At 47.8% G+C, this 71271-nt stretch overlaps 1 protein-coding gene across 5 annotated transcripts; it reads left to right on the forward strand.

The window, feature by feature from the left end:
* Window positions 1-20057: 20057 nt before the first annotated feature.
* EDA2R (ectodysplasin A2 receptor) lies at window positions 20058-58987 on the forward strand. 5 transcript variants are annotated; one of them, XM_029607287.1, is made up of 10 exons: window positions 20058-20217; window positions 29238-29317; window positions 29574-29684; window positions 30947-31125; window positions 31683-31768; window positions 39219-39386; window positions 47736-47852; window positions 50351-50871; window positions 57516-57567; window positions 57691-58987. In XM_029607287.1, the coding sequence occupies exons 2-10, from the start codon at window positions 29267-29269 to the stop codon at window positions 57987-57989; spliced, it is 1584 nt and encodes a 527-aa protein (XP_029463147.1). In that variant the 5' UTR covers window positions 20058-20217; window positions 29238-29266; the 3' UTR covers window positions 57990-58987. The 5 variants fall into 5 exon arrangements, with proteins under 5 accessions (XP_029463147.1, XP_029463151.1, XP_029463152.1 ...); XM_029607291.1 differs by having other exon boundaries at window positions 57519-57567; XM_029607289.1 differs by lacking the exon at window positions 20058-20217 and adding an exon at window positions 20268-20617.
* Window positions 58988-71271: the final 12284 nt, after the last annotated feature.

The following is a 71271-nucleotide window of genomic DNA, read 5'->3' on the forward strand; positions in this document are numbered from 1 at the left end:
CTTACCTTGTCTGGTTTTGCCATGTCCTGCTCAGTCCAGTCCCCAGGATCCTGTCCACAATCTCTGTCTATTTCCTTACCCAGTCTGCTGCTCCTTGCCTGTTCCAGCATCCACTCCTCAACTCCTTACCTGTTTCTGAATCCAGTCATCAACTCATTGCCTGTATCAGTCTGTCTCTGCTCACTACCTCCAGCCTGCGTCTGCCTGGTCCTGCCCAGCTTATCCAGCCTGTCCAGCTAAGTCCTACTGATCCCCAGAATCCAAGGGCTCAACCTGTGGGGAAGGGGTCTGGCTAGGCAGAAGACAGATCCAGCTCCTGCCTTGTGGTCCTGCCCTGCTCCTGAGAGGGTATTCCTGAACCCCACATCTTGGGACACAGTCACGCATAAAAGAACACTTCCTATCTGCATTGTAACAATATAAATGGTTTCCCCGGAGGTAGGGGAGAGAAGTAAGGGCCATGAGATTTGGTTGCAGAAAAAAAATCAATAATAACGTTTTTTTTGTTATTTTTAAAAACCTGAAATACAGCCTGAATTCACAGCAATAAATAGCTTGACTCAAATTCAATAGAGTTTGTCAAAAGAACTGAGGAAAACGTATTTTGGTAACATTTCTTTATCAAATATTAACTTTTTCCTTTTTTTTTCTTTTACCTTGCAGGTATAAGGATTCACCAAGAATAAAAAATATCAGACAAATTTCAGTTCAAATTAGCAACACAAACTTGTAGTGCAGATTCCTTAAACCAAAAATATGATTCTTTTCTCCAAATATTTTCACTCCTTGTTTCTTGCAGGTTTCAGTTTTTACTCAGAAGATCACCGGGTAAATATAATCGTCAGTACTCAAGCGGTGAGAGAACACTACATTTCTGGCAGTCTTCCCTTGTGCCTCAGGATGTGCAGCACTTTCTGTGTGTCCCTGAGTTCTCTTTATAACAGGTGTGCACACAGCGCTGCAGTCCTGGCTGGTGCTGCTGCAGTGCATAGGCGCGCTTTCTTCTTCTTCAAATCATTGATCATTAGGTCCTCTGGTCCATGTAATTTCCAATTGGTTCCAAGGAGCAGCACCTGCCACTGAAAACAGTGTCTCTCTTAAGGTTTCAAGATGAATAACTTTATAGCTGGGAATTTCCAATAGGCTTTGACCCTTCTAATTGGGCGATGTATTTTCAATAACTGACTTGATACATAGGGAGGATTTGTCACGTGTCCTTATCTAATTTTTGCCAGGTACTCAAAACTTTCTTTCTTTCTCTGATTATGTGTCTTGTCAGTCTTACTGGCATACAGCTTTAGTAGAGAAGAATTTAGTTAGCAGAGAAATCTTCCTTAGCTTTTCTCTCCCCAGTTATTGACTCAAGAGATTTCAGGTGTCAGAGAAACTGGCTTTTTACCACAGAAGGTCACCCTGCCAGGGTACTTAAGAACATAAGAAATTGCCATGCTGGGTCAGACCAAGGATCCATCAAGCCCAGCATCCTGTTTCCAACAGAGGCCAAAACCAGGCCACAAGAACCTGGCAATTACCCAAACACTAAGAAGATCCCATGCTACTGATGCAATTAATAGCAGTGGCTATTCCCTAAGTAAAATTGATTAATAGCCATTAATGGACTTCTCCAAGAACTTATCCAAACCTTTTTTGAACCCAGCTACACTAACTGCACTAACCACATCTTCTGGCAACAAATTCCAGAGCTTTATTGTGCGAAGAGTGAAAAATAATTTTCTCTGATTAGTCTTAAATGTGCTACTTGCTAACTTCATGGAATGCCCCCTAGTCCTTCTATTATTCGAAAGTGAAAATAACCGAGTCACATCTACTTGTTCAAGACCTCTCATGATCTTAAAGACCTCTATCATATCCCCCCTCAGCCGTCTCTTCTCCAAGCTGAACAGCCCTAACCTCTTCAGCCTTTCCTCATAGGGAAGCTGTTCCATCCCCTTTATCATTTTGAGTGCCCTTCTTTGTACCTTCTCCATCGCAACTATATCTTTTCTGAGATGCGGCAACCAGAATTGTACACAGTATTCAAGGTGTGGTCTCACCATGGAGCGATATAGAGGCATTATGACATTTTCCGTTCTATTAACCATTCCCTTCTTAATAATTCCTAACATTCTGTTTGCTTTTTTGACTGCTGCAGCACACTGAGCCGACGATTTTAAAGTATTATCCACTATGATGCCTAGATCTTTTTCCTGGGTGGTAGCTCCTAATATGGAACCTAACATCGTGTAACTACAGCAATGGTTACTTTTCCCTATATGCAACACATTGCACTTGTCCACATTAAATTTCATCTGCCATTTGGATGCCCAATCTTCAAATCTTACAAGGTCCTCCTGTAATGTATCACAGTCTGCTTGTGATTTAACTACTCTGAATAATTTTGTATCATCCGCAAATTTGCATATACAGCAAAGTTCTCTGATTCAACGGCAGGGGAGAAGAAAAACTGATACTTCACACATCCAGCAGAGCTCTCTGCTTCAACGGCAGGGGAGAAGAAAAGAGGGTTCGCACTCACAAAGCGGGGAGTAGCTGGCTTGTTATGGCGGTTACTACCCCAAACCAAATGTGCCTGATACTTCACTTTCGATGCACATCCAGCATGGCTCTCTGCTTCAACGGCATGGGAGAAGACTTATACGTCACGCATATCCAGCATAGCTCCCTGCTTCAACGGCAGGGGAGAAGAAAAACAACCAATAAGGGCTAATAACATAGTCTGGGTAAAACAAATAAGCATGGGTGCAGCTTGCTTATTGCGGCGGCTACTACCCCTAACGAATCAAGCTTATTGCTTATTGCGGCGGCTACTACCCCTAACGAATCAAGCTAGATATTTCACTTGGATGCAGCTCCATCACTGCTCTCTACATTAAAGGTGGGGGTGGAAGGGAAATAGAACCAAGAGCTAAGAGAAACAGATAAGTATGAGAGAAAATATGTGTGAAGCTTGCTGGGCAGACTAGATGGGCCATTTGGTCTTCTTCTGCCGTCATTTCTATGTTTCTATGTTTCTATGTCATATTCCTTTCCAGATCATTTATATATATATTGAAAAGCACCGGTCCAAGTACAGATCCCTGAGGCACTCCACTGTTTACACTTTTCCACTGAGAAAATTGACCATTTAATCCTACTCTCTGTTTCCTGTCTTTTAACTAGCTTGTAATCCACGAAAGGACATCGCCTCCTATCCCATGACTTTTTAGTTTTCGTAGAAGCCTCTCATGAGGGACTTTGTCAAACGCCTTCTGAAAATCCAAATACACTACATCTACCGGTTCATCTTTATCCACATGTTTATTAACCCCTTCAAAAAAATGAAGCAGATTTGTTAGGCAAGACTTCCTTTGGGTAAATCCATGTTGACTCTGTTCCATTAAATCATGTCTTTCTATATGCTCTAAGATTTTGATCTTGAGAATAGTTTCCACTATTTTTCCCGGCACTGAAGTCAGGCTCACTGGTCTATAGTTACCTGGATCGCCCCTGGAGCCTTTTTTAAATATTGGGGTTACATTGGCCACCCTCCAGTCTTCAGGTACAATGGATGATTTTAATGATAGGTTACAAATGTCTGCTTCAGTCAGTAGTTACAGCTTCTGGGTTTAATGCGGCCTCTGACTGAACAAATTCTTGGATTTGAGGTCCAAATTCACAATTAAACTGATTCCATTCCAACTTTTAAGTACAGAAGATGACTATTTCCCTGCGTCTCTGCAGGTAAGCTAACTTTAAACTAGATTTCCTTCCTTTAAACAAATTTCTGCTTGTGCTTACCCTCTCTTCAATGGTTCTCTTTGCCTAGTAGAGCCGTACCACAGGGGTAAAATGCAGCTCACATCTGCTAGGGTTAAGGACATTCCTTTACCAAACAATTTCTTTTGCTCTCTGACCAAAAAAAAAAAAGTTTCTTTCTCACTAGCAGCCGCTGCACAGGAAAGCTTCTGGTCCTTTCCAAATCTCTCTCTAATCTGACTCCAAATTGTTCCTTTTCAACTGCAGAAGCAATAAGCACCAGCACTGCTCAGCTCAACTGCTTTCCTGTCCAAGTGCGCTTTCAGCTTCCTTTTCTTTCCTGTAGAAGGCTGTACAGGTCAGCAAACAAATACCGGTAATTAAAAACCACAAGATCTCTCAGTTAAAGCTAATGCAGCTCTGCCTCTCGCTCTCCCAAGACCATTATTCAGGTACCCAGGAAAATAAATAATTGTTTTTAACTCTGTTACATTATTATATTACTGTGTTTAGAGGAAATGATACAGATTCCCTACAGTATCTGGCATCCTTGACATAACAGAAAATCTTGCAAAATCACAATCAAGACATATGTAGGAAACCTGCCATACCGAACCACACTAACATCCAGAATTCAAACAGTTACAATTCGGAACACTTCCTGTTGAGAGGTGCAGATTGGAAAATGGAGCAAACCAGACTACTCCATATCCCTACACAGAAAATGCACACTTGCAGAATCCTTCGCCTAAACAGCAGCCCTTTGTGGCAGAGACCTTCTCCCGCTGTCATGGCTGAGGCTGGTGGTGCTAAAAGTTGCTGTGTTGCAAGGCCTCTAGATGAAACCTCACAGGTGTACTGTTCAATGCCCTCTTCCCTACTGGGCCTCCTACACAGGAATGGGATCCAGAACCTACCCAGCAAAGTATCCTAGGGGAAGCAGGGAGAAATTTAGGATAACCATCCTGAAGGAGGACATTACCTGGAGTACCTTGGAAATAAACAATTCCTGATGAACAAGTTTAAGAAGTTTTATTTTTACCAAAAAGAAAAGAATTAGACATAATCTTGTAGTAAAGAATACAAGTATTCAAGTTCTTTAGCATGTACCTTTAGAATAATGCTTAAAAAAAACATTTGGTACCCATAGACAATTAGACAATAATTAGAAATTGTAAATACTTTCCAAATTTTCTTTCACGGTAGCAATGCAAAAACAATATTAACAATACTTTTCTCTTGTTTCTGCTGGATTCAACTCCACATCAGGTATGTATTTCTTTTATTCTTTTGTGTGTGTTTAACCTTCAGAGCTGTATCATAAGAATTTAAGTCTTTGTGGGTACCTTTTTCTCTTTTTCAGGCTCTTCTAAAAACCAAGAGTCCCTCTTGTGGTAAGTAGCTTCTTTATTCTTTTTGTCTTTTTTATTTGCTGTTCACTTTCCCTATTGTCTGTCCCTTTGTTAAGCTCAATTAGATTCTGTCCCTTTGTTAAGATCAATCAGATTAGTTTGTTAATCTGGCCAGATCTAAGGTGTGATTTTTTTTTTTTTTTTTAGGTGCATGCACACACTTATCTGGGATCCAAGCTCAGTATGCTATGATGCCATCTCTGATGCAATGGTCTCTGGCACAGCAACCATCTCCTCCAGGCAATGGGTTCTGAGGTTGCTGGCATACGGTCTTCCTCCATCAGTACCCACTTCCAGAGGGATACCTACTACCCAACTATATCAATTCAAAAACAAAGACCACATCTCTGGCACAGAGTTATCTTCCGCAAGCTAAAAGTCATTCTTCTGTGGGTGTCCGGTGACTGGTGTAACTTATTTAGCTAAAGACAATAAATGATAATCAGGAAATCCCTGTCTTTAATTTCAGGGGAATAGCAGTTACTTTTCACACACAAAAAAAAGCCCACTCCCCTCTTAAAAAAAAATAAATTACTGCATTCCTGTTCAGTTGCTTCTACTATTAACTACTCTGTCCCTCCTTTTCTTTACCTTCAAGGGCACAGGAGTCTCTCTGGGATCCAGAATCAAAACTTCTTTCTTTCTTTCAAATCTTCCAGGGACACAGTAACTCAGTAACAGCAGTGTTACTGGATTCTGCAGCTGTTCTCCATGGGTGTAGGCTAGCTCCACAGCAAATGCCTTTGGGGCTTGATAGACTGAGGACCAGCACTTCTGCCTCCTACAAAAGCCTTCTGTTCAATTCCCCCTCTAGGAAATCCTTGCTCCACTGATATCACTATAAAATAGTGCCACTTTTTAAAATCCTTACTTTCCCTGGAACTGACACTCTTAGCCCTCCTGGTGACAGGGCAGAGGTGTCAGCCACTTCTATTTAATTTTCCTTATATTTTAAAATAGCTGTACTGTCCTAAATCAAGTTTCCAGGGGCTAGTCACCTTACTTTTTAATGCTCTTAAACTAGGCAAACCATTGACAGCCTCTGTGCTTTTGAGCTATACAATACACATACAGGATGCCTGCAGGAAAACCTGGACTGGATTCCTGCTTAGACTGGGGTCCTAGCACAGGGGCTTTTCCTGGCCACATAAGCATATCAAACCAGCCTTGTACAAGTGATGGTGGCTAGCACTGGTCACCCCCAACACTCAATCTATTCCAAACACTTATTTTTAAGCTATTTTTTTTTTCCAAGGGGGGCTACAGGGACTTGCTTACTGGAATTTGTTTTCCTCTCCAGGACCCTCTCTCAGCCGCGTACAAAGCCATCCCAGCATCCCTTCCTGCTGTCCCTGCTGTGCTCTGAGTTGCAATGTGCTTCTATCACTGGGTGTGCATTCTGTCACTGAGGGGCTGTGGCAGCTCCTCACTAACGTGGGAGCTTGCTAAGTGCCCTTTGCTGCTTGTCTCCGCCCCCCCCCCCCCCTTGCTTTTATTTTAATGTATCTTAGTTTTGTTTTACTTTGATTTCTTTTATTTGACTTTTGTACCTGACCCGGCGGTGCTGATATAATCTTAAGCCCTTTTAAGAATCCAGGCTATGATGTCATCGTTGTTGGGCTGCTAACAAGAAACTAAACCAGCAGCTCCATTCGATCTCCCATAATCGGGGGCAGCAGCAGCAGCAGCAGCTCTTCTCTCCTGCCTCAAACCGCCGTTTCACTGGGGGAGAGACAGCACCCAAACAAGAGAACTGCATGCTGTCTCTGCCTAGCCCTGCCCCCGCAGCAGCCCAGATAACTTGTATTTCATTTTTTTTAACCTGTTCATATTCACTTTGGTCACTCATGCAAAACATCAAATATAGAATAACTGTAACTGATTATACAGATTAGAAATAGAAAGATGCAGACAAAACTGCCCTGGAAACCCCAAGAAGCCAGACTCTATGTGCAGTGCAACACGGGAGAAATAGAAACAGAAATGCATTTCCTCCTGTGCGGTGCAAAACACAAAGGAGGTAAATTTTCAAATGAGTTGCACATGTAAATGGAGCATACTATCATAGCAATTTTTAAAAGCCATTTACACACATAAAGTGCACTTGCACGTGTATAACCTATAGACATTCAATGGCATATAGTGTAGCAATTTTCAAAATCCTACTTGCACGGGTAAAGTACATTTACACGTGTAAAACCCAATTTTAAGTGCTCAAATGCTTTTTAAAATCAAGCCCTGTGAGATTAGAGATGCACATTGCCAAAGCTGAGAGAGAAAATGAAAGACCTCCCACAAAAGAATGAGCAGGAAAAACTTTGAATATTCTTGGGGGAAAGAGGAGCAAGAGCAGCACAATCTGTGGCATCCTGCCCGCAGGCCAGAAAGGAAACCTGACTAATATGGACCAGCACCGGGACCCAGGATTTGTCCTCGTTATCCTTTCTGTGCCCTGTACATGTCTTTTACTGTTCTTCTGACTATTGTAGTTGGTATTATATATTTTTTTTCCTTCTTATTTTAATCACATTTATTTTATTTTTATTTAAAAATGTTTATATACCGCTTTTACAATTCGAAAGAATTAATCAAAACATGTACAAATTGTCTGGTAAATAACATTTCCTGAATCTGTATGAGAGTAAGAGGCAAAGGGAGTTGCTTGCAGGGACCCCAGAAGAAATCTCTACTAAGAGGTTCTTACCTCCTCCCCATGTTCTAGTGTTCTCCTCCCACAGGGCGTTTCCATCTCCCTGACTTCTGACTCAGGAGAGTCCGAGGGGGGGGGGGGGGGGTGTGTGTGTGACAGAGAATGACGGGAGTGGTGGCCGGCGACCGGGGGTCACTGAGCGATGCTGGCTGCTAAGCACAGCAGTGAGGTGAGATCCTTAGTAAGTCAGGAGGTGGCAAAAGAGAATCAAAGCCCCTCAGGGCTCAGACTACAGCAAGCATTAAACCAGTCCCCTCCCTGAGGGCCGGTGCTGAAGGAAGGAAGGTTTGCTCTGGGCCGCCTATAAACCAAACCCCAGCCATTGTGTCAAAGACTGGAAGAGCAGAGAGGGGTTCGGGGTGTTAGGCAGCACAGTTGCCGCACTCTGGAGCACTGCTCAACATTTTTTTTTTTTTTTTTTTTTAAATCTCTGCTTTATTTTTTCACTCTCCTTGGACTGCCAGTCTGCTCTGAAATATTGCCTATGAAATACCTGAACAGCACTGGCCCCCAGGTCTCAGGAATCCCACCACAAGGGCTGGGTTTGGCACTTTGGCAGCCATGGGCGCTCTCAGCAGAGAGATGGGCTCCAGTGCACTGGAGAGCAGGGCGGGGATCCCCTGGATTACCCAGCTCAGTCCTTTCATCCCCTCCCCTCTTCTCTTGTACCTGCCCCATGGAAGCTTAGAGCCTGCCAGCAGGTGCGCATTCACAGGCTCTGCATTAGCTCCGCCCCCTTGTGCACATGGATTTCCTGTTACTAAGGCAACCCATGTGAGGGACGGGTCTATGAATGGCCCCTGCTCACAGACCCCCCATGCTAACTTCTTTCCGTTGCTGTAGGCAATGAGGCCAGAGGAGGGGAAGGTGCCCGGTGCCATGTGGATCTCTGCTGGCATGCTTCAAGCTTTGGGCCAGTGCTAGGGATGGCATCAGCACAGCTGAAAACTTTTGATGTGTGGTTGGGGGGGTAATGGTGAGTGAAATGCATATCAACTTTCTCTCTTCCACCCCCTTGCCCCCGCTAAGCCAAACTCTCTAGGCACACACTCACATGCTTTCTCTCTCTCTCTCCCCCCCCCCCTTCCCCCTTTCCATATAATGACCCCAGCACTCTCCCCCTTCCCCCAGGCAGTCTTTCCTTTAACTGAGTACTCATCCCCTTCACCTCTCTCTGACCCAACACTCTCCTTTCCCTCTATAAATCACTCCCATCTCCCTTACTTATGTCCAGGGTGTCTCCTTCCTCCTCTCTCTCTCTCTCTGAGTCACTAGATCAGGGATCACAGGTTTCTGCAGGTTGCTGTGGTTGGGTCAGCTCCTGCCCCTCCTCTCCTGTTTCTCCCTGCATGATGCCTGCAAGGGTCTGCTCCAGTCTTACCCTCTCTCTTTCTCTGGGGGCAGAAGGGGAGAGGGGTGAGGACAACACGATAGAGCACAAAACCATTGCTGTACAATCTATTCCAGCCTCTCTCCCAGGGCCGGACCAAGAGTATTAGGTGCCCTAGGTGAAACTTACAGCCTGCTACCGTATCACACCTTCCCCACATTCAATTTAAAAGTATTTATTTACTTATTTATTTATTTAAAACAGTTTTATATACCGATGACTAGGAAAAAAAATCCATCTCAACGGTTTACAACAATTCAAACTAATAGAAACCAAAGAAAGAGAAAACATGAAATTACATCTTGTCGTATTATTAAATATTAAGAACTACATTCTAAAAACTAAAGAGATTCCCAGAATTAGGAATACAAATACTACAATTTAAAAAGCTTAAGAACAGTATAAGTTAAGTAAAAGCCGATTCCAAAAGACTGCTGTTTCTCCGAGATTAATATATGCCATCTATTCCTCTGTATAGGCTTGCCGGAACAGCCATGTTTTTAAGTCTTTCCGAAATTGTTTTCCATCGTGCTGTACTTTTAACTCCGATGGTAATTTATTCCAAAGCTTCGGACCAGCCAAAGATATAGCATGCTCTCTCACTTCACACAAGTGGGCTGATTTAATATTTGGGATAGTGAGAAGACCCTTATTAGATGATCTTAAGTCCCGTTGTGGTACATGCAGTCTTATCGTCGTATTAAGCCAATCCGTTATTTCTCCATATAAAATTTTATGGATAATACAGAGTACCTTAAATATTATTCTCTGTTCGATTGGTAGCCAATGTAACTTTTTCAAAACTGGGGTTATATGTTCCCTCCTTTTGGTGCCTGTTCATAAACGAGCTGCAGTATTCTGTAAAATCTGCAAGGGTCTCAATGTAGTTTTGGTAGTCCTAAAAAATTGCATTACAGTAGTCCAATCCAGTGAAAATCATTGATTGTAAAACCAACCTAAAATTCTCATGTGATAACAGTGTTTTCAGTTGTTTCAATATCATTAACTTCCCATATCCTTCCCTTGTAATCTTTGAGATGTGATTTTGGCAATTAAATTCTGTATTAATATTAAAACCTAAATTCCTTGTTACATATTCAAATTTCATTTCCTTACTCTCAGTGGTCAATCCTAGTTTTGATTCATCGTCAAACCTTTTCCTGTCTAAAATAATAAATACAGTTTTATCTAGGTTTAAAATTAGTTTCAATTGTGTCAATACTTGACTAATAATTTTTAAATACATTTTAATAAGATTAATAGTCGCATCAACATCATTCTCAATGGGAAATAAAATCTGAATATTGTCCGCATAGACAAAATAAATCAAATTAAGACCAGCTAATAAATGACATAAGGGGAGTAAATATACATTAAACAATGTTGCCGATAACGCTGACCCCTGTGGAACCCCTGTTGTTAATTGAACACTCTCTGACATATTCCCATTAATTTTAACGGCGAAAGATCTATTTCCTAAAAACGAACTAAACCATTTTAATGTTGCATCTGTCAAACCAATTTCCTCAAGTCTAGTTAACAGTATCTTATGATCTACCGTATCAAATGCAGCTGATAAATCCAATAGCACGAGAATATATCTCTTCCCACAATCAAACCCTCTCAAAACTGTATCATTTAGCGATAACAAAAGTGACTCGGTGCTATGATTTTTTCGAAATCCATGCTGCGCAGGGAATAAAATATCATTAAATTCTAGATGTTCTATTAATTGTTTGTTAACTACTTTTTCAATTAGTTTCGCTAAGAAAGGCAAAATTGAAATTGGTCTATAATTTTTGAAATTGGATGAATCAAGATTACTCTGTTTAAGTATCGGTCTCACTACGGCTTTTTTTTAAAGAGTCATGCAAACTCCCTTCATTTAATGATTGGTTAACTACTATTGTCAGCACCGAAGCTATTTCATTTACACATTGCTTTAGAGTAGGTGTATTAATTACATCCATTGGGTGATTTGCTGGATTTAGTTTTTCCACCAGCTTTTCAATTTCATCAACTGAGATGTTCTTAAAATTGGACCAGGGAAGAATCTCCTTTTTTGGCATGACAATATCCTGAATCTTACAGTTATCAAATGTCTTTAAAAGTAATAGTAATAGATTTTACATGGACATTTAAAGTTCAGTCTTCTGAGGTGAAAATATCCTAACATGTCTATTATATTTACATGCAGTGCTGTAAAACCCTGCAAAAAAAAAAAAGTTAAAAAGACCTTCAGAATTGGTATTAGGTCTACTGTAATGTGTGTTGGGTACGGGCGTGGCCCTCAGAAAGCCACGAGTAAACTGAATTACAATTTCAAAATAGTAAATGTCCCATACCAAAACTGCAATACCTGCCAGCACTCAAACACTAACAACCCTACTTATGAAAAAGCAACACTGCAATTATAACAGCAGGCTCTAAAATGCCAATACACCTTGAATATAAGAACATAAGAACATGCCATACTGGGTCAGACCAAGGGTCCATCAAGCCCAGCATCCTGTTTCCAACAGTGGCCAAGCCAGGTCATAAGAACCTGGCAGGATCCCAAAGGACAGATAGATCCCGAGCTGCTCATCCCAAGAATAAGCAGTGGATTTCTGCAACTCTACCTTAATAATGGTTTATGGCCTTTTCCTCCAGAAACTTGTCCAAACCTTTTTTTTTAATGCAGCTACACTAACAGCTTTAACTACATCCTCTGGCAATGAATTCCAGAGCTTAATTATGCAATGAGTGAAAGAATGTTTTCTTTTAGTAGTTTTAAATGTATTACTTAGTAACTTCATTGCGTGTCCCCTGGTCTTTATACTTTTCGAAAGAGTAAACAACTGATTAAGGTTTACTCTTTCCATTCCACTAATTATTTTATAGACTTCTATCTTATCTCCCCTCAGCCATCTCTTCTCCAAGCTGAAGGGTCCTAACCTCTTTAGCCTTTCCTCATAAGGGAATTGTTCCATCCCCTTTATCATTTTGGTCACCCTTCTCTGTGCCTTTTCTAATTCTGCTATATCTTTCTTGAGATGTGTTGACCAGAAGTGAACACAATACTCAAGATGAGGTCGCACCATGGAGCGATACAGAGGCATTATGATATTCTCTGTTTTATTCTCCTTTCCTTTCTTAATAATCCCTAGCATTCTATTTGCGTTCTTGGCTGCTGCTGCACACTCAGGCCCATACTTCTCCTGGGCGCGCAATTCACTATTTGAATTAGGGCCCGCGCTAATAAGGAGGCGCTAGGGACGCGCTAGCGTCCCTAGCGCCTCCTTATTGGCGAAAGCAGCAGCTTGGATGCACAGAGTAAAATTTTCACCTTTGTCCTTCCACAGGAGTACTTAAGAAAACAAACAACTTTAATTACTTGCCTCATTACTAGAAAACTGTGCACAAAGGGGTAGATTTTATAATTTTGCGCGAGCGCGTACTTTTGTTCTCGCACCAGGCGCGAACAAAAGTACGCTGGATTTTATAAGATACGCGCGTAGCCGCGCGTATCTTATAAAATCCGGGGTCAGCGCGCGCATGGGGGTGCACATTTGTGCAACCTGCGCTCGCCGAGCCCGGCGCGCATTGCCTGTTCCCTCTGAGGCCGCTCTGAAATCGGAGCGGCCTCGGAGGGAACTTTCTTTCCACCCCCCTGCACCTTCCCCTCTCTTCCCCTACCTAACCCATCCCCCCAGCCCTATCTAAACCCCCCCCTACCTTTTGTTGGCAGATTTACGTCTGCTGAAAGCAGACGTAAATCTGCGCGCGCCAGCGGGCTGCCGGTGCGCCATCACCTGACCCAGGGGCTGGTCCGGATGCCTCAACCACGCCCCCGGGCTGGCACCACGCCCCCAGTCCCGCCCCCTGACCCCGGACACGCCCCCTCCCCACCCCTTTTACGAAGCCCCGGGACTTACGCGCTTCCCGTGGCTGTGCGCGCGCCGGCGGCCTATGCAAAATAGGCACACCGGCACGCGAGGGCCCTGCACGCGTAAATCCGGCCGGATTTACGCGCGCAGGGCATTTAAAATCCGGCCCAAAGTGAGGTGCGACCAAATGATCCCAAATACAAATGTACCAACAACATTCCATTAGAACAGTCAAGAAAATTACAATTACTTAATAACTGCCACCTCCATCATTAGGAAAACTTGTCTTTTTTTTTTTAATCTTATATTCCACCCCTTTACCCACCAATGCCACCCTAGGCCTGGTGCAAGGATATTAGATGCCCTGGGTCTAGGCAAAGCTTACAACCTTGTGTGATCTCCTCCTGCCAGAACTCCTGCCAGCCTTCCCCAAACACACAAAAAATTATGCCATTATTGTAACAGATTTTACATGGAAAGTGCATTCAGTGCAGTCTTCTGAGGTAAAAATATCACTCACATCATGAATTTTAGGTGCCGCAACCAGAAAACCCTGCAAAAAAGATATTTGGAACTCATGTTGTAATGTGTATTGGGTGTGGGCTTGGCCACCAGAAAGTCATAAGTAAATTGAATTATAATTACAATGTAGTACACCTCCCAAACCAAAACCACTCTAACTGCTAGCACTCAAATAATAAAAACCCTACCTAAGAAAAGGCAACACTGCAAATATTATCCTGGCCCTAAAACACCAATACACCTATTAAGAGAGGAGAACAAGCCAAGCTGCTATAGCTCTGTACACAGAAACTAATGCCAGCACAGTACCTCACCTTGGTCATACATGCAGCACCCACTCCTCTCTCTGAAACTCTACTATGCACATAGAGGAAGGAGTAATCCCAAAATTCACACACCAACCTCTGCACAAACCTCTCCTCGCTGGACCAGGCAGGTAATGTCTTCTTTCTTGGGCAAACAGTTTCTGTTCATGGTTCCTTCTGGAGCCCAGTGTTGATGGGGACGGCTGTGCAATCAATCTCAGTAGATGATTCTCCCGTCAACCCTTGTGCTAGACCCAACATCCTTCGTCTCCAAGAGGCAATGCTGCCAGCTATGGCCTGAGTCTCAGACTCAGAAGTAGGGTGGGGAAAGGGAAGGAAGGATGAGTGCTGGGATTGGGTTGGGGAAGGGGGAGAAAGGGCTGGGGTTTGGGAAGAGCTGAGAGGGGAAAAAGGGGTGAGGGTACAGGGAAGAGGACAGGGAGGGGTGAGATGTGTAAGAGCGAAATTGGGAAAGAGAGAGATGAGGAAGGGAAAGAAAGATAAGGAGGAAAGGGGTGAAAGCCAGCTCTACCCTTGGGCAAATTAGACAGCCGTTTAGCGCATCAGACTTTGCATGGGGACTGGTAAAAATGCTGCACTGGGGAAGCCAGCCCCAGAATTACAGGAGGTGCCGCTGGATGGAGCAGCAGAGTTAGCATGGATTCTTAGACCCCAGAAGCTGAAGACTCGCAGGAGGAACCAAAATGCCAAGCAACATGGCTATCAGGCATCCCCAGGCCCCCACCACTGAAGAATTAAAGCAGGAGCCATCAGGCAGAGCAGCATGGCTGGCAGGGATCTCCAGGCACTGCCAGCCAAAGAAATGGAGGACCCACCAGTGGTCAGAGCAACTGGAACCTGTGCCTCTGCTCCCTACCGACCTGCCTACTCTTTGCCAGTGACATGATGTTTGAACAATCACATGGTGCCAGCAGAGAGTGGGGGAAAGCAGTACCTTTATGTTTAACAGGTTTTTTTTATGATTTATGATTATTTTTGTTTTATTATTGTGATTATTATTTTGATTCTTTCAATTTTATGCTGTAAATCGCTTTGGAAGCCTTGTCTGGAAGGCGATTAATAAATGATTTTAAGTAAGTAAATATCTGCTGTTCTGTTGACCTAAAACAGGAGAGGCGCCGAGGGAGGAAGCCAGGAGAGGCACAGGCAGAAGGAAGGAGGGGGGAGAGAGGCAGGGGACAGATGCTGAGGGGATATTGGGAGAGAGAGGCAGGGGGGCAACTGTTAGGAAAAATTAAGTAGGAGAGGCAGGAGGAATAGATGGTGGGGAAGAGGGGATAGGAAGAAGTTATGGATGCAAGGAAAGGGAAGATGGGGCAGGAGAGCAGTTGCTGGGGAAGAGGGAGAAAGAAGAAGAAGGAGGGTGGATACTGGGAATAGAGTAGATGGAGAGAGAGGGGGGATGCTGTGCCAGAGCCACTGGGGTGGGGGAGAGAGGGAAAGGGGATGTGCTGCTGGGTAGGGGGAGACAGACAAGGAATGCTGGGAGGAGGGGGGGAAGGGTGGCATGATTGAAGATTCAGCTAGGGGGCCTAACACCCTGAGAGGGGGGGTGAGGTATTTCACTACAAATGCTCATTCCACATCATATGATTTGCAAGTTCAGTCAGTTATGCACTATGCTGTATGGCTGACTTCGGAAGACTTCTCATGACACCGTGGGAGTACAATGGCAACGAACAGTCACTGGATCAGCCCCTGCCCTGCTTCCAAGCACGGACTTTGTGAAAGTGCAACAATATTAGGAAGCAAAAGACAAAGCAGATTCTGGCCATACAATAATATGAACGGAGGGAGCAGCTGTGCCCACAGCAATGGCAGGGCTATGAAAATCCTCCATGGACCTGACCTGTATTTTCCAGGCTGTGCCCACAGCAGCCCTGCATGCATCTCTATCCTGCTGCCTATAAGGGTAGGTCTATGAAGGCTCTGCATGGCACGATGATATGGATCCCCAGAGGGGATGCATGGCATTGCTGTGGGCACAGCCCACATTGAGACCTGTCTCAGCTGCCTGGGAGAAGTTCCTTCCATCTTTCCTCAGAGAGGAAAGATGTCCCTTTTTGGGTGCTCCCTGTGCTGCCAAGATGCTGCTGGCATGAAAAGCCTACCTCTCTTCCTCTATCGGAGGAGAGCTGTGCTGTATCCCAGGCTGTGATTGGACAGCATAGGGAGAGGAGGTGGTGCACAGCACAGGCCTCGGCTCCCAGTGGCTCTGCAGATACATAGATACACTGTTTAGGCAGTTCACTGGCAGGACCTAACATTTATGCAAATGAGGGGGTACCATTCCCCCCCAACCCCCCCTCCCCCCGGTCCTCAAGTGTCCAGTCCTGGTTGTTATGTTTGGTACAAGTGTGAACCCCTGGGCCGAGGTGAGAGGTGCTCCGCCCACAGGGAGGAGCCCTGTGAGCCTCACCGCCGGTAGGTGCGGTCTCAGCGATGTCAGACACAGCTGTGGAATAGAGTCTTTATTGATGGCAGAGAAAGGCAGCACCCGTGGAGCAGGAGATGCAGTAAAGTAAAGTTCTGAGCAGAGGGGTACACCCAGATGATGCCTCAGATGTGATGATCCGGTAGTGGCCCGCGGAGCGGGCTTTGCCAGGAAGTCTTGCAGTAGAAAAGAAACAACTCGGACATGCAGATCCGGGAGTGGCCCGCGAAGCGGGGTATGCCAGAGATGAGTGGCAGTGATGGAATGAGAAAGCTGAGGTGCAGGAACCCCGATGAGGTTCCTGTAGCGGTGATGAGGTAATGACCTGCAGGTAGGGTATACCAGAGCGGTTCCTTCTGGAATGAAGCGGTAGTGGCTCGAGGCACGGGGTTCACCATAGAGAATCCCACAACAAGTCCAGAGAGTTGAAATCCATAGAAATAGTTACTCACAGGAGGTTGTTCCAGGAAAGGTCCCAGATAGTGGAACCGATAGCAGTCCAAGGCAGAAGGTCCTCCGAGGAGCAGATAACCAGAGAGGAGATAGGGTCCCCGAGGAGTGGGTACCCTGAATGTCTCATGCCAACGAAGAAACTGGAACCGGAAGTCCAAGGAGCGGAATTCAGCAAGAGAGAGAACTCCTTGCTTAAGTACAAGAGGTGGGTGACGTCAGCCAGAGGGGACGCCCCTGAGGTTCCCGCCATGACATGTATAAAGGTGGCCCATGCGGACGCGCGCCTAGGTAATTTCTGGAGCAAGATGGCGGTCGGCAGCGCCTGCGCCGTCCCGGGAACGCCAGGCTGGTTGGCGGTGACTGGCGGAGGCTGCCACTCCTCCAATGGATGACAATGCAGCAAAGAAAGAAGTGAGCAGTAGTGGTCGCAGCTGTCTGCGACCAACGGGCGTAACACTGGTCTATGGAAAGGTTGGCAACCCTGGCAGCAACCGAGAAATCCCTTTCCCTCATGTCTACTAATCTCACCTGCCTTACACAGGGAATGCTCCATAAACCCCTTGGTGAGGAGTGCAATGTTCTACCAGGGTTATAAATTTGAAGTAAAGCATTGGTCCATGGAAATGCATCAACGGCCATGGAATAATACAGCTGTTTTGTATTTAACTCTCCAGTGAACAGGGAGCCACTAGAGGTCACAAAATACCAGGAGTAATATGGTTTCTAATGCTACAGCCACAGATAAGACAGGCGGCAGCATTCTGGAGCAGTTGGAGCACTTTGGTGGCTAGATTGCTTTATTATTGTTCAGAAGCTTGGCTTCCCTAATGAATGGAGTGAACTTTGTTATTTCTTTAATCTAGTAATGTATTTGTACTTTATTGATTGTATTTTAAATTATGTATTATTAGGATGTACTTATTGTATCATTATTATCATGGACCTAGTGTACTGATTGTATTATTTTGTGCTGTAACCATTTTGTGCTGAATTATATTCAAGGAAAGCAGTATAACCAGGGTCTCTTGCCTCCTACCATTGTGCAGACATGGGAGAAACCAGCTTGTTGCTGCATAATTAACAACCTGCCTCAGAATCAACAGACCTGAAGCTTTCAAACACACCTTCTATGAATGCCAATCTTTTGAAGAAAGCTGCAGAGTGCCTTCCTTCAGTCTCAGCTCTCTCTGCTCCTGCTTCAGCCCTCCTCTCCTAAACAGCCTGCAGAGAACAGGAGAGGGGTGAGGCTGAGACTGTAACAGATGAAAGAAAAGACACTCTACTCCCTAATCCAGCTCCTTTCCTTCTTTTTTGCCTCTCTCCCCTTCTGGAAGGGACCAGGAGGGGGGAGAGAGCAGACAGAATGTAACTGCCTGTGTTCCACAGCTGGCATTCCACCAGCAGTTGCAGACAGTATCTGAATGTAATCTGCCTTGAAATGCCTGAAAAAGTGAAATATAAAGTTTAAAAAATAATATTTCTCTTCATAGAAGCCTTGATGATTGCACTATTGCTGACAACTTTCAAACTTGTCTAATGCAACCTTTTGTGTCTTACCATGTGTCCAATGTATGTGCACCCAGGCTTTCGGTGTAATTACAGCATGACACGCTGCTGATATCACACAGAAGCTCATATACTCAGAAAGACAACAAGGACTTTCTCAAGAAAATATAAAAACGATCATTGCATTGTCAAGTCAAAAGTGACATTTCATAGTTAAAAAGTTATAACTTAGTTCTTACTGTTATGCCTGTCGATCGTAGATGGCTGCAACCTCTCATGCTCACCTCTTTTTTCCACGCTCCATCAAGTCTGAGAAGAATGGCAGTCTCTACCAGTCCACGCCAACCTCTCCAGCATTCCTGGGACAGCGTGGGCGCTGCTTACCGCCATCTTGGACCCGAAGTTACCTAGATGCGCGTGCAAGGGCCTCATTTTAACATGTCATGGAGGGAATATCGGGGCGTCCCCACCTGATGATGTCAACCCGCTAGTGTATTTAATCTGACCTGCCTTTGCCTTCCTCGAGTTAGCAAGGAGTTCCGTCTTGCTGAATTCTCCACTTCTAGGACTTCCTGTTCCTGACTCAGTCTCGGCATACGGACGCTCTGAGTACCCGCTCCTCGGGGGCTCCCCTGCGTTCCCGGCTATCTGCTCCTCGGAGGGCCTTCCTGCCTGACTGCTATGAACCTGCTTCTCTGGTCTCTATCTCGCTCCAGGAATCTCCTACTGTGAGTAACTCTACTGACTTCTATTATACAGGGTATACCCCGATCCTCAGGCCACTACTGTCTTCCTTCTGTGGGAGTCATTCACCTTCCTGCTCTACAGAATACCTACATACCATCTACAGGAGCCACTTCCAGGTTCCGGCATCGCTACCAGTTTTTCAACATCTAACTGTACAGACATCCTCGGCGTACCCTGCTCTGCGGGCCATTACCGGATCTGAATTCCTGAAGCTGCCTACGCTCATCAGAGGGGATCCCCGGCGTACCGGATCTTCTCAGCTGTGTCTCACTCAGGGTAATTCCCATTGTCCAGGACTGTACAAACATTTCCACCTCTGTGGAGACTAATTCTTCCTCCCTATTTAATGAAGTCTTCATTCCTAGCTGTGTCCCACCTCACTGAGACTGTGCCTGCTGATGGAGGCTCACAGGGCTCCTCCCTGTGGGCAGAGACATTGCTCATCTCAGCCCAGGGGTTCGCATCCTTCCTTAAACATAACACTTAGCTTGATAAATTGTTGATTTTTGTACTTGGTACACTTTTATTGGGTATATAGTTTAATTATTGTTTAAAATCAAACAGTAGAAATGGTTTTCAATAAAACTGACTTTTTTTTTTTTTTTGCATCCTCAGAAGTATGAAACTTAATGCAAAACTACATAAGTTTGCCAGATCATTGCTGCAGAGTTTTAAAGAATCTGCCATAGAATTTGCTAACTCTTCCCGCTGAATTTTGAAAAAATATGCGGCAGGAAATCGGGGGCGCTGCCTATAGCAAACACACGCTGGCCACTTATATCTTTAAGGCTGTGCCCACAGTGGGGTCTTGGAGGTCCCCCCCAGGGCCCCCCTGTAGAGAGTTCTTTGCAAAGTCCCTGCCCACGGACCGGACTGAAGCAATGGGTGCGGGCCAGGGCGGGGTTATGTTAGAACCTGGGAACGCCAGGACGGATTGCAGGGGATTTCATCAACCAGAGGCAGGGGGCGGGGGGGGATCTCCTCCCAGCCTTCCCCGTGTAGGCAGCTCTGCTGCAGGTCTGACCCAGTCGGTGCTCATCCCGGTCCTGCAACGGGAAGGGCTGAACCTGCAGGGGCCCGCGGCGAGAGAAGGTGCGTGGATGGGGGGCATCCCTTGGGTGGGTGGATGATAACCGGAGGAGAGCCGGAGTGGCACTGACCGCCGGGACATGCCCGGGCAGGTTTCTTCGCTGCAGATCCTAATTCTGGAGTCCCCTGCTCTGCAGCTGTCAGGCAGTGAGATCGGCCGCTGCCATGTGGCGCCGGACAAGTCAGGGCTTGCAGGTGCTGGAGAGGGGGGAGCGCCCCCGGGAGGGCGCTGTGAGAAGGGCCGGGAGAGAGCGAACGTGGAAGGCGCCCGCTGCGGTGGGGGGGGGGAAGGAATGCCAGCTGCACCTCCCCTTGCGAGCCGCTATGTTGCACATCTGCCGGCTTTCCTCTCCTCCTGTAAAGCAGGGTCTGGGGGTACAGCTGTGCCTCTGAGTTCACGCGGGTAAGAAAACTGCGGACATTGTTTGATGCGTAGGGGGGAGAGAGGCAATGAGCTGCCCTGCTGGGGGGGGGGTTACTAGATTTTGAATCCGGAGTGAATCTGCCCCTCTCGGATGAAGTAGCCTGGTTTACACATAAATATGTAAATATTACTTCAGGGGATCCCCTTTCATGGAACTACGTGAATACGTTTCTTGACTGGCTGTGGCGAGCTAAAAAATGTTCTTCAGCTCCGTTTCTTGCAGAAGTAATTTCCCACGGGCAGGATGTGGTTAATTTAACTGGCTGTGTTTGCTTATTATTATTATTATTATTATTATTGTGCTGGTTGAAGGCGCATCCGCATAGATGTGTTTGCTTCATGCCTCGGTACTGGAGATAAGCTGTCTGAGTGCATCACTTTCTCCGTTTCATCGCTTGTCGAAGTTTTTTGTTTTTTTTTTTTAATTTGCGGTAGATCTGGTTTTGGGAGTAAGCGTAATTCTCTTCATCATCACTCGTCTCCTGGCAGGCTCAGGTATTGCAGCCATGTGCGGCCCAGGTCACAATTCTGACCATCATCCAGCACAGGGGGGGACCCTTCAGCTTGCTACGGAGTGTTGCCCTTGAGGGATGACTAAGGCTGCCTCCCAAAGGGCTGTGAGTGCTGCTTCTGCAGCATCCCAGCACTGGTCAATCCGAGAAGCGCAAATTGGGCTTGGAACTCGAATCTGGATCTCCTGTGGGGCCTCGCTGCTGTCCAGCTGGGCCAGTCACCATCCTGGATTTTTGACCCCCCCCCCCCCCCCAATGCATTCTGGTACTTATAATGCTGATTTCAGATGGACAAAACAGGACTACAGGTACCATCCTGCTCTGGGATGCCAGGAGTCTCCCTTTAGTGTATGAGGCACTTGGGGAGGAGGGAGGAACTGGCAGGATCTTTAGGAAGATAGTGGGAGCTGATATGTCTTCCTCCTGGATCTGAGACAGGCTGCTTGACACTCTTCTCCAGTTATAGAGAGAAGTACCTGAATTGGTGATTCATTTCCTTGAAAACAAGACTTCTGTAAGAGAACTCCATGGTAAATAGATTGCTTAAAATTGCTGTGTTGTGGGGGAACTATTATAAACAAGGGTGCCTGTTTCTAGGGCAGATGCTGCCTCCGATTTGTCAAAATTCTCTGGCAATTATGCAACAGATTTCCATATTTTTGCATAAAGTTTTACATTACTAAATATGCACAAAAGTCAATATTAGAAAATCTTTCACATTCTACTTAAACAATATTTTAACTGTATGTGAAAAATATAAAATGTAGTACACACTGCCCATATGTTACAGATTTTAAGTGTGAAACTTCCCTTTCATTTTCAGTTAAAAGTGTGGCCTTCCTTTTTTTCTATTTTCTTCAGAAAGTTCCTATTTTCTTCCTGAATGAATAACTTTACATCTTGCAAAGCTGCGCTGAGCATCAGCAGAGCTTATGAAGAACTCAGACTAATACATTACATTAATAAGCGTTATCAGGGATTCTAAAATTCCTCTAGCACTTACTCACCAGGGACAAAATGCACCTACCCTAGCCTCATACCTCGTGTCTTCCCCCTCTAGTGATGTTCTCTATCTTCTCCTCCACACCTCCCCTGCAGTTCTCCTATTCTCTTCCCTTCCTCTCACCTCTCTTCTCCTCCCCCTCCTTCTCTGTCCCCTCAGCCCTTTTACTCTTTTCCTAGGCACTTAAAGGGGACCACTGATGCCTAGTCCTGGGCCGGACCACCTGAGAAAATTTGCTAGCTCCAAGGGAGCAGGCGAGTGAGTGGATTTTCAAAAGCCTTTATGGTATAAATTGAATTCATTTTTAAGAGAGTGGCTAAGGGAAATGAAGAAAAGGGGCAAACTGTATTAACCAGGGTAACCAGCAGGCAGTGGCAGTTACTACCCTTATCAGAAGGCCCGAGGGAGGGGGAGATTAACCTGTATGGAGCATCAGTTACTGCTGGGCAGACTGGATGAACCACTTAAGAACATACATAAGAAAATGCCATACTGGGTCAGACCAAGGGTCCATCAAGCCCAGCATCCTGTTTCCAACAGTGGCCAATCCAGGCCATAAGAACCTGGCAAGTACCCAAAAACTAAGAAGATCCCATGCTACCATTGCTAATGGCAGAGCTATTCTCTAAGTGAACTTAATAGCAGGTAATGGGTCTGTTTCTGTGGGGATCCACTATGTTGCTATGTAAAAAGAACAGTACATCGTCAGAAAAAAACCATACAAGACTGCAGAAAGACATCACCAAAGACAGCAAGCTATGAAATAATTTGTACTTTTCCTCATCATTGTTTTATTTGTGACGTGCTTTTCTACCAAGAGAGTTCAAAGCAAGTTACATTTAGGGTAAAGACAGGTCCCATGGATCAGTCACAAGACAGGGGCCAGTATAGTTCAGATACAGCCAAGTACAAAAGGTCGCATAAGACAGGCATCGGTATTGTTCTTTAGCATTTAAATACTGGTTCATAGTGGTACAGATGATTAGGTGAATGCACATAGGCTTTAGTCAGGGTTCAGAGTTAGAACCGAAAGCTGCCTCAAGCAACCAGGTTTTTACGAATTTTCTGATGGTCAGGAGGAACCCTGATGTGAGGAGAGAGGGAGTTCCATAGGGCTGAGGCAGAACCTGCAAAAGACGCATAGTTTGAGGTGAGGGGATCACAAGCTGGACCTGAGGTAATGACCGGAGTGAGCATGAAGGTATATTAGTAGGTGACGGAGCTGCTGAGGAAGGCTGGGGTTAGGTCTTTGATGAATTTGTAGATATTGAATTTAGTGCAGCATAGTGCTTGATAGCCAATGCAGACTTTTCAAGACTGGGGTAATTTGGTCAGATTTGTGTACCTTCATTATCATGTGGGCAGGGAATTCTGTATGAGCTGCAAGCCACAGTCTAGGGTATTAGGGATTCTTTCAGAGAGTTATCGTACAGGGGTGGCCAACTCCAGTCCTTGAGAGCCACAAACAGGCCTGATTTTCAGAATATTCACAATGAAATTGCATGAGAGAGATTTGCATGCATTGCTTCCATTATATGCAGATCTATCTCATTCATTGGGGATATCCTGAAAACCTAACCTGTTTGTGGCTTTTGAGGACTGGAGTTGGCCACGCTTGTTATAGTAGTCTAGGTGAGAGATAACAGTGGCCAGATAGCCGTAATGAAAGCTGAATCGTCAAGCAGTGGGAGAAGGTGCCAGAGTTAGTGGAGATGGTAAAATGCTGTTGTAGCTACAGCATGGACCTAGGCTTTGATGGTAAGTTGGGAATCTAGTATGAAGCCTAGACTCCGAACTTGTGAGCTGAGTGTAATTCTTCCAAGGGTTGCTTTCAAGAGTGGACCTTTTTTTTTGTGATCCACGACATTTCTGTCTTTTGGGGATTAAGTCTAAGCTTGTTTTGCTGTAGCCAGGTAGCAATTTGTTTGAGATGATCTTTTTCTGAGTTGATTTGGACTAAGTTGAATGTCATCTGTGTAAAAGTAAGTAGATGATGCTGGAGTTCCTGATTAGTTTGCACAATGAGTGCGAGGATAGAACCTTGAGGTATTCTGCAGGAAAGGAATTGAGGTTTGGAGAAGGCTGTTCCTCATGGAGACAATTTGGGTTCAGCCTTGGAGAAAAGACATGAACCAGGCGAATTCAGGACCAGTCAAGCCTATGTTGTACGTTCAGGTGAGGAGGAGATTGAGGTTGTCTGTGTCAAATGCTGCGAGATGTCTAGTAAGATGAGCAGGGTCAGAATTTGTCTACCAGGCTTAGTATTGCGGTTTCTGTACTGTAGTGTGGCCTGAAGCCTGAGGAAGTAGAGGTTTGAGACTGGGTGGTAGTTCACGTCATTTGGATCCAGATTGGACTTCTTCAGTGTAGGTCTCACAGTTGCCCTTTTTATGCCAGTTGGTAGGTGGGTTTCTGCTAGTGAGGCATTGGTTATGGTTTGGATGTGGTGGAGCAGACTGTATTTAGCTTATTTAATGAGTCAGGAGGGGCAGAGATCCTCCAAGGATGTGGTCAGTCTGAGAATAATGGGCAGAGCATCAATGTCTTCTGTTGCGAGTTAGGCCAATGGAATCTAAAGGTTAGGAATTTAGAAAATCCTAAGTGAGACCCAAATGTGATCATCAACATGGAATTTGAAGTCACCCAGAACCAAGGTTTTAGATGTTTCTAGAATCATCTCTTGACATCGGCTATAGAAAGTCATGCAATGCTAGATGGGGGACGGTATACTAGGAAGAGACCTTGCTTGGTGTGGGTGTCAGCCTGAAGGAGGATGACTTCCCTGCCACCCAACTTATGTGCAGGGGAAGGTGCCAGGCTCAGGGATTTTCTGGAGATATTGGCTACTACTCCTTCTCTTTTGGTTTGGTGTAGAGTGTGGGCAAAAGTGAAATCGTGGGGCATGTTTAGTTAAATTGAGGAGTGTCAGTGTCTTTTGCCCAGGTTTCTGTGAGGCACAGGATGTCCACCTGTTCATCCATGATTAGGTTGTACAGAAGATTACGCTTGCTGATAGAGCAGGTGTTCAGGAGAAGTGTTCTTAAGCAAGGGGGATTGTCTTGTTGAGGTGGTAGGGAAGGGGGGGTGCTAACCTTATATTGGGTGTCCCTCAGCGGGTGGAGGAAGGTTCTGTGCAGGGATCATGGTCTGGGTTGTGTTTATAATGAGGTGAGCATTTGCCTTGGCTCATAATAATGGGTACTGGGTGGGTTGAGAAGAGGGCCAATGAATTCCATGTGAAGCACACCTTGCAGGTGAGGGCAACAGTAATAAATATATGAAAAAGTGCACATGAGCAGGCCAGCCCCATTGCCTCGGGACTCTGGTGCACTCATACCCGAGAGGGGAGAGAAAATAACCTCCACCGTCGTCCCCCCGCCCCCTCCAGGGTGCATCATGAAGGCTTTGGATCAGCGAGGGGCTCCCAAGCCACCCAGGTATGCTATCTGCAAGAGGGTATGAGATGGCAGAAAGCACTGCGGGAAGAAAAATAGGGGAAAAACAGAAAAACCCATTGTTCATTACAAGGAAGGAATTGGCAATCATTCCATTAGAAAATTCTGCAGTACATTCACATGCTTTGCCATTACTTTGCATATTATACAATGCAAATTTTACTTTGCTTTATAAAAATTGTCATTTTCTGACCGTTCTTTTGAATCTTGGTCATTTATTTTATTATTTTCTGTTTTTTGGGTGGGGGAAAAGAAATCTTGGTGATTATGCAGGGAGGGGAGGAAGAGGGGTGTTACGCCTGTCGGTCGCAGATGGCTGCGACCGCTCTTGATCACCTCTTTCTTCACAGCGTTGACTCCTTTGGGAAGACTTGCAGCCTCCGCCAGCTATCACCGGCCTGCCTACCGCTCCCAGGCCTCCCTGGACGGCATGGACGCTGACGACCACCATCTTGCCCTCGGAATCCCTTAGACGCACGCGTGTGCGCATGGGCCATTCTTAAGCACGTCATGGCGGGAACCTCGGGGGCTTCCCCTCCGGATGATGTCATTCCTCCAGGACACTTAAGCTGGCTGGCCCTGCCTATCGACGACTTGGCAACAAGTTCCCTCATTGCTGAATCCGCTTCGCTCACTACAGACTTCCCATTCCAGTTGCTGCCTCTCCGGAGTGAGATGCTGTGGGTACCCGCTTCTCGGGGGCCCTTTCCTTGTCTCTGGCTATTCGCTCCTCAGAGGGCCTAATGCCTTGGACTGCTACCTGCCCCGTCCCCCGGGGCTTCTCTTGGAACCTTCGCTACTGTGAGTACCTCCACTCTGTGGACCACTACCGTACCATCTCTAGTGAGGAACCCTCATCGGTGTACCCCGCTCTGCGGACCACTTCCGTGTCCTCGCTAAGTGAGGAACCCTCATCGGTGTACCCTGCGCTGTGGACCACTACCGTACCATCTCTAGTGAGGAACCCTTATCGGTGTACCCCGCTCTGCGGACCACTACCGTACCATCTCTAGTGCGCGCGATTCAGTATTCATATTAGGTGGTGCGGTAGAAACAGGCAAAAGGAGGCACTAGGGACACTAGCGCGTCCATAGTGCCTCCTTTTAGCCTGGAGCGGTGGCTGTCAGCGGTGGCTGTCAGCGGGTTTGACAGCCGACGCTCAATTTTGCCGGCATCGGTTCTCGAGCCCCCTGATAGCCACGGGCTTGGAAACTGGATGCCAGCAAAATTGAGCGTCCGGTTTTCGGCCCGACAGCCGCCGGCCCATTTTAATTTATTTTTTTATTTTTTTTACCCTTTGGGACCTCCGACTTAATATTGCCACTTTCCCAGTGCCGGCAGAAACTAGCGCCTACCTTTGGGTAGGCGCTAATTTCTGAAAGTAAAATGTGCGGCTTGGCTGCACATTTAACTTACTGAATCACGTGGGCATACCTAATAGGGCCCTCAACATGCATTTGCATGTTGAGGGCCCAATTAGTTGCGTTTTCCGTCCCTTACTGAATAAGGGGTAAGGGAAAACGCGTGTCCAAGAGCAGGTTAACAGTGCGCTCCATCGGAGCGCACTGTACTGTATCAGCCTGATTGAGGGCCCAGTCTTCGGGGCACATCAATATCAACCACCTTCTGCTAATAACATCAACCCGACTACAGCATTTTTGGGCCATGGTCCCTGTGGTCAATGCCAAGCTTGTTCATTCTTCTTTACCTGTTTCAACTTTCACTCGCCCGACTCTTTATTACAAATCCTCCTCCGTTTTTCATCTAATTGTTTACAGAATTGCCCATGTCCCCTAATATGTATAGGTAAAAGCTTAGGTAGGGTAAGGACGCATATCTCTGAACACCGCAGCAGTGTAAGACGCACTCGCTCTGTGGCGCTTTTTGTTCCACACTGGCCAGAGAAGAAATGCTGGATTTCTGTCTTCTGTTTCTGTCTTACTGAATGTTGCTCACCATGGACTTGTGGTGGCAAGTTTCCTCTAACCTGCTTGCCCTGATCTTATCTGACCTGTCCCGGGTCCATGTTCAGCCAGATAAACTTCTTTGGCTGACTTTGTCAGCTGTGCGGTGGAGCGGCTGGATATCCCCAACTCTCTTAAAGATAGCCAGATATTTTTACCTGGCTAGGGCATGACCAGACTTAGCCAGATAAGTTGTCTGGCTCATTCAACTCCACCCCCACATGCCTGCAGGTTAAGCAGTTAGCCGGCTAAAACTTAGCTGTATAACTGAATAACTCTGAGGCAGTGAGCCAGGAGGAATTTTCAACAACTGCCATTTATCCAAAGTCCCAGCTCAGCTGGACAAATGGCACTGAAAATTGTCTCTAAGTTGCCTACATTTAGAAGCTCAGTATAGCGAGTCATTTTCAGATGCATTTCTATGTAACACCGTGCTTTCCTCATGGAAGTGGTCTGTTCTAAAGTTTCTTGCCCTGCATGCACTGAGTGGAGGCGGGGAGGGGCTTGCATTTCCTCGCAGTACCTTTTTTGCATTTTTGAAAGCGTGCGGGGAAACATCCCCCTGTGAAGTCTGCGTACATGTTAGCAGAATGCACTCTTATTAATTCAGGGCAGGCAGTTTTGGTGACATAAATAGATGCATACATTCCCTTTGACAACTGGTGTAAATGTATGCGCGAATCTCATTTCAGCTTTATGCAGGCTGTTACGAAATTACTCCTCTTAGTTTCCTGACTCTGAAAATTAGGTAGCTAAAACCTTTTGAATATTGGCCATTTTTCTCGGGTACCCGTAAGTGCTGTCGTACTGTCCTTTGAGAAGAGAAGCAGCTGGGATGCAGGCACCTCAAGACTGAGCACTTGCTGGGTGCTGCATTAGGTGGAAAACATGTGGCATGTTTTAGCAGGCTTTCAGCTCATTTTGTCATGAGGGTGATTGTGCATGGTCTATAAGCTCGGTAAACTGTCTTGGTCCCTAGTTACAATCCAAGGCAAAGTCTTGCTACGCTCTGGCAGACTTCAGCTCTTCGCAAGCGCAGTGCTTAAAGGCATCTCCCGACTGAGCAGAGTGTCGGTCACAGCCAAGTGTAAGCAGAAGCTCCCAGATGCATCTTCAGGTCTGCGGGTACCGGTCCCTTCAATCTCCCCCTCTCTCAGAGGGCTCTGCTCTGAAAGCTGCCAAGCCCACCCAGCAGGCATCTGTCCATTATCATCCCCACAGCAGCTCTCGGAGCAGGAGGTCATTTCAGTGATTCTGCCATCCAGGGCAGCGTGGAAGATCGTAGAACAACAGTAAGGTGAGTTCAGGTTCCTGAGCTGTGCAAGATCTGGAGATGTTTGCACTGTATCATTTTTTTCTCTCATTGTGTAAAAAAAAAAAAAAAATGTAGCGGAGCCAGCTCGGGAATATTCAGCTACCCTGCGGAGGTTTACTCTTGTGCTTAAATTTTAGCAGATCCCTGAATGCGGCACGAGCTGAGGCTGAAGTTCTCCTTGGCGCGAGCATCTCACAGAGCATCTCACAGAGCATCTCACAGAGCTCCACTGCCTTGGCCCTTGAAGTTTTTGCTAGTCTGACAAAAGGATAACCTTATACTGCATGCTGCTTTTGTGTTTAACATCCCTTTCCTCCTCTGAGCCAATGTGTCTTTTTGACTCCTTTCAGGCTAGTGACGCCGAGACCTCGGGGGAGTCATGAGGAGATTGCAGGGATGCTCCCTGCTCCTGCTGGTCCTTCTAACAGAGGTAAAAACCTTAGGGCCCTCATCCATCCTCGGGCAGCTAAAGCACACAGGTGTCTTCGGTGACTCGCTCCTGCCGCATTGGCTTATTAGTCGCAGACAATTCCCTGTCACCGGCTGTGAGAGTAGTTCTGGTTAATACTTCCTGGCGCACACAGCAGCTGCTTCCAATGACTCAGCACTAAGAAGAAAAGCCCTGACGGGCAGAAGTTCTCTTAAGGTCTCTCTCGCTGACTCCTGCTCTCTCTTCTCTTCCTCAGCTGTGCCACGCCTTTGCCAACCCTCTTGAGTGCCAGGAAAGCGAGTACCGGGATGTGCATGGCCGGTGCTCCCTCTGCCAGGAATGTGGTCCTGGCCAAGAGCTGTCCAAGGTATCACCGCTGGAAGGGGGAGGGTCTGTGGAGGGCAGGGGAGCGGGGTCCCCCTCCGCAGCAGGCAGAGCTCGGGAAATACAGGAGGATGACCCCCTCTACAGCCCCAGGTCAAGGGGGACAGGCCGAGCAGGGAGCTACAGTCCTGCTTTTCTCATAGAACTAGAAAGAATGACATCTCGCTGCATTCAAGGGGCTGAGACCAGGACTGGCTGGGCCTTTCCCCCGAACATGGAGCTAAAGGGTCACCCTAGTAGAATGCACTTTTTGTGTTTTCCGTCATGGATTCATCCCAGGATGCATTTTTTGTATTTCATTCCGCTAGCCCAGATTGTAAAGCATTCCTTCCCCCTTGTGTGGCCTACTTTTTGCTGTCACAGAGGTAATTGACCAAAGAGAGGTAGTTTAGAAAATGTGGGTGGTTACAAACCGGCAGATGGCCAGGATGGTTAAATTAGTCAGCCTCAGTGCAGTCTGTGGCAGTTTCTCCTCTAGAGTGAAATGCTTCCAGTACTTGTCGGGATAGCTTGTACCATCCTTCCAGCTGTAAGCGTGGGCTCAGGGCTGGAGTGGGCTCCTGCCAAAAACCCAGCATTCCTTTCCGGGTGATTGCTTTTTCCTTAAGAGGGGATGCCCTGAGGGGATGGAGGTGCCAGCATTTGGGGGTAACTGGAGTGTCAGGTTTACGGTGGCAGACAGGGAGCCATGACCTGCGGCTCTGATAAATCTCAATAGTACTGCACAGTGAGAGAGTAGAGGGACTTACACTGAGGTAGCTAACGATGTGATTAGAGTCTCTGTTGCCCCTTGGTACTTTCGATTTGTAAAGAATTTGACTTGCTGAAAATTATTTTTCCAGTTTACACTTCCTTTATAAGCTTTTGTGTCTCCACTGGATGGAGACGGCCTTCCGTATAGAGGCAGAACCCCACAGTGCCCTCCTGTGGTAAACAGCACAGGTTGCAGCTCCCTCAAGAGCTTGGTTCAGTGCTGTTCTAGGGATGTCTTCCGAACGTTGCTTATAAGAGCGGGGTTTGGCCTGCCTTTCCTTAAGAGCTGCTGAGCCTCGCTTCAACAGGAACCTAGGCCAAGGATGGAACCCATGTCCTTTGCTCAGCAGTACAGAGCAATGATCGGGCCTTAAGCTAGCACTGAGTCATACACATGGGCTACCTGGTGAGCCATAATCTATTTATGCAGGAAGATTGTCAGGTATAGAGGCTGTGTGAGAAGAATTTTGCACATCCTTATTTTTTCCTTAGGAATGTGGCTATGGGGAAGGAGGAGATGCCCAATGTGTGGCCTGTCAGACGCGCAGATATAAAAATGACCGGGGACGTCACCGATGCAAAACCTGTTTGTCCTGCATACTCATAAACCGCACCCAGAAATTTAACTGCAGTGCTAACACCAACACAGTCTGCGGGGAGTGTCTGCCAGGGTAAGTGCCTCTGGTGGCACAGCCTGTGGGGAGTGTCTGCTGGGGTAAGTGTCACCTGAGTGTGCTGCTGGTGACACAGCCTGCGGGGAGTGCCTGCCAGGGTACATGCTGCCTGTGTGCCACTGGTGACACGGACTATGGGAAGGAGGAGATGCCTAATGTGTGGTCTGTCGGACGCGCAGGCATAAAAATGACTGGGGACGTCACCAGTGTCTGCTGGAGTAAGTGCCACTGATGACACAGACTCTGGCGAGTGTCTGCTGATATAAGTGCTACTTGAGTGTGCTGCTGGTAACACAGCCTGCAGAGGTGTCTGCTGGGATAAGTGCCGCCTGAGTGTGCCACTGGTGACGCAGTCTGTGCGGGGTGTCTGCTGGGGTAAGTGCCGCCTGAGTGTGCCAATGGTGACTCAGTCTGTGCGGGGTGTCTGCTGGGGTAAGTGCCGCCTGAGTGTGCCACTGGTGACAGCCTGCGGGGAGTGTCTGCTGGGGTAAGTGCCGCCTGTTGCTGGTACAGCCTTGGTTTCAGTTTTCTAATTCTCCTTCTATTTCTGTTAGATTCTACAGTAAAACCAGGATAGGAGGATTACTGGATCAGGAGTGTATCCCCTGTACTCAGCAGACCCCAATTACCGAATTCCAGTGTGAGTTCAGGTCTCTTCTGTCTTTTTTTGTTGTCTATTGTGTAGTAAGTACAGTGTTACAGGGCCTGAGCTCTCACTGTGCAATAAGGACTAGGGCTGAGCTTCTGCTATATATTGAGGACAGGAACTAAGGGGTAGATTTTATAAATTTACGCGCGTACTTTTGTTCGCGCACCAGGCGTGAACAAAAGTACGCTGGATTTTATAAGATACGCGCGTAGCCGCACGTATCCTATAAAATCCGGGGTCGGCGCGCACAAGGGGGTGCACATTTGTGCAACTTGCGCGCGCCGAGCCCTGCGCGCGCTGCCTGTTCCCTCCAAGGCCGCTCCAAAATCGGAGCGTCCTCGGAGGGAACTTTCTTTCCACCCCCCCCCCTACCTTTATCGGTAAAGTTACTACTGCCTCCGGGCAGTAGTAACTTACGCGTGCGGGCACGGCAGGCCCCGACACAGGCCGCTGTGCCGGGGCACTCGGCCATGCCCCCGACCGCCCACACACCCCCGGACACGCCCTCAATCCCAAACCACGCCCCCGACCGCCCCTTTTTGAATCCCCGGGGCTTGCGTGCGCCGCTGAGCCTATGCAAAATAGGCTCGGCGTGCGCAGGGGGGTTTGGGGTAGGTTTTCGGGGGGTACGCGCGTATCTTACGCGCGTACCCCTTTGAAAATCTACCCCTAAGCTTTTACTGTTTGAAACCGAGTGCCCCTTTACAATAAGAGCAGGCTGGAGTTCCTGTTGTATAATAAGTACGTGGCCAGAGCTTCCCCTGTTTAATAAGAGCAGGGATTGAGCTCCCTCCTTTATTAAGGACAGGACCTGATTTCCTGTAAGTTTATCACACTCTGATTTTCTGATTGTGGGGTTTGCTGGTGCTGTGCAGCCCCATGGAGATGGACCAAGCCATTCCCTGTACGTACCCGGATCAGTCCAGACCATGGGTTAAGCCCCCGTTCCAGCAGGTGGAGACAGACCAGAGTTCTAAGGGCAGCCCACATAAGGACGGAACCCACCCTGGAACCCTCAGTATTTGTCTGTCTCCAGCAGGTGGAACAGCTCACCCTTTGGTTCCCTGTTTAGCTTGCCCTCTGTGTTTTCTTTCCTCTTCTTTCTCTGGGGCAAGCTCACGCAAGTACTCTTTTAATTTACTTCTTCATTTTTAAATATTAAAAAAAAAAAGAGATTTTTTTTCTCTGACTGATTGTGTCAGGGCAGACAGTTCTGTCTCCCTCGCTCTTGGGGTTCCTAGGTGGGCTTTGCCCCTTGATTTCTGTCAACCTAGGTTCCCTTCCCGGTGACCTAGTGTGGGTGATACTGGTGGTGCCAGTCCCTCTCCCCACATTTTGTATCTGCTGCCGTGCCCCGAGATGCCCATACCACGGTGGAGCTTCAGGGAGGATTGTTATACCCCTGCCTCTGTGAAAGCAATGAATTATTTGTGTGAATAAACTGTTTTTGTTTTCCCAAGCTTTCACAGAATATATTTTTTACTTGTCTTTGTTTAAAAAAAAATAAATTTAAATTAAAAAAAGGCAGCAGTTTGATTTTATGAGGAGGGAGCAGGGTTCAATCTCCCACCCATCTCCTCAGGGGCTCCCTGCTCAGCTGTTTTCAATTAGCTTTACAGCCGCTTTCCTGCTCAATGCCGCAGCCACCTTTTTAAGAACATAAGAACATAAGAAAATGCCATACTGGGTCAGACCAAGGGTCCATCAAGCCCAGCATCCTGTTTCCAACAGTGGCCAATCCAGGCCACAAGAACCTGGCAAGTACCCAAAAACGAAGTCTATTCCATGTTACCATTGCTAATGGCAGTGGCTATTCTCTAAGAGGTAGATTTTAAAAACATACGTGCATGCGTACTTATCTTCGCGCCAGTGGCGCGAACAAAAGTACACCAGATTTTATAAGATAACCGTAGCCGCGCTTATCTTATAAAATCCAGGGTCGGCGCGCGCAAGGCTGTGCAAAATCGGCAGCCTGCACACACCGAGCCGCGCAGCCTGCCTCCATTCCCTTCCCCTATCTACCCCACCCCCCGGCCCTACCTAAATCCCCCCCTTACCTTTGTTGGGCGCGCGCCGCCCCGGCATCCCCCAGCACAGGCCGCAGTGCTGGGGGACTCAGGGCCGCCCTCCCGGCCCGCCCCCAAATCATTGCCATGCCCCCGGACTCGCCCCAGACCGCCCCCTGCTCCGGACACGCCCCCAAACACGCCCCCAGACATGCCCCCTCCCGCCCCTTTTACAAAGCCCCGGGACTTACCCGCATCCCGGGGCTTTGCGCGCGCCGGCGGCCCATGCAAAATAGGTGCGCCAGCGCGCGAGTGCCCTGCACGTGTAAATCCAGGAGGATTTACATGTTCAGGGGTTTTAAAATCAACCCCTAAGTGAACTTAATAGCTTGTGGAGAGTTGGCCTCCCGACTCTCCTGTGAAGGGATATGCTCCAGGTGTATTTCGGGGGGTGAAGGCTCCTCTTCCAGACCGCCAGCTTTTAGACCTCGGGGAGGGGCTCCTCATCGTGTTTCTAAGCCGTTCCCATCTCGGGAACGTGCGTTAGCGGCGGCCATTTTGGGGGTTTCTGATGAAACACTTCCTGCTTCTCCGGGGGCTGGGGACCCGATTTTTCCCCCCGATTTGAGCCCAGTTCGCTCTCGGGTGGGGGTGGCTCGGACCCCCTCACCTCTCCCGCCCTCCCCCACAAAAAATTCGGCCCGGACCTGTTTTTCATCGGAATTTGTCCTTTTATTGCATGAATCTTACTTGGCCAGCTTACAGAGGGAGGTAGACCTTCCCCCCCCCCCCCGTTGTTCCCCTTCCTCCAAATCCTCCTCCTTTGCCTGTACCATCACCTGATGTGGTTCCGGACCCTCATGGCCCAGTTAGGGTTCGTGTGGTCCCGGATGCCCCCCACTGGAGGGCGACCCCCGTGTCCTGCGCTTATTTCAGCGGGAGGAACTGGAGCCCCTTACTCCTTTCATTCTCCAAGAATTGGGAGTTGATGCCCCACCAGATGATTCTGTGGCGGCAGCGATGACACCAAATGCGGACCCGGTCCTGGCGGGACTCAGGGCGTTACCACGTACTTTCCCATTTCATCCAATGCACCGCCTGCTTCTCCTCAGGGAATGGGAGTCCCCAGAGGCGGGGCTTCGAGTTGGTAGGGCTATGGATAAGCTATACCCCGCTACCTGAGGACTGCCTGGACATGTTAAAGATTCCTAAAGTAGATTCTTCTGTCACTGCTGTGACGAAACGTACCATCATCCCTGTGGTGGGTACTACTGCATTACGGGATGTGCAAGACCGTAAGCTTGAATTTTATTTGAAACGCATTTTTGAGGTTTTAGCACTCGGAGTCCGGGTGACTATTTGCAGCAGTCTCATGCAGCGGGCAAGCCTTAGATGGATGCAACAGTTACTCAGTACCCAGGACCTCCCGTCTGCAGAAGCAGAGCAGGCTGAGCATTTGGAGGGCGCTATAGCCTATGGTGCAGATGCCCTCTATGACTATGGTTTCTGCGGTCTCGGCCAGACGTCTTCTCTGGCTACGTAATTGGGCAGCTGATGCTTCTTCAAAAGCTCAATTGGGCACTCTTCCTTTTAAGGGCAAGTTGCTTTTTGGTGAGGACCTAGAGCAGCTTATCAAATCCTTGGGTGAGAACAAGGTCCACAAGCTACCAGAGGACCGTCCCAAACAGTCAAAGTCTTTCTTCCCGACTCGCACTCGCTTCAGGGGGAACCGCCGTTACGGCAACAGGTCTTGTGGCTCCTTCCCCAGGGGTGGTGTGTCCAGGTCCCAGTCTTGGTCCCATTCCTTTCACGGCCGTCAAGGTTTCCCGGATGGCCATCAGCAACACACGACCACTAAGTCAGCTCCCCAATGAGATTTGGCCGGTCCATTCCTCCGAACGAAACTTAGGTGGGCGTCTTTCTCTGTTTCTCGAGGAGTGGGCCAAAATCACTTCCGATCTCTGGGTCCTTGAAGTGATAGAACACGGCTACGCGTTAGAGTTTGCCAGGGACCTGCCGGATCTATATATCGTGTCCCCTTGCGGCTGTTCCAAGCAGCCTGCGGTCTGTCACACCCTCTTGAGACTTCAGGAGTTGGGGGCGATCCTTCCGGTACCACTGCAAGAACAGGGCGCTGGCCAGTATTCAATTTACTTCATTATTCCCAATAAGGACGATTCTTTTCGCCCCATCCTGGATCTCAAAAGGGTCAATCAGGCCCTCAAGGTTCCCCGTTTCAAGATGGAAACCCTGCGTGCGGTGATTGCGGTGGTCCGTCCCGGTGAGTTCCTCGCTTCCCGCGATCTGACAGAGGCTTATCTTCACATCCCAATCCGTCGGGAACATCAAAGATTCCTTCGCTTCCAGATCCTAGACCAGCACTTCCAGTTTTGGGTACTTCCCTTCGGTCTTGCCACCGTTCCCCGCACCTTCACCAAGATCATGGTAGTCGTTGAAGCAGCTCTCTGACGAGAAGGAATCTTAGTCCATCCTTATCTAGATGATTGGTTGGTAAGGGGCAAGTCCGCTGCCCTCTGCGCGTTCGTGATAAACAGAGTTTTAGCCCTACTCACATCCCTTGGCTGGATAATCAACTACTCCAAAAACAATCTTCGGCCCTCACAAGAGCTGGAATTCCTGGGAGCTCTCTTCAATACTCAGGTCAGGAAAGTTTTTTTCTTTTGGACTCGCGGACCTGATCAATCAGTTGAACACTTTCGTCTCTCTACCACTTCCCATGACGTGAGATTACCTACCAGTTTTAGGGACCATGACTTCCACGATCGATCTCGTCCCCTGGGCGTTTGCTCACATGCGTCCTTTACAGAAAGCATTGTTATCCCGTTGGAAACCGATGTCCGAATTGTACCAAGAGATTCTCCCTCTCTCCGACTCTACCATTGCCAGTATACAATGGTGGTTCTCCCCAGCACACCTTCTCAAGGGGATGCCTCTTCTGACTCCCTCTTGGGTCATTGTGACGACAGATGCCAGCCTCTCCGGTTGGGAGGCCCTCTGCCAATCTCAAACGACTCAAGGTTTCTGGTCCCTCTCCCAGTCTCGATGGCACATCAATCGTTTAGAAGCCTGAGCGGTTCGCCTGGCTCTCAAATTCTTTCTTCCTCTGATTCAACACAAAGCGGTCCGGGTTCTGTCAGACAATTCTACCACGGTGGCTTACATAAATCGACAGTGGGGGACTCAAAGTCGTCTAATGGCACTAGAGGCCAGCAAGCTTTTTCTCTGGGCAGAGAGGCACTTGGATCGCCTGGCTGCCTCCCACATAGCAGGCAAGGAGAATATTCAAGCCGACTTTCTCAGTCAACAACATCTCGACCCCGGCGAGTGGGAGTTGTCAGACGAGGCGATGGACCTAATCATGCACAGGTGGGGTCCCCCTCACCTGGATCTCATGGTGATGCTTTCCAACGCCAAGGCTTCCCGGTTCTTCAGCCGGTGGAGGGAGCATTGTTCGGAAGGGGTGGATGCGCTGGCCCTCCGATGTACCTCTCTATGTGTTCCCACCATGTACCTCTCTATGTGTTCCCACCATGGTCGCTAGTAGGGAAGGTTCTACGGAGGATAGAACTTCATCACGGACCGGTCATTCTCGTGGCCCCCGAATGGCCCCGACGGCTGTGGTTCGCGGATCTGGTGAATCTCACTGCAGACGGACCTCTTCGTCTCGGTCACATGTCCCATCTTCTGTGGCAGGGTCCCGTATTTTTCGATCAGGTGGATCGCTTCTGTCTAGCGGCATGGCTTTTGAATGGAGACGTTTGAGACGCAGAGGATATAGGGATGAAGTTATTGCCACACTCCTCAGGGCTCGCAAACAGTCAACATCGCTTACCTACGTCCAAGTCTGGAAGGTTTTTTAAAACGTCTGCGAGGAATTGGGTTGCGGTGATTCTCACTTTTCTTCAGCGTGGTCTCTCCAAGAGTCTTTCGGTTAGCTCCCTTCGAGTTCAGGTTTCGGCTCTTGGTTCCCTCCTGGGCACCATCGAAGGTCGGGCAGTCGCCTCTCATCTGGATGTTATTCGTTTTTTCAGGGGCGCTAAGCACCTGAAACCACCTGACCGGTCTATTTGTCCCTCATGGAGTTTAAACTTGGTTCTTCGAGCTCTTTGTTCGGCTCCATTTGAGCCTCTCCATCGAGCCACTCTCAAAGACTTGACTCTCAAGACTGTCTTCTTAGTCGCTATTTGCTCCACCAGGAGGGTATCTGAGCTTCAAGCTCTTTCCTGTAGAGACCGTTTCTTGCATTTCTCGGACTCGGGTGTCTCTCTCAAGACCATCCCTTCTTTCTTACCTAAGGTTGTCTCATCTTTTCATGTTAACCAGTCCATGGAACTTCCTTCTTTTTCGCCAGAGGATATCACGGTGTCTGGTAATAGTGATATTCGTCGTCTCGATGTCAAACGAGACTTATTGCATTATCTTGAGGTCACTAATGATTTTCGGGTTTCCGATCATCTTTTTGTCCAGTGAAGTGGACCCAACAGGGGGAAGCAAGCTTCTAAGGCTACGATTGCTTGCTGGTTGAAGGAGGCGATTTCTTCAGCCTACATTTGCAAGGGCCAAGCAGTTCCTGAGAGCCTAAAAGCTCATTCTTTACGTTCTCAAGCGACTTCTTGAGCAGAGTCTCATTCGGTGTCACTGCAAAAAATATGTAGGGCGGCTACATGGAAATCCCTTCATACTTTTGCTCGTCACTACCGTCTCGATGTTCAGGCTCCAGTTTTTGGTTCCTTTGGTCGGCAAGTGCTTTGAGCGGGACTGTCTGGGTCCCACCCTTTGTAGGGAAGCTTTGGCACATCCATGGTCTGGACTGATCCGGGTACGTATGGGGAAAGGAAAATTAGTTCTTACCTGATAATTTTCATTACTGTAGTACCACGGATCAGTCCAGACACCCGCCCATTCTTCTTCTTCTGTCCGCTCGAATTTTCTTCCTGTCATTTTTGAATTTTTCCTTCTTATAGGATTTTCCTTTTTGATCCCTGCATCTTCTTCCTGGAATTTACTGATAGGCACCGGAAGCATCGTTACGATGATCAGGGGTAGATATACAAGAGCGTTTAGTTACACAGTTCATTCAATTGTTTCTGTTATTTTGTTGGTTTAAATTAAATTACTAGTTATCCTGTTACTTGCTTGATCTTGTACTTCCTGCTTTGACAATGGTTATACTGAGGGTTCCAGGGTGGGTTCCGTCCTTATATGGGCTACCCTTAGAACTTTGGTCTGTCTCCACCTGCTGGAACGGGGGCTTAACCCATGGTCTGGACTGATCCGTGGTACTACAGGAACAAAAATATCAGTTAAGAACTAATTTTCCTTTGAAGTCTCTGGAGGGAGGGACTCCCCATTCTGAAGTAAAGGGCTTGGTTTCACTGCAAGTCAGACTAACACAGTTACTGCTTCATGCACAGGTTTGTCCAGGATGAGACAGCCGAAACCTGTGCCACCCACAGTGGCTCCCCAGGACACCGCTGTCCTGGCAGCGGTTACCAGCACGGCCCTGGCACTCCTTCTGCTGGCAGTAGCGATTCCATCCATCCTTTACTGTGGGAGGTTCGTGAAGAGGCAGGCCCAGAGAGGTAAGGCAGATGAGCTTCTGCTTAATCCGGCAGAGGGTGGCCAGGGGCCCTTACGTTTTTAAGAAAACCATTCTATGTCCTGCTTAAGCAAGAATGAGATGCACAGTTATCCCGTTATTCAATCTGACCACATGCAGAAAGAAAGTGACTGAATTTCATATATGTCACTCATAGGTAAATCTTGGATTTTACAAAAGAGGGGGGACATCATTGTCATAAATACAGGAGGGCAAAGTGTATAGTGAATTTCAAACAAAATTTAAACATCAATTTAAAAAATCTTTAAACATTTTAAGTAATATTTTTTTCTAACACTTCAAATTAATCTTCACAATGAAAAATAATCAAAAAATTATTAACTTCATAAATACAACATTTATGTACCAAGAAATCACACATATACAAATACACAGAAATAAGACAGAAATTAGAAAAAATTCTATCATTTTTTGATATCTCTATAGGGAAGTAATTTTATTTTTAGCCAGTAGTATTTTTTTTTACTGAGTCAGTAGTGCATCATTGTCCCCATTCTCCTCACTGTTGGCCTAATTCTTCCATACTCCTCCACTTCCCACAGACTCTGTCTCCCTTCCTTTCCTTCAGATAACTCCCTACTCTCCCTTGTCCCTTTGCAATTCCTCATATGCCCATAGATTATTCTCCATCCCCTCCTCTTTATATCTCCCCTCTCATCTCAGTTTCTTTGAGCACAGCATTATGGGTACAGTAATGGCAGCAGGGTGGGGTCACGGTCAGTGTGTACTCCATGTCCCCTCGGTGGCTCTTCCTCCAGCATTACAGGTGATAGGGAATTGCAGCTTAGAAATAGAAACTTGAGAGTGAAAATCTTTTTTCCTGTTCATACCCCAGATCAGTCCATTCTCCTGGGTTTTGCATTCTGCCAGCAGATGGAGACAGAGGAGGTTTTACTGACACTGTATGTAACCCAGTGTGCCACCTGCAGTCCCTCAGTATTTCTCTGTCTAGAGTAAAAAAAAAATGAGTACAAGAGAAGAAGAGAATAAAAAGGTTTCCTCCCAGGGGGTCATTAGGTCCTGGTGGGACCACCCCCCTGGTTTGAGGTGGAGAAATAGGTGGTTGGTACCCTTTTGTTAGCTTGGTCCGGAGGCCCGTGGGGTGCACATCTGGTGGTCCAGATCCCTCTCCATCATGAAGCAGCTTGGAACCGCTGGCAGCCTAGAAAGCAGCAGGAGAGGTGCACTCTTGGATTTGGTACCAGTTGATCTGTGGCCAGTACAGAGAGCCGTGCAGGTAAAGAGGAAGCGTTCCTCAGTTGTTCAGCATGTCTTAGGTCTTTCCTCTTAGCCTAGTGGTCCAGATGAGGATTCGTAGATCTATGATGATGTGCCAATAGATTCCCCGAGGACAGTCCAGGGTCCAGATGATGCAGATCTGAATGGGGACCCAGAGGTGGTCCCAGTAGCCGAGGGGATGATACCAAAGTAGTGCGTCTGTTTTGCAGAACTCTAGCCTTTGATTCCAAATGTGCTCCAGGAGCTGGGAATCCGGGTTTCTCAAGAGGAGTCTGACTTGAAGGGAGTGGATCTCTTGTTGGATGGTTTGCAGGGTCCAGCAAATGCTTTTCACTTTCATAAGTTGGTGAAGAAGTTGGTAGAGCTAAGGCAAAGTTTTATCTGTTGCCGGAGAAGATGTTGGAGCTTTTGGCACTTCCAAACGTTGATGCTTCAGTGTCAGCAGTAACCAAGAAGACCACTACTCCGGTAGCAGGTCCGCTGAGTTAATAGATGTGCATGTTCTGAATCAGGTAAAAATCCATGCTTTTTCCTATTCAGGCAGCTAAACTTTTTCTCCAATCAGTCCTCAAGACAAAGATTCTTTAAGTTTGAATGTATTTATTGTACAGGTAAATTTTTCATTACTTACAATTGTTGCAATTCAAATGTGAGCTCTTAGGCAAAGATCTTTGATAACTGGAGACAGGGTAGCAGGAGGGAGAAGGAGGTCTCTTGTGTTGCAGGAGTTAGTTTATGGTAGAGGTAGGAAGCTTGAGGGATATGAGGCTGATTTAGTCTTCAGACAAAGGCAGTAAGAGAAAAGGTAAAAAACCCAGTCGTTTCACAAGGTTTTACAGGCGCTGCTGGCTCAGAAGCAAGCATGGGCAAGACTGAACTCTAGTCGAGAGCTGCTAAAGGAAACGCCTCCACAAGCTGGGGGCAGGGGGAAATGGCAGCGAGCATAAGAACCATGTGACTCAGGGGGAGCATAAAGGGCAGTCCCTTGAGCCTATAAGGCACCTAGGAAGGCTCCTCGCAATGAAGTGAGTACGGTCCACTCTTCAGTTCTGGCTGTCAGAGGGTGCTTGGTGTTTTCTTTTTTTTTTTTTTTTTATGAGGAGTGGGCCAAAACTACCACGGACAAGGGAATCCTAAGTGTCATAAAAGATGGCTACACATTAGAATTTGCTCATCCGGTTCAAGATGCTTACATTGTTTCCCCTTGGGCTCCTCTCGCCAAGCAGGTAGCTGTTCAAGAGATGCTGGACTGCTTGTGGCATCTGGGGGATATAGTGCCAGTTTCTTGAGAGGAACAATGGACAGGAAGATACTCCATTTCATCGTGTCAAAGAAAGAAGGGGCGGTTTGTCTAATTTTGGATTTGAAGAAGGTGAATGCAGCTCTCAAAGTTCCTCATTTCCATATGGAGACCCTGAGGTTGATTATCGCAGCAGTACGCAAGGAGGAATTTTTAGTGTCTCTGGATTTGATAGAGCTTATCTGCATATAGCCATCAGGCCAGAGCGCCAGCGTTTTCTGAGGTTCATTATCCTAGGGGAACATATTCAGTTTTAGACCCTTCTGTTCAGTCTGGCAGTGGCACCACACACATTCACCAAGGCGATGGTGATTGTGGCAGCAGCCTTATGACAGGAGAGTATGCTGTTGCATCTGTACTTAGATGATTGGCTTATCTGGGCAAGGTCAGAAGATCTCTGTCATCAGTCGGTGCCAAAGTTACTGTTGCGATTCAAATCTGGGTGGTGAATCTAACGAAGAGCAATCTCATTCCCTCTCAGACCCTATATATGGAGTCTCGGTTTGACACACGAGGGGGGGAGAGTGTTTCTCGCAGAAGAGAGGATGCTGAAGTTGCAGGATCAGATTTGACTAGGGATGTGCATTTGTTTGCGACGAAATAGGAAATATAGACGATATTTCCTATTTCGTCACGGTTCGAGGGGTCCCCGAAACGATAGGAAAACCCATGAATTTTCGTGTGGTTTTCTTATCATTTTTTTTGGGGGGGGGGGGGAGAAAGGGCACATTAAAAAAACCTCAAATCCACCCTAACCCTTCAGATTTAATTAATTACAATCCCCCCCCCCAAAAAAAAAACTTGCCTAAAGTCCCTGGTGGTCCAGCAGGGTTCCCAGGAGCGATCTCCCTCTCTCGGGCCGTCAACTGCTAGTAAACAAAAAGGTGCCGGTGGCCCTTTTCCCTTGCCATGTGACAGGGGCTATCGGTGCCATTGGCGGCCTCTGTCACATGGTAGGAGCAATGGATGGCCGGCGCCAAAAATGGTTTGGTTTTTTTTTCGGTTCGGGATAGCCGAAAAAAAATCAGCCCGAACCGTGGGAAACAAAATTTTTCCGGCTGTAAAATTGATGGCTCTGACTGTCTAAGAGCTGGTGTTTATTTGGTTTTGACCTTGTCTGAAGTGGAATTTGACGCTGAAGTGCTTGTGCCGGCATTCGAGTGGAGGTGCAGCTAAGGTGTTTTATAGCACTGTCTAAGAGCTGGTATTTATTTGGCTGAGATCCTGTCTGAAGCGGAATTGGTTGCTGAAGTGCTTGTGCCGGCATTCGAGTGGTGGTGTATTCCCCACTGTTTGCCCTGAAGGCAATTGCTTAAACTTTTCTGAAGAGGCTGAACTGCTGCATGGAGACAAACCACCAGCATTACACATAATAGCCCCTGAAGCAGCTCAAAGAGCAAAACTCGGCCTGAGTCGGGCTTTTTATGATGTTTTGTGCAAAATAAAGAACTCCTGGTGTTCACTGATCCTTTTGTCTTGGTCGCAACTGCTATATTGGATCAGTTTCCGGTTTGCTTTTTAAGTATAGGCTACTACAGTAATCTATGATGGGAAAGATGGATGCTTGTAATACTGTACAGAATTCAAGGACATGAAGTAGCTTTTTAAGACCAGCGAGAACATGAAGCCTATAAAAACCTTGAGATATAAGATGTTTAATTTGAGGATGAAATGAGAGAGTATCATCTAAGATTACACCAAAACGTTTGATATGACTTAAATGGAAAAGAAAAATTGTTCAAGGTGATCGTATTTTCATTGAAGGAGGAGTATGGGTTATGTATAGCTAGAAATTCTGTTTTGGACATGTTTAATGCAAATTTGTTGTGCTGTAACCATTTTTGAATTGTAGAGGCACAGATGTTAAGGTGTTCTAATGTATCCTGCTAAGTTGGGCGAATACAGAGGGCAAACTGGATGTCGTCAGCACAAAGTTTATAACAGTCTGTCAAAGTGGAGAGAATTTTACAAATTGGGGCAAGGTAAATATTGAAAAGTGTAGCTGAAAGCACAGAACCCTAAGGAACCCCTGTTTTGATAGAAGAGAGCACAGAAAAGTCGTTCTTGAATTTGATAGAGTGGGCCTGGTTAGAGAGATATGAGTTGAACCACTTGAGAACAGTACCAGATAGGCCACATTCCTGCAGGCGAAAAAGTAAGATATGATCCATAGTGTCAAATGCTGAGGAGATATCTAGAGAGATAAGGAGAAACTGTTGGCCTGAGTCAAGACCTGTTCTTAGAAAGTCTGTAAGAGAAAAAAGTAAAAGCTCAGTGCTGAAGGAGTGGTGAAAGCCATATTGATGGGGGTCTAATAGTTCAAATTTCTCTAGATGATCAATTGACATAATACGGCTGATTCAAGAATTTTAGTTAGATAAGGCAAGGCAGAAATTGGCCTGTAATTATCAGGGTCTGTAGGATCAAGCAAACCTTTTTTTCAAAAGTGGACATACAACAGCTTTTTTCAGAGAAGGGGGGAATAAATCCTTCATTGAGAGACAGATTGATCAATTTAGAGAAAATTGGCGCTAAAATATTTCTGGAAGATTTGAAAAGCGATGAGGAACAAAGAGATTGGGGACATAATGTGTCATTGGATTTAACTATAAGATTTTCAAACTCTGAGGAAGAAACAAATTTGAAGGTTTCCCAGAGGGATGGAATTTGAGGAGATGGATTAGTATGCTAGTTGGGGACTGATGAAAAAGAAACAGGTTTTTTTCGATTTTTAAATTAAAGAAGATGGAAAATGATTCAGTGCTGGAGAATTATGAGAAGGAACTGGGTTAGTTAACCTCCTAGCTATATTGAACAGAACTTTGGGATTGTACCCAAACTCGCAAATTTTTTTGGAAAAATGCTCCTTCATAGCAAGGTTGGTCAGAACTTGAATATCATGTAGCAATATGCGGAAAGTTTGAGCATGCTCAGAGGTAGGAGCTTTCCTTCATAGGCTCTCTGCCTTTCTAAGAGATTGCCTGCATCTTTAATGGGGGTAGATTTAAGCCAAGGAGAAAATTTGGATTTACAGAGATTAATGGTTTTAAGGGGAGCTGTTTGCTCAAGTATAGAATTGAAGACAGAGTTCCATTGCTGTAATGCATCATTGAAATTATCAAAGGACAGGTTTGAAAGTAAAAGCGAAATGGTTGTATGAAATAAGGAGGTATCAATGAGGCCCCGACGGAGACAGGAAGTCGGGGACTGTGATGAAAGAATGTCATGAGGAATAGGTAAGCAAAATTTAATGTAATAATGATCCGACCAGGGCACAGGTGAGATACTTAAACTCTGAGAAGAAAAGGATGAAGCTGAATCATTAACAAAAACAAGGTCTAAAGTGTGGCCAAGTTTGAGGTTGGGAGCATGAATAATTTGGGACCAACCAAGAGAATGCAAAATATGTAGGAAAAGAGTACATTGAGAAGATAATGGTGAAGCATCAGCTTGTAAATTGAAGTCACCTAAAATGACCATTCTGTTTAAGTCAAATTTCGAGAGGAGTAATTGCTCAGAAAAAGGAGAAAGATCAGATGATAAAAGTTTGGGAAGGGTATAGACCAAACAGATAGAAAATTGATTAAAAGAGAGGATCAACATTTCCAGGGAAGCATTGCCATTGAGAAATTAAGGTTTTACACACCACATATTTTTGTAAATGATGAATAATCCACCTCCACATTTTTTAGGCGGGGTTGTGAGATAAAAGAATAGCCAGGAGGACAAATTTGATTTAACACAAGATTGATGTACACTTTCGCTAGACATTATCGCTTGGATGGTGGTGCTCCAGCATCCATGGGCTTTGGTTAGAGTGCTCTATGAGCGGGACTCTCTACGTCCCACCCTGTTTAGGGGAACTTAGGTACATCCCAGGAGTCTGGACTGATCTGGGGTATGAACAGGAAAGGAAAATTGATTCTTACCTGCTAATTTTCATTCTGGAATACCCCAGATCAGTCCAGAGACCCACCCAGGGAGTGTCTGCTGCTTGTACTGCTGATTTGTACATAATTCAGAATTGTTTGTAGTTTCCATGCTGTTTATTAACTTAATTTTATAAGGATGAGTTTCTATTTGATTATAACTTCACCTTCCTTCTGCTCATTGAGGGAGGTTGCATTTAAGGTTCTTAGTGTTGTCATCTTCGCTTGGGTACAGGTTAATACTGAGGTGGCACACTAGGTTATATAGCAGTGTCAGTGAAACGTTCTCTGTCTCCATCTGCTGGCAGGGCTGGAAAACCTAGGAGTCTGGACTGATCTGTGGTATTCAAGGAATGAAAATTAGCAGGTAAGAACCAATTTTCCTATAAAGCTCTGAAATCACAGGCAGCATACAGAGTATCACCCCCCACCCCTCTTAGTATACAATCACTCCCCTCAGTATAGAGTATCACCCCCTCCCCCTCAACCTAGAGTATTCACCCCCTCAGCATACAGTATCTCATTCCCTCCCCCCTCAGTATACAAATATCACCCCCTTCCCCATCAATGTATAGTGTGTCATCTTCTATCCCCTCAGCGTGCAGAGTATTGCATCCTCTTCCTCAGCATACAGTATCTCATTCCTTCCCCCCTCATTATACAGAGTATACCTCTCCCCCTCAGCATACAGAGTATAACCCACCCTCAAGGAACAGAGTATCATCCCCTCCCCCCAGCATACAGCGTATCACCCCCTCCCCTCTCAGTATACAGAGAATCACCCCTCCCCCTTCAGTGTACACTTGTCATTGCCCTCCGTTACAATATTTCCCCATTCTGGGGCCAGTGCAACACCATGCCCTATGGCTAGTGCATGGCTTAACACATGATTGGATGTGTGTTTTGGACGTGCGTCCATAATTCCTGATGCAATACAGAGATTAGCGCATCCAAAATGTGCGTAACTAATAGTGCTCATCACCTGTAAATTCCATGTAGATAAGGCTATTAGCAAACCCCCGAGATGCAAAACATTTCCTGTACAGGCAATGCGCCCATTGTAATGCAGCAAATTTTTGAGTGTCCGTTTTCCCAGCCACCTCTCCTGTGCACCTGATGCCAAGGAGGTGCTAGGGACACACATTTTGTTCTTAGCACCTCCTTTTTAGTGTGACCCCTCATTTAAATATTGCATCGCGCACCCAGGAGGGGTGGCTGGGTGCACGTTAGGAAAATGGTTGCTCAACAATGAGCGCCTGTTTTCTATGCACAAATATTGCATCGGCTCCTCTAAGTGGTGGATCACCTCCCTCCCCCCTCAGTATATAGTCTATCATCTCTCTTCCCTCCTCAGAATACATCATATCCCCCTTTTCATCCTCAATATATAGTGTAACCCCCTCCCCCTCAGTATACAGCATGTCACCTCCTTCCCCCTCAGTATAGTATACTAGCATGTCCCCTTCAATGCACTCCGCACCCCAGTATAAAGCACACATCACTCCTCCCAGTATACAGCACATCATCCCTTAGTAAACAGAGTATCACTCCCCTCATCCCCTCAGTGTACAGCATATCACCCCTTTCCCTGCTCAGCAGGCAGTGTTTTGCTCCTTCCCCCTCGGTATACAGTGTATCACCTCTCCATCTTTTTCCTTTCTGATTAACACTGCCCCATTAATTAAGTCTCACCAGTTCTCCTTGGTGTGTGTCTCGGAGGGCTGAGAGCCATGGGTCCTGGGTGGGATTAAGGGATTCATTCCACGTGGGGGAGGGGAGGGATTAATTGGGCGGGGCTTGTCACTTTTACCTGTTTGAGCGAGTCTATGTCCTTCTTGTTCAGCGTTTCTGAGATCGGAGGATGGAGCTGGACAGAGGGTGCTGTTCGCAGCCAGGCCCCCGTGTGACGCCCAGCACCCCACCTCTGCCTCTGACCTTGACACCACTCAGCACGTGCAAGGTGAGGGGACTCTGGACCTCTCGCTGCTCACAGAACAAGTCAGCAATGCATCATGGGTACATGTCCAAAGGCTTGGTCGGGGTAAAAATGGCCGAGTCTGTATGAAAAAGGGGGCATTCTGGGAGGCGTAGGTCAAGGGAGAAAGCTTTCGTCTTCCAAAACGCAGGGGCCTTATGCTCTCATTTCACTTCTGCACTTTTTACCTGCCCAAACAACCCGATCTTCAAACACGAACTGTTTACAATTAGTGTTAAATGCAGCAGCGGGCAAAACACAGAGACAGAATGCACACTGGCTTCCAGTTGGCTCTTGCATTTGTTTTAAAATGTTGTGTTTGGTTTTTAAAGGCAAGCAAGGTGTGGGAGCAAGATACCCCCAGGAAGCATTGTCTTCCTTATTAGCCTAGCCGTGCACTACGCTTGTTGCAATGCACGTGCCCTCTCTAAAGGAAGCTCAAACTAAGTCCAGCATTACATTGGCTCTCCGGGTGCTCCACCTCAGGACACTAGAGAAACCCTTTGATGGAGGACAACTATGTTTCCAGTTTATATCTGAATATAGAGGGGGAAATTAAAGGTTTGCTAGCATAATCATTTTTTAACTTTTTCTAGGTCAATTTTTGATTACGGACCTGGTAGAATTGTAGTTTGAATCCTTTACTTAGAATTTTATATATATATATATATATATATATTCTTTTTTTTAATGTGTTCTGCTTTTTGGCTCTTCAAAGCAGATTATATTCAGGGACTGTGGGTATTTCCCTGCCCCCAGGGGGCTCACAATCTAAGGGGCCGATGCCATAAGACATGCGTTAAAACGGGCGCTCGTTTTGAGCGCCCATTTACCTAAAACGTGCGCAGCCATGTCTCCTGGGCGCCTGATGCAATAGTAAAATGAGTTGCTGCATTAGGGAAAAATTGTGCATCCCTAGCACTCAAATGCATCAGGCACCCAGGAGGACGTTGCTGTGTGCCCACAGTTTCAGTGGGCGCTCAATATGAGTGTCTGTCTTATCCTGCTTTAGGTCGATTTCTGGACGCCCAATAAACACGTACAATAGCAAGGGGCAAAATCGGCATGGAGCGTGTCTATTGTGCATGTACATTATGCGTCCAGAATTTTTTTTTTTTTTCAATCAAGGCATTATTCTTAAACACCGAAAGTAGTTGGTATTTAAGAATAAAGGTAGGAACCACACAGGACATTTTTTTAAAATTTCTTCTGAGCCCTTGACTCGCGGATTGATTTAACACCAGCTCCGGGACTGGAGTTAAATTTGCTGCATTAAAAAGTGTGCATTGGGCACCCAGCACTTTCCTGTAATAGCTAATAGCCTCATCCTCATGGAATTTACATGTGATGAGCGCTATCGGCTACGCATTTGTTTAGGCGTGTGTTTTGGATGCGCTAATCCCCTTATTGCATCAGGTGCTAGTCTAGCACGTCCAAAACATACATAAACCTGTGCGTGTTATTGCATTGACCCGCTAGTTTGTATCTCAGGCAATGGAGGATAAAGTGACACAAGGAGTAGCAGTGGGATTTGAACTCTGGTTCATAGATCACTGCTCTAACCACTAGGCTACTCCTCCACTCCACTGCATGCACTATTTTCCAAAACCAAAATGAAAAAAACCCTGAAAACACATGAAAAATACCCAAAGAAATAACAAAATGAAGTAAGTAAAATTTTTTGCTGTGCACATCCCTAGCCTGTATGGGCTTTATTTGCTAACATTAAGCTGAAGCACAAATGCCAGAGCACAGCCACCTCTGGGGTGAAGCAGTGCTACCACTTTGTATAATGCAGTATGCACAGAAGTCTTTGCTAGCTGGAGTCTGATTGATTTTACTTTCAGAAAAATGGATGAAGTGGAAAGAGAGACAGAGACCTTCCTCACACACAGCCCTGTGCTGTTCTCCTTAGACTGCAGATTCAGAGCATCAGATGTCATTTGCTCTGTAGAGCAAATGAACACATGGACTAGTACTTTAATCAGTAGATGTGTCCCGGTCTCGGAGCAGTCCAGTGGACTTCTATTTCTGTTAAACTTCTGAGAATGAGGATTGCAGCACTGTAGGGGAAACCTGCTCATTCCACCTTGCCGTGCCCAGTCTCCTGCATGATCTGCTGATATATGTGCATAAAACAGAGATTTCCAGTCCCTATGTCTAGACCGCTGGAAGGAAAGCCCCAGCATTAAACCTTTATAATCAGATCACCCCTCCTATTCAGGACTAGGACTACCAGCTGACCCTCTTTTTCAGGATAGACTGATTCAGTCCTGCTTTTATTCCACTGCATGTGTGCACTTGTGAAAAGCAGGATTGTGCGTCCATGCATGCAGAGAGAAAACCAGGACTGGATCAGCCTGGCTGACCTGAAAAAACTGGCACCAGTTGGTCACTTCCTAGGGGCTCAGGAGCTGATGCTTAATAGCTGGCATGCATTTTACTAATATCAGTGTGGCTCTGCTTTGGTTTGCTGTTGCTAGGTCCAGTTGAAGAGGTGCAGCAAATGACTACTATATCCAGCACTGGATCCTGTGACGTGCCCTGTCCCCTGCAGCCTGATCTTCAGCTGGACCCTATTCTGCTGCCCGTAACAAAACCCCAGCTGGCGCGGAGCGTGTCTGAGACGCAGCCTCTGATCAGGAACTCTGGCTGCAGTGACTGCTCTGCCAGCTGCTCTGTGTCCTCTGAGGTCCGACAGGGACCAACAGGGTGTGTAGATCCCTTCCCACAGTGCCTGGCATCGGCGGGAGCATCCTGTGCCTCGGAGCAGCAGCACTGGGCCCATGCCCCGGTGGAGTGCACAGAGCTGGACCTTCAGACGTTCTCCGCAAAGATGGGGTTTACAGAAACCGAGGACCAAGACCATGCCAAGAAATCGGGGACAAGAAACGTGCTAGGCTCTGGGACAGAATTGCAGGCAGAGGCTGACAATTCAGAGCAGCTGGAGGGAGCATGCACCATCTCGTCTCCAGGCTTACAACCCATGATCCAGCAGAAGGAGGTAAGGCCTTCCATGCGTGCTCTGTCATCTGTTGTTTTCCATGGTGTGTGTGTGTGTGTGTGTGAGCTTATCAGACAACCCTGACTGTGCGCGAGTGAGAAAGAAACCAGAGACTTGTAATGAGCTGCTTTACTCACCACCTAGACAGTGTGACGGATTATTGTCTTAACTAGGGAGCTGTTTTCTGGCACACCAGGCAACTTGTTACAGATGATCAGCCACTGGTAGTATCAACCCATTTTCTGTTGGTTTTGCCCATAAATTCCAGCCAAAGCCGTTTCTTTAGTGAATGATATAAGTCTTCCTCTTATTTATTTTGTACTACTCCCGTCCCTACCACCTATTTCTGTAGCGCTGCTAGACCTATTCGGTGCTGGGAAGACCCCAGTGGTAGTTTTCTAAGAAATAAAATAAGATATCTGGTCGGGTCCAGTGGCAGCCTCCACCTTCCACTTTTTCCCAGTGGGGGGGGGGAAAAGGAAGCGAGTTCTAAAAGGCTCCGGGTTGGTCCCTGCTCTAGGGAGCTTACAAACTAGTCCAGACATATGGTCTAAGCAAATTACGTCAATGTTTTGTTCTCTGTGGTTTGGGTTGGCTCTCTGCAGCTGGTTGCATGCATCTTTTAGATGAATTTACCACTTGTGGTAAAGAAAACACCAAATTCTGCCTCCTGCAAGAATTCTTGCATCTGGTTTAACAGATTTTGAATGGCTTTGCACAGGCTGCAAGAGGACAGAACCCTCGGTGCAGAGCCCCAGGGTAATACGGGAAATAAGATCTCTCAAATTCCCAGGCACTCCTTGTACTGTCCCCCTGAAAAACTAGAAGGCATCTTCTCAAGAGTCCAGTCTGATGCTGGCCTTCCCGACCTGTCCCATTCATGGTTCAGACTTTTCTTTGATTATATCAAGCACAGCCAGTCAGCTCCTGTCTGCCGGACCAGGGCTACCACTTTCAACATTTGTGGGGTGTCCTCATTTTAACATTCAACTGCTGCACTGAATGCTGGAGTGTCTTTTACATGGAGCCACCTGCGGGTGGCAGCCGAGGACCGTAGTGTTGCCCTATTACTCTACCTGCTCCGGCTTGTGCCGTAGGGTTGCTGCTGGCATAACCCTTCATAGTGTGCCCGAGGGAAAAAAAAAGAGCAGTAGCTGATCTATAGGTAGGGACTTTCATTTTTGTTTTTTAATTCTTTTAAATGTTCCTGAGAATTTGTCAGGGTTTATTTTGACAAGAGCAAAACAGAAGATCAGTGGGGAAAATGTGACATTATTTTTCTGGGTTAATATCTGAGTTTATTATGGTGAACAGAAGCCAGGACAATAAAACAATGTTAAGCGGATTCTCCCACTCAGCAGCATCCCTGTCTCTACCCCCCCCTCCTCTGCCTGTCTTGTCCCTTTCTTTCTCTACACCCCCAACAAACATCTCCCTCTTTCCCTTCCCCTCTGCCCCTTCCCCTTCCCACTGCAAGATCATTCTCCAGACTTTTCTCTCCCTTGGCAGCAGCTTACGGAGGCTCCCGCGCTCTGCAGCACTGCACCTCTGCTTTTGTGTGGGGGGGGGGGGGGCAGGGAGCCCGCCGGGAAGTGCTTGTGGTGGGCACGGCCCGCTGCATTGGTGGCACCAGGCAGCAGGCACTTTTGCTGCTTGGTTCGAGGGGGAAGGATTTGAAACAGCACTTCAGAGGCACTGGAGGGCGAGTGCTTACCCTACTGGGGGACAGGATTTGAAACACTGCGGGTGTTTGGCCCGCGTTGACTTCCAGCAGGTGCTGAAAGCTTTGAGATGCTGCATCTCGCGGCTCTGGAGTTGCTGTTTAATCAGCCTACAATTAGGGTGAAATTCGGTTTAAACCAGTTGTCACCTTTGGGAAAAAAAAGTCTGTGAATTTATAGGTGCTAATTGGTTTAAACTGAAAATGAAGGACCCTATCTATAGGGAAGCATGTATTAAAATGAACTTAATCCTAGCCAAGATGTTAGGTTGATCAGGATTACGTGCAATTTTAATACATGAGTGGCAAATCCTGCAGGAGGTAGAATTTGGTATTTTCTTAAGCATAATTCAGCCTGTCAGCTTGGCTGATGAGCTCCCACCTCCTCTGGGTGTAGCACCATGCAAGTAATGACAGCTGGGCCCCAGCACAGAGCAGGCGCTCTTATCCGTTCTCCTGTGCCAGGGGTAATAGCTCCCTGAGCTTGCCCAGGAATAATAATAATCCGTGAGCGTCCCAGCAGGGAGTTCGGCGGCAGCCAAGAGCACGGTGCAACCAGCAGAAAAAAATCCCCCATTTACGGGAACAATACCTCTCTAGCGCTGAAGTTTGGGTTTGTTATGGTGCAGCTGGGGTCCAAATGGACTGAATCCAAGTGCTCTTCTTTTTCAGGATCTCCTCTCTGCCCTTGACTTTTTAACTTCTCTTCAGATCTTTTAGAGTACCAGACTACAACACAGGAGATGAGGGCAGGAAAAGCCCATGCAGTCTGCCCTGTTCTTCCTGTCCACGGTTCCACATACCTCAGCAGCAGCAGCTGTAGAAGTGTGACTGCTTATAGGATATAACTCCTTTTCCTCACTGGTCCTCTGCCTCTGGAACCTGAACCTAATCCAATGTCATACCCACCCCATGCCTTTCCACCAAGTGTAAGGAGTAATATTTATGCAACTCCCACCTCAGAAAGTGCCGTAAACTTCAGATGTTTGCCATCTAGGGCCAGAGGAGTGTAGGGAATATTTAACAGATGTGGGAGAATGCTTAATATCACCAGCAGGGGGCAGCATGAGGGGCTGGTTGGCGCATCTGACTGCGCACGAGCCAGTGGCAGCAGAGCAGCTATCGGATGGGCAGGTGACCTCCCATCCTGCTCTTCTTCACTTAAACTGTAGCATGTGAGAACCCATAGGGCCGGATTTTAAGAGGTACGCGCGGGCGTACCTTGCGCACGCCGAGCCCTAGGGGGAGCCGGGCCTATGCAAAACAGGCTCGGCGCGCGTAAGTCCAGCTGGATTTGCGTGCATAGGGCTTTTAAAATCTGCCCCATAGCATTACTGCCGGGCTTGATATTACATGACTTGATGTGTGGCCGTATCTAGGTGGCCATGATGCTGTGAAAACCACCTCAGATACTCCTGCGTGTGCCATGTGGGATCTCTGCCCCTGTCTTTACTCAACAATACAGAGATATAAGAAACCTCCAGAGTGAAAGAGAAAAACAATAATATTGTAAAGATTCACTCTATATAATACCAGAAACGGTGTGCCTCTTTTCAGGTATATTATATAGAGAGAATCCTTCACAATATAATTTTTTCTCAACAATTACATCTTTTAACCACTTGGGGCAGAATTTTCAAAGCCATTTACAGTATGTGCATAGAACTGAGTTTAATGTATGTAAATGGCTATCAGAAGATAGGCTGGGGCTCGGTGCGCATAAAACACGCAGGGAACTGGGTTACCCGTGTGCTCTTACATGAACTGGAGAGAGGCATGCCGGGGTGGGCCAAAGTTGGAATTGCTGCACATACATTTTGATTTTAAACAACATGGGGGTAATTATCGAAAGTATTTATACACGGGGGAATTTTCCAAAGGAGTTATGCATGTAAATGTAACAAACTATCGTAGCAGTTGTCAAAAGCCATTTACCCGCATTAAGCGTACTTACGCGTGTAAAACCTATTGACAATTCAGTGACATCTATTGAAGCAATTTTCAACAGCACACTTACACGGGTAAAGTGCATTTACAGATATAAGCCTGTAAGTGCTTTTGAAAATCAGACCCTTAAAACTGTTTTACATAAGTGGGCTTTTAAAAATTGCTACAGTAGAAGCCATTGAATTGTCAATAGATTTTACACACATTAAGTGCACTTTAAGCATGTAAATGGGCTTTAAAAATTGCAATGATAGTCTATTACATTTATGTACATAACTCCTTTGAAAATGAGCTCCTAAATGCTTAAGTTTACCCACAGAAGTTCTGCCCTCTGAAAAAAAGTTATAACTTTGTGCAAAGTAATCTGTGCACACTCAGGGTAGATTACCTGCAAATTTTTCAAAGCAAAATTCTGCACATAAGTTCACTTTGAAAATTCAGGGTAAAGTCTGCACATAAAAGGTAAATGTAGGCTTTACCTGAACGTACGCACACAGTTATAATATTACCCTCGGGAGGGCTCATTCCCGATGCGTTGGGTTTTTGATTCATTTATTTATTTAGGCACTATTTTCCATAGAGATTGGACTGTTTGTTTTTGGTAAACTTTCAGAAAATGTTCGATGAATCAGAGGCATTGCTCTGTTGCTGGCGGGATTTTCCATTGTTCTCGGCAGGGAGGGTTAACCTATTTCAAATGATCATTTTACCTGAATGGTTGTATGTGTGTCAAACTATTCCTTGTCACTTAACTAAACGGGACATGTGTTGCTTGGAGAAATTTAATACGGACTTATATATGGAAAAATGGTAAGCCGTGCATTGCCTTAGAAAAATGTATGCACCCGTGGAAATCCGGAGGTTTGGGGTTGGCGGATCTTCGGCTCTACAAATGCAGCCTGTAATTTGCGCCATGAAGCTGATTGGCTCTTGGGCATGAAATTCTATACTCCAACTTCTTTGGATCGTACTTTATTGGCTCTGCTGCAGTTGGGATATATTTTGCATTCAAAACTTTCTGTGCTACCCACCCAGTATAGACAGAGTCCATTGGTAGTTCCCTTAGTGCACGCTTGGAGATTTTTATGCCGTCTAATGCGCTTGGATTGGCTTTCCCATTTTTTACCTCTGACTGGGAATAGGGCTTTCCTGCCGGGATTGTCTCAGCGGGTTTTTGCTCTATGGTCTACTCAAGGGCTGAACTGGATTTCGAATTTTCTGACTGAAGATGGAACGATGATATCATTCCAAACCCTGCGAGAGGATTATGGGTTAAACATTACCCCTTTTTTTTTTTTTTTTTGCATATTTACAAGTAAGACACTACATCCAGTCTTTAGGAGTGAAAAGTTGGGGGGATGGCCAGAGATTGATTTTATCTGAGATCTTTGATGTGGATGATCCTTCAAGGCATTCGATTTTTATACCACTCTTAAGTAAATTGAAGCCAAAGTTAAATTTGGGATCCATTTTGGTAAAATGGCATTCTGAATTGGCATTTGAATTTTCTGAGACTCAGTATGAGAAATGCTTTGGGAGAATGAAATCTCTTCCTAGCAAGATTGCTCTCCGAGAAGTTCATTATAAATTCTTAATGCGCTATTATTATCCCCAACAGATGGCATCTCAGCTGGGGATTGCTCTCTCTGCCATGTGTGTTAAATGTAAAATGGAACCAGGATCTTTGGGACACCAATTTTGGTCCTGTTCTAAAATTCAGGCTTTCTGGCGAAATCTTATCCGCAATGTACAGAATGGGGTTCAGTCTACCTTTACAGGCCAGGGTGCTCCTTTTTGATAGTTTGACTGGGGTAGCGATAAGTCATAAGTTTGTGCGTCTCTGGATTTGTAAAGTGTTATTTTTGGCTAAGCGAGTCATCTTGCAATGTTGGTTGGGGGAGGATCCTCCTAATATGACTCAGTTAAGGAATTGTATACATCTTATGTGTATCAATGAGAAATATATGGAAAAATTAGATTTAATGAAGCATAGACGAACTTTCTTGTTAGCGTGGGGTTCCTATTTACAATCCCTATCACCTCATGCCAGAAGCCTAGTGCTTAATGATTATAATGTTCCCCCTAATGATTAATCTTCTGGTGACGTTCACAGGAAGTGTGTGGAGGGGAAGGGGATGGGGAGTTATCACAGTGGGTTTGTACACAGTTATAAAGGGGTAGATTTTCAAAGGGGTACGTGCATAAGATACGCGCGTACCCCCCGAAAACCTACCCCAAACCCCCCCTGCGCGCTGAGCCTATTTTGCATAGGCTCGGCGGCGCGTGCAAGCCCTGGGACGCGTGTAAGTCCCGGGGCTTTGCAAAGGGGGCGTGTCGGGGGCATGTCGGGTGGGCGGCACAAATTTCGGGGCGGAGCGGAAGGCGTGTCGGGGGCGTGACGCCGGCCCGGGGGCGTGGTCGAGGCCTCCGGACCAGCCCCCGGGTCGGGTGATGGTGCGCCAGCAGCCCGCTGGCGCGCTCAGATTTACGCCTGCTTTCGGCAGGCATAAATCTGCCAACAAAGGTAGGGGGGGGTTTAGATAGGGCCGGGGGGGTCGGTTAGGTAGGGGAAGGGAGGGGAAGGTGAGGGGAGGTGGAAGGAAAGTTCCCTCCGAGGCCGCTCCGATTTCAGAGCGGCCTCGGAGGCAACAGGGTTGCACAAATGTGCACCCCTTGCACGCGCCAACCCTGGATTTTATAAGATACGCGCAGCTACGTGCATATCTTATAAAATCCAGCGTACTTTTGTTCGCGCGCGCGCGTAAATTTATAAAATCTATCCCAAAGTGCGGGCATTGGGTAGAGCACACCAATGCTTTTGCTTATTTTTCTTTTGTTCTGTTTGCTTTTTCTTGTGTATATTATTAACAAGATTTGGAACCTAAACTTACCCTCCCTCTGTATTGCTTTGTCCACACACGTACAAATGGTCATTGCCAATAAAACTTCGAGAATCTCTTTTTTTTTTCTCTCTTAGCAGATGGATGAGTTCCAGAGCCAAGTGGCCAGCATCAGCAGCGTGACACAAGGTGAGAGAGGTTTTACAGAGGGGGTCCTGGGAGATTCTTCGCTGGCACCGTAGGACGCTCTTCCCTGCTCCTTGCTGGTGTGTGTTCTGCCTTCCTCCTAGCCCTTCTCTTGCTATTTTTCAGGTCTGCACATAGCACAGCTGCCTCCTGCCATGGTGCTGTTGCTCAGTCTGAAGCTGGACCCTTTCTTACCCAGAGCGAGGAACTTCATGGATGTGGGAGCGGATCTGGGGGTCCCAGCTGAACATATGAAGCAGATGATGGGATTTGGGCACCTGCACACCTACCTGTCCTGCAGTGGTGCCTGTACCATCCTGTCCCTGCTCCAGTCGCTGTACAAGTTGCAGCGGTGGGATGCTCTCTCCTTGCTTTGTGATCACTTGGCTCAGAACTCGGGCCGTGACTGCCAGGAGCACTGCTAGGAGAGGGCAAGACCCCTGCCGGAGCTTCAGATTCAACCAGGGATCCCTGAGACAAGGAAAGGAGAAGGCTCCCTATTGTCTGCATCTCCCACTCCAAATCTGGGGGGGAGAGAGGAAGGGGAACTGTGGGACTGGAGAGGGGAAGGGCAGCATGGGTTCTCCTTCCTTGTGGATGCTGGAACGGACAGACGGAAAGTGTCTGTGGACCTTGGTGCTGTCCCATGTTTTACAGTGCTGGACACTGACCTGAACAGAGTGCAGTTACTGCCATGCTGAGGGCTGGTATTTTGTATTAAATGTACCCCAATTGATGGGGGTGTCTCATTCCCCTGTTCCTTTTTTTTTTTATCATGGGTTGAGATGTAGCAACTGTGAAAAACAAAACCAGAGCAGCCGAACTTAAACAATGTCTTTTAGTTTTTTACTGAATTAAAAGAAGTGTATCTTGGTGTTGTGGATGTGCACTCTCAGCCTTGCCTATGCCTCCCCATGGGATGTCCACACCTGGCTTCTTGTTATGTGGGTATTCATTTCCTGTGCCCTCTCTTGATTATTAGTGAGACACAGTGTGAATTCTGCAGAGGGATTGTATTAATTGGGAAACCACTTTGTAGCAGTAAAGGGGTTGTGGACAGGAAGTAGATGTGAGCACTACAGGTGTCTTGAGGATTTGAGATGGTGTCTGAACAGGTATAGCAAGTCCCTAACATTTTTGGGTAAAGCCAAACTTCCAACAGAAGATTGATGTGTGTGTGTCCTGTCCTCTCCCTCACCCCCTCATGCTGCTGGCCACCACACTGAGGGTAGAGACACATGGGACATGCTCGTTTGGATATATCTTGGGGTTGGAGGTGGAATCTGTGTGAAATATGAGGGTCTGGGTCTCTCCATGTCTGCTTCTTCCTGAGGAGGATCACAGGCAGAGAGAGTCAGATCTTCCCTGGGCATTATATACTCTACTTACAGTGTATGTACAGAAATTAAATTTCTCATTCCTAGCACAATTAGACAGTCTTTTTCATTTTGGGAGATAGTAAAAGTGCTCCCGGTATATGCCAGTGAGCTACAGTAAGAGAGAATCTGGGACAGTAATCTGTATCTTTCTGCCTCTGGTATATCTACCCCACACGCTCCAGCAGTGATTGGGCTGGCAAGTGAAACCGTTGTAGTATTTGCAGAGAGAAACGATGTCGCCTGGCTTGTTTCTCCAGCAGAACGCCTTTCAGAGAAAGCCCCTATAAGAATGTTCTTCCGAAAGGAGTTATTACCGTATGGAGAGCACTGATCCATGGGCTGAGTCGTAATCCCAGCCCTGCCGCTGGTTCTTTGTGTGACCCCAGGCAGATCAGTTTATCTCCCTGTGCTTGTGTTCATTTAGGTGCAGTTAGATAGTATAATATCATTACTCCTCCTCCCGTCTCCAGTACGGATGCCATGAAACAGATCAGGAGCCAACATTTGTAGCCGGGTTTTCTACCTCAGAGGTGGCTGCATGTGTCTCCTGCACCATAGTGATAAGGCTCATGGGTGTCCTTACCGAGGAAAATGTGCTATAGAAATCTAAATGCTGATTATGGTAAAAAGGAGAGTGCGAGGAGTCTGGAAATGCCCTGGTGTGCCCATGCAGGGAGAGCGGTAGAAATAGCTGTACATGGAGACCTTTAATTGGAAATAGTTGGCTTGGCGAAGTGAGAAATGCCATCCTTGAATAAAGTTCACAGCTTACATGATTTTGATTGAAAGTGGCTCTCTCCTGAATTCCCCCTGCCCCCATGGCTTTCATTTAAAGAAAAAGGCAAGTAGGAGCATCTGGAAGCTGCCATTCTCCTAGGACAGCAGCATGTTGGTCCTCACATGTGGTGACATCATCGGATGGAGTCCGGCATGGAAAACATTTATCAGAGTTTCTGGAAACTTTAACTGGCAGACTGAGCATAACCAGCCAGGTCCCCCTTTAGTCTCTTTTTTTTTCCGCTGTGCAGTAGCCTCGCGGTTGTGGATCTCCAAACCCTTGAAAGCGTCTTCGCATTTTTTCGGGGTTTTTCCCTTTTTCTGCGTCGGGTCCCCCTTCGCGGTCGGTTCATCCGGTAGGTGCCCTTGGCTTTTACTATTGTTATTTGCAGTCTATTCCCAACTCCCGCTTCTGGGTCCCTGTCGGTCATCGGCCATGTGCCGGCCTCCTTTTTCGATGGCATCCCAAGCTTTTTGACGATGACCCCAGTGCTTGCAGACCATGTCCATCACGGATCTGCATGAAGTCTGTATCCTCTGCCTGGGGGCTTCACATAATGTCCGAGGGTGTCGTTTGTGCGATCAAATGACCCCCAAAGGGCATTGTGCTCACCTGGATAAAATGGAGAAGCTTTTTGCCTCCCCGAAACCCTCCACTCTGGCATCGGTGTCTTCTATGCCAAAGGACTGCAGGGAATCCTCCCCATCCCTTCCCTGGTGGTTCCACTCTCCAGTACACCTAATGATCGTGGAGAGGGAAATCAATTCTCGGTGGTCTCTCCCCTTCCCCCAACTTTGGGGTCATAATCGTCCTCAGCACCGGGGAAAGACCGGGCCAAGCATCAGAAACCCAGGAAGCATAGACACCGGTCACCGTCCCGACATAGTTCCAGAGTGGTACGCCGCCATCGAAGAGCCATCGGTCACTGGAGGCCCCATCCTCCGGTGCCCCCAGAAGCTCGAGGTGTTCCCCACTGACAACGGTGCTGGGCACTGTGCCCCTTCAGGTTCCCTCAGAGGGTGTGCCGGCAACGCCTTGTCCCCCTCCTTCAGTCCTTACTTCACAGGACTTCCAGGAGGAGCTGGACCACAGGGTGCAATCAGTGGTGCTCAAAGCATTTCAGGGCATTGAGCTGCTGGCACCACCGGTGCCCGAGCCTCTGCCTTCAATATTCGCGCCCCTGCTGTAGTGTCTGCACGTCCTTCTCTGTGCCCTACTGACACAACTGGTGCCTGAGAGGCCCTCGATGCCTCCTCAGCCACTGATGCTTTCCACCGGAGCGATCACGATTCCTGGGTCCTCCGAGGAGGATGCCTGCGATTCCTGGACCACCGCGGGTTCCCTCTGGCGTACCACGGCCAATGTCCCTCTCGATGCCTGAGGGCCCATTGCTCGGTGCCCCACAGCCCTCGGTGCCTTTGGGGCCCGGGCCTAGTGCCCCTCCTGGTCGCCGCCCTTGGCATCTGGACCCTAGTGAGGAGGAGGGCCCCTATGACCCGTGGGGCGATGACTCCTCGGATGCATCGTCCGAGTTCTCCAACGGCACCACTCCCCGCCCGAGGACCTGTCATTCGTCAGCTTTGTGAGGGCCATGGCTGAAGCCATCCCCTTCCAGCTCCTGTCAGAGGACTCCTGTCATAAGATGCTGGATGTCCTGCAGTTCATCGACGCCCCAAAGGAGATCATGGCGGTGCTGGTCCATGACATCTTTAAGGAGCTCCTCCTCCGTATGTGGGAATACCTTGTATTGGTGGTCCTGGTGAACAGGAAAGCTGATGCTGAGCTTTGAACAGCGGCACTTATCCCATCAGTCAGTGGTGGTGGAGTCTGCTCTTAAAAGGCCAGACGCTTCCGGATACATGCTTTCCCCCCCAGGGTACAAACATAGGGAGCTCAATGGCATTGGGAGAAAAATGTTCCAAGGGGCCATGCTGGTGGCCCATATTGCGGCCTACCAGCTGCACATGACCCAATATGAGCGCAACCTGTGGAAGCAGGTCCAAGAGTTTGCGGAAAGCCTTCCCCAGCAGCAGCAGGAGTCCCTCGCGGCCATTGCCATGCTGGGCCTTGAGGCTGGTAAACACAAGGTCAGGTCGACCTACGACGTCTTTGAAACTGCAGCCCGCCTATCTGCCAGGGGGCGTCAGTGCCAGATGGCTGGCTTGACTTAGAGCTTCCAACCGGATGTGCAGGACAGACTTGCAGACCTCCCCTGCACAGGAGAGAACATGTTTGGGACAAGGTGAAGGAAGTCATGGTGCAAACTGAAGGATCAGCATGATACCCTTTTGCAACTTTCCGCCAGCCCCTCTGAGGCCCCTTCTACCAGGAAGTCTTCCAGGCCGGGCTCTCGCAAGTCCTTCTACCAGCCAAAGAAGTACTTCCCTCTAGCTGCCCATACCCGGCCACCCTGGCCCAGTCCCAGAGGCCGCGGCCGGCAGCAGTGGATATCGAGGGTCCAACCAGCCCCACAACAGGCCCCATCCACCAGCTTTTGACTGGTGGCGAGGGGGCATGAGCCAAATGCCAGTTCCCATGGCAGCCAATCCCCCAGTCGGTGGCAGGCTCCTTTACTTCACCAGCCACTGGGAAGCGATCACTTCTGATTGGCGGGTCCTCTTCATTGTCCATCAGGGCTACTGCTTGAACTTCAGCAGGCTCCCAGAGACAGCTCCCCCATGTCCATTGTGGGATTCGTCCAATCATTAGGCCTTCCTACAATCAGAACTTTCCGCCCTTCTAGTGGCGGGTGCGGTAAAGCCGGTTCCCCGCGAGCAGTGGGGGCACGACTTCTACTTGAGGTGCTTCCTCATTCAGAAAAGGAACAGTGGCTTGCGCCCCGTTCTCAACCTCAGGGCGTTGAACTGCTTTCTCGTAAGAGAAACATTCAAGACTGTCTCTCTGGGCACACTGATTCCGCTCCTCCGAGGAGACTGGCTCTGCTTCCTCGACTTGAAGGAGGCTCACGCCCACATTGCAATTGTCCCCAGCCACAGGAAGTACCTCCGCTTCCAGGTGGGGACGGCACATTTTCAGTACAAAATGCTGCCCTTTGGGCTGGCATCAGCCCCACGTGTCTTCACGAAGTGTTTGGCGGTGGTGGCTGCCTACCTCAGGTGTCGCTCAGTCCACGTCTTTCCATACCTGAATGACTGGCTTTTCCGGAGTGATTCACACTTGGGGCCATGAATGCCCTAGCCTTGACGGTCAACACCTTACAGACCCTGGTATTCGTTATCAACTTTCCCAAGTTACATCTCAATCCGTCTCCATGGCTGGACATTATTGGTGCCAGGTTGGATATGGCACAGGCGAAAGCCTTTCTGCCCAGGGATCAAGCGGCCACCCTCTCTTCACTGGCTACCCTCATTCGCAACAGGGCAATGGTACCAGCTCGTCTGCTGCCGCCTGCTGGGCCATATGGCGGCCTCAATCCACGTGACCCCCTTGGCCCGCCTCTGCATGAGGGACCCACAGTGGGCCTTGCGGTGTCAATGGCGACAGGTATCCTAGGATCTGAAAGCGCCAGTGACGGTCACAGACCTTCTCCGTCTCTCTCCCTAGCCTGGTGGGAAGCCCTACCCAATCTGGAAATAGGACTCCCATTCCAGCCAGCTCTGCCCCAGGTGACCCTTACCACCGACGTTTCACTTCAGTGGTGGGGGACCCACACGGACGGCCTGCATACTCAGGGCCTTTGGATTGCAGCCGAATCCTGCTGCCAGATAAACTTTCTGGAATTGCGGGCGATCCTGTACGCCCTGTGGGCCTTCCAGGACAGGCTTTCTCCAAAGTTGTCCTCATCAGAATGGACAACCAGGTGGCGATGTGGTAGATCAACAAGCAGGGAGGCATGGGCTCCTTCCCCCTCTGCCAGGAGGTACTACAGATCTGAGATTGGGCACTCTCCAAAGGGATGTACCTGCAGGCCACATACCTGCCGGGCCACCAAAACACATTGGTGGACCGCTTCAGCCGATCCTTCCAACCACACCAGTGGTCTTTGAACCCGGCAGTAGCAGCCAACCTATTCTGTCACTGGGGCACGCCAGACATGGACCTGTTTGCCTCTTCCAACAATCACAAGGTGAACATGTTCTGCTCCCTGATCCCGGAGAAGGACCATCTGGCCTGAGACGCGTTCTCCCTTCACTGGGGACAAGGTCTCATGAACGCGTACCCCCAATCCCTCTTCTTTTGAGGACTCTGACGAAGCTGCGAGAAGATGGGGGGGACCATGATCCTAGTGGCACCCTCCTGGCCAAGGCAGGTGTGGTTCCCTCTCCTCCAGGACCTGTCTGTGGGTGCACTTATTTATTTATTTATTTATTTAGTCTTTTTATATACCGACATTTGATCTCAGTTGAGATATCACACCGGTTTACATTCAGGTACTGTAGGTATTTCCCTATCCCCAGAGGGCTTACAATCTGTTTTGTACCTGAGGCAATGGAGGGTAAAGTGACTTGCCCAAGGTCACAAGGAGCGACAGCAGGACTTGAACCCTGGTCTCCTGGTTCATAGTCCACTGCTCTAACCACTTGTTAGACCTGTTAACCACTTGTTAAACAAGTTAACCACTTGTTAAACCTGGTTCATAGTCCACTGCTCTAACCACTGCTCTAACCACTTGTTCCGCTGGGGATGGCTCCCAACCTCCTATTGCAGGAGGGCAATAGGAGGTTGGGAGCACTCTGCGCTACCCGAACCACCAGGCACTGCCCCTCACGGTGTGGATGTTGAGCATAGGATCCTCCAGCCCTTGCAGCTCTCAGATGGGGTGTCCAGGATCTTGATCGAATCCTGGAAACATTCCACTCGCAGATCCTACAGCTCAAAGTGGAAGCGTTTCTCCATCTGGTGCGGGGGACACAGACTGGATCCATTCTCTAGCCAGCAGGGATCCTCGGTTTATCCCATGCCCTTTTGAATTCCATTACTGTTCTTGCATTCATCATCTCTTCCGGGAGGGCATTCCCTGCATCCACCACCCTTTCCTGACATTGTTCTTGACACAAGCATAAATTTTGCATTTTCCCGAGTGTTTGCTGTTGTGTTCCTGAGTTGTTTTCTCCCTGCACCCTCTGGGCTACAGATTGTGGGGGTGAGGTATATGGCAGCTGGTGCTGTTCTCCAGCAAGGCCTGGAGGAGCCCTGTGCTGCACCCGGTACTACTTGTACCTTTTAGTTAAGACTCCTGTTTCCTAGTGTGTAGCCAGATGGACTCAGGACCAATGGGTTATGTGCTCCCCTGCCAGCAGATGGCGATGGAGTCAGGTTTCAAAGCTGACGTCACCCTAGATATACCCCTGCAGTGACAACCATTCAAGCCATTCAGTATCTCTTCTTCTCCTAGCAGATGTGGACTGTGTTTCCCCCATCGGGAATACAATACTCTTTGGAATAGGAAAATTTACCTCTAAATTAGCGAGTCCCACTCTCCTGCGGCGATACTTAATGGTCCCTCCCCCAGTTGAGAATTCCTGAGGTGATTTCCGAGATCCCTCAGAGGTGTGCCTTGGTCCAGTAGCTGGTTCCCGGCGTGGACTTGCTGCTGAAGCAGTTGAAAGGCAGTGGGTGCAGGAAGCCAAGTGTGGCAGTAACGGCCTATGCCCTCTCCCCCAGCAGCCAGAGACCGTCTCTGTACTCGGCCAGTAAATGCTGAGCCCGGGTAAGTAAGGAAGAACTCTTTCGATCCAGAGATATAGAAGGGCTTCGGTAAGTCTTTCTTTTCTCCAGTCTCCTTGCTTGGCGAGCCGTACTGATGATGTTCCTGATCCCACTGTGACAAGGGAAGGGGGTTCCGAGTGGGTTGAGCGGCTCCCTGATGGGCTAGGCCCCGCTTCATGCTCAATGGGCACTCCACGTGGTAGGTGCCATCTTGTGCGCGGTTTTGTGCTGCGCCATCTTCCCCCACCTTTTGTCGGTACGCACGGTGCAGGCCGGCCCTATTGTGCGCCTAATACACGCATTGGTGCATGCATAGTGGCCATCGCACGTGGAGGTGCACGTGTCCTGTGCACCTAATGTGCTCCGGAGGTGCAAGTGTTCCTGCACGCCTATCATGCCCGGAAGTGCCCATGTTCCTGCACGCCTGACATGCCCTTAGGAGCGAGCGCTCCTGCATGCATAACGGTGCAATCCCTGGGCGAATAATTGAGCGCTTAACTGAGTGCATAACTGCGCACAAACTTCTGCGTACAACTTACACGTATCGGGCAGTATTGTGCACGCTTGAGCTCAGGCATTAACCAGCTGAATGCACAAGTGACAGGAACTATGGTTCCGGCAGCTAGGAAGCACAAGCACCACTCCCTGTGTGCCGACTACCATATTAGGGCCACACAGTCCGACCTTGAATCTGTCCTGTGTCAGCACTGTGAGGAGGCCCAGGGATGGCTGGACTCTCAGAGCTTCTCCAAGTCTGGCCCATCACTGTCTGAAGACGGGTCGGCCACGACCTTATCTGGTACCACCCTGGATCTAAGCAATCCTGGGGTTGCGTCCTCCCCAGGAGAAGGAAGTTCAGCAGCCCCTACCCCAGTTCTCCCTAGGCAAGGTATGAACCCGGTGACCTTTTCTTGGAATTTTTCCAGGGCCTTCAAGCCATTGTTCAGGCACAGTCAGCTGCTGCCCCTACCTGGTCTGAGCCCCAACTGGGAGGGCCTCATCCCCCCAGCCATACCAGCATATCTCGGGACATGCCTCACCTCACCAAGGGCATCCCAGACAAGGACCCAGACACCATGGATGATGATGGGGATGCAGACTCATTGGAGGACGGGGAAATCCCACCAGGCCTGGAACCTTACCTGACCTTGCTACGGTTTTTCCATAGAGATGAATTACCGGCCCTAGTCTTCCAGATCCTGAAGACTCTGGGAGTGTCCATCACGGATTCTGTCAGAACCAAAAAGGAACCCAACTTGGTATATATGGAAATCCTCTTACTATTTTCTGATGCTGGAAGCCATCCAGGAGTTGATTGACTTGGAGTGGGATGCCCCAGAAGCCAGTTTTAAAGGAGGTTGAGCCTTGGAGGCCCTGTACCCACTGGACCCAGTGGCTAAGGAATGCCTGCATTTCCTGAAAGTGGATGCCTTGGTCTGTGCTGTTTTGAAAGGGACAACTATCCCAGTAGAGGGAGGAGGGGCCTTGAAGGATGCACACAACAGATGGTTGGAGTCCATCCTTAAGCAAGCCTTTGAAGTGGCAGCATTGACTCTGCAGATCGCCTCCTGCTGTGCCCTGGTGGCTTGTTCATGTCTGCTTCGAGAGAGAGAGGCTGTTAGCTCAGGGGTTCCTCCCACGGAGATGATGGAATCTGCCGCGGCCTTCCTAGCAGATGCAAGCTCTGACCTAGTATGCACCTCGGCTAAAGGAGTAGACTCAGAAGTGGCAGCCAGGAGAGAGCTATTCTCTGAGAAATTGGACAGCAGACATGACCTCTAAGGCAAACCTCACAAAGATGTCCTTTAAGGGATCTCTTCTATTTGGAAGCGAGTTGGAAAAGCTGGCCAGTATGTGGGGTGAATCTTCAGTGCTTCAGCTACCAGAAGATAGGAAGAAGAGGATACAATGCCCCTTGGCCTGGAAGGTTCAGGCCAGGGGGTCCCAGTGCCTCTGGCCCTACAGAAACTCGCCATTCCAGACCCCCAGGAAGGTCTCAGCCCTTTCAGAACCGACAACCAAAAAGAGGAACTGGTTTGGGCTCCGGTTCGGCCTGAAATGTCCAATGAAGTTGGGCCGACCCATCCACAGGATGAGGAGATAGGGGGCCAACTATCAGAGGTAGCTCGAGATCACGTTGGGCAAATGGGTACTGGACATCATATGAAAAGGACACACCCTAGAATTTTGCAGCATCCCTCAGAACATGTTCTTGATGTCTCCTTGCCACTCCCAGCACAAAAGACTGGAAGTGGCATTCATGCTAGTAAGACTCCTCAGTTTGAGGGCTATAACTCCAGTACTCACACCCCAGGAAAATACAGGGCATTATTCCATCTATTTCATCATACCCAAGAAGGAAGGGTCATTTTGCTCCATCCTGGACCTCAAGAGCATCAGTCGTCATCTGCGGGTAATCCACTTCCGCATGGAAACTCTTCGCTCCATCATAATGGCCGTTCAACCGGGAGCATTCTTAATATCCCTGGATCTCTCGAAGGCCTACCTTCATATCTCAATCTACACTTTGCAGTATTCGGCCACTATTAACAGTTCTGAGCATTGCCCTTTAGCCTGGCAACCACCCCCCGAACATTCTCCAAAATTATGGTGGTCATAGCAGTGGCACTGAGGAAAGAAGAGATCCTGGTACACCCTTACTTAGATGACTGGCTGATCTGGGCAAAGTCGTTGGAAGAGAGTCTCCAGGCGACCAGCAGGGTCAGGTCCCTACTTCAGGAACTTATTTGGGTAGTGAACATGGACAAGAGCAGTCTCGAGCCCTCCCAGTCCTTAGAATACCTGGTAGACCGGTTCGACACCAAGCAGGACAAGGAATTCCTTCCTCCCTCGAAGAGAAGGAAACTGATCTGCCAAGTGCAGTGGTTAATGAATACAATGCGTCCCAGGGTGTGGAGCTATCTACAGGTCCTCGGCTTGATGGCGTCAACACTGGAAGTAATACCATGGGCAAGGGCATACATGAGACCACTCAAACGCTCCCTGCTGTCACGTTGGAACCCACTATCTCAAGACTCCTCGATTCACCTCCACTTACCAATGGAAGTATGCTCTCGGCTCCAGTGGAGGCTACAGGAAGTGCATCTAAGCCAGGGTGTAAGCCTGTCCCCACCGAACTGGCTAGTTCTCATGACAGATGCAAACCTCCAAGGGTGGGGAGCCCACTGTCAGGAACTGATAACCCAAAGGCGATGAACCAAGGAAGAGGCATGCTGAAACATAAACCGACTAGAAGCCAGAATGGTCAGGTTAGCGTGTCTACATTTCAGCCACAGGCTCCGAGGTCAAGCAGACCACGTGATGTCGGACAACGCAACAACGGTAGCTTATATCAACAGCCAGGGAGGAAACAAAAGCCACCAAGTGTCTCTGGAGATAGACCCCCTTATAGAATAGGCGGAGCTAAATCTACAAGGGATTTCGGCCTCCCACATAGCGGGACAAGACAATGTCGGGGCAGATTTCCTCAGCAGGTAGAGTCTGGATCCAGGAGAATGGATGTTGTCGACCAGTGCCTTCTAGCTCCTAGTAGATCGCTGGTGCCTCCTATCCATCGACCTGCTGGCCACATCTCTCAATACGAAGGTCCCCCGATTCTTCAGTTGCAGAAGAGATCAGCACTCCCAAGGAATTGATGCCCTGGTTCAGACCTAGCCAGAGGAGGTCTTACTGTACACCTTCCCTCCGTGGCCTCTATTGGGCAAGCTCATCTGCAAAATTGAACAACACAGAGGACTAATCTTTCTGGTGGCCCTGGACTGGCCCAGACATCCGTGGTATGCAGACTTGAGGAGGCTTCTGGTGTAGAGCTCCCTATGCCTTCCCCCGCACAAGGACCTTCTCCGATCCTTCATGAGGACTCAACTCAATTTTGTCTTATGGTATGGCCCTTGAGAGGGTTCGCCTGACGAAGCATGGATACTCGGCAGGCGTAATCTCCATCTTGCTCTGTGCGTGAAAGTTCTCAACGTCCCTGGCGTACGTGAGGATCTGGAGAGCTTTTGAGGCCTGGTGCAACGAATGCCTTGGATGACCAAGATCCCCTTGTTCCTGGAATTCATACAGGATAGCTTAAACAAGAGACTGTCCCTCAACTCCTTGAAGGTTCAGGTGGTGGCTCTCTCCTGTTTCAGAGGCAAGGTGAACGGAGCCTGCTTGTCGATGCATCCAGACTTGGCCCGTTTCCTGAAAGGAGTTAAACACCGGTCCCCCATGGAACCTCAACCTTGTATTTGACTTCTTGGCAGGGCCTTTGTTTCAGCTGCTGCGCATTCTGTCCCTATGCCTGCTAATGCTGAAGACCATATTCTTGGTGGTGATATGCTCGGCTCGTCGCATCTCTGAACTACAGGCGCTGTCATGTCGGAGCCGTTCCTCCGACTGACTCCAGGAACATTGCAGCTTCGCACCGTCCCTTCCTTCTTACCAAAGGTAGTCTCAGAGTTTCACATAAACCAGTCCATTTCCTTACTGTCCCTAGATAGACGCAAGACTTGGAAGACTACCGCCTCCTATGCCACTTAAATGTCAGCAGGCTGTTAGTACGTTACCTAGTATGTACAGAACTGGTGCACAAGATGGACCACTTATTGTTCTTCATGGGGGAAGGAAACAAGGTGAAGCAGCTTCGGATTCTACCATAGACAGCTGGATCAAGGAAGTAATCACAGGAGCCTACATAGAGGCAGGCAAACCTCTATCCCATCAGGTGAAAGCTCATTCCACTAAACCCCAGGCAGTATCCTAGGCGGAAGCTAAGCCACTGTCTCCTGTCGACATTTACCGAGCAGCGACATGGTCTTCCTTGCACACCTTCTCCAGGTTCTACCGCCTGGCTGTCCAACCCCGAGAGGACGCAGCCTTTGCAAGGGTGGTGCTAACTGGACCATGGGCAGCCTTCCACCCCATCTGGGAGCAGCTTTTGTACATCCCATTGGTCCTGAGTCCATCTGGTTACATGCTAGGAAATGGAGAAATTATTTACCTGATAATTTCGTTTTCCTTAGTGTAGACAGATAGACTCAGCATCCCGCCCACGACTGCCCATGAATAGTGACAAGGGAACGCACATAGACCTCGTCCCCAAGGGACTATAGGTAAGCCATTTCCCTACCCCTGAATTGGGGCTGCTATAAGTTGGCAGGGATTCAGTACTTATGTCTGGTTGAGTATGGTCACGGTCATTGCCCTTCAAGTTTTTAATCAAGGTTTTAATCAAGTCTTAATCGAGGTTTTTCAATAGTTAGTCCACAACTACTTTTGAAGAGAATACTGAATGGCTGAGGTTACTGCAGAGGTATATCTAAGGTGACATCAGCTTTGAAACCTGACTCCATCTCCATCTGCTAGCAGGGGCGCACATACCCCATCGATCCTGAGTCCATCTGTGTACACTAAGGAAAATGAAATGATCAGGTAAGTAATTTCTCCATTGTACTGTACTGTCTGCAAAGGAAATTGAATGAACCCTGGCAAAATTTGTGTTCTGTGTGACACTGCTACCTCTTCTGAAGAAGGGCACCATATTATTCCAGATTATGGAGGCTTGGTTTGAGTCTTGCCTACTGCCAACTCCCCTGGTACTGAAAGAGGCAGGGCTACTGGGAACACAGTGCCCTGGGATGGGTCTGACCAAAACTCTCCATCCAGGGATTGAGGCAGGTGAGTGTGCACTGTGGGCGCTGGTCACAGAGTTGTGTGTGGAAGTATCAGTGCTGCACACAGGGTGTTGCATTCTTTTCCCAAAGATGGAAGCTGCCATACCCTATGGGGTACCAAGATCTGGTTTTTCTCCTGTTCTTATTTTATGCTAAAGTGTAGATTGGCCCGGGTTGAGCCTCCTGTATTCTTCTGTCTTGA

Source organism: Rhinatrema bivittatum, chromosome 6 (genome assembly GCF_901001135.1).
Source record: "Rhinatrema bivittatum chromosome 6, aRhiBiv1.1, whole genome shotgun sequence".
Taxonomy (NCBI): Eukaryota; Metazoa; Chordata; class Amphibia; order Gymnophiona; family Rhinatrematidae; genus Rhinatrema; species Rhinatrema bivittatum.

Bases quoted from the DNA above. Each gene is read 5' to 3' on its own strand.
- EDA2R (XM_029607287.1), top strand. From the start codon at position 29,267: ATGAGGAGATTGCAGGGATGCTCCCTGCTCCTGCTGGTCCTTCTAACA. The intron at 31,126-31,682 runs GTAAGTGCCTCT...TATTTCTGTTAG, and splicing joins TGCGGGGAGTGTCTGCCAGG to ATTCTACAGTAAAACCAGGA. The intron at 47,853-50,350 runs GTGAGGGGACTC...TGCTGTTGCTAG, and splicing joins CACCACTCAGCACGTGCAAG to GTCCAGTTGAAGAGGTGCAG.